The sequence below is a fragment of the Lichenostomus cassidix genome, chromosome Z, assembly GCF_008360975.1.
Source record: "Lichenostomus cassidix isolate B80296 chromosome Z, HeHo_3.0, whole genome shotgun sequence".
NCBI classification, from domain to species: domain Eukaryota; kingdom Metazoa; phylum Chordata; class Aves; order Passeriformes; family Meliphagidae; genus Lichenostomus; species Lichenostomus cassidix.
In genome coordinates, this window is record NC_139511.1 from 63,631,707 (window position 1) to 63,694,491 (window position 62,785).

Sequence of the window (62,785 nt, forward strand, 5' to 3'; positions counted from 1 at the left end):
TGTTAATTGAGATCTGCAGAGTGTATTATCACTAATCCAAATCTAATTGATAGAGCAAAAGGAGCAATAACAAGGCCATTGAAACTTCAATATGATGAAAAGTGTCAATAGTAATATTAATAATACAATTACAATGCATTTACTTTTTATCCACTTTCTTAGGATTATGCTTACCACTCCATTGTTCTTCTAAGTCTTAAAGTCATACAATCATAGGAACAGAATATGCTGAGCTGGAAGGGACCTATCAGGATGCTCAAGTCCAGCTCCTGGCCCTGCACAGCACACCCCAAGAGTCACACCATGTGCCTGAGAGCATTGTCCAAATGCTTCTTGAACCCTGTCAGTCTTGGTGCTATGACCACTGCCCTGGGCAGCCTGTTCCAGTGTCCAACCACCCTCTTGGGTGAAGAACCTTTCCCTGATATCCAGCCTAAACCTCCCTGACACAACTTCAGGCCATTCCCTTGGGTCCTGTCACTGTCACCACAGAGAAGGGATCAGTGCCTGCCCCTGGATTTCCCCTTGTGAGGAAGCTGTAACTGCAATGAGGTCTCCCCTCAGTCTCCTCCAGGCTGAACAGCCCAAGTGACCTCAGCCATTCCTTGTATGGCTTCTCTGCCAGACCCTTCACCATCCTCCTGGCCATCACTGGGACACTAATAGGTTAATGTCTTTCTTACATTGTGGCACCCAAAACTCCCCCAGCACTCGAGGTGAGGCTGCCCCAGTGCAGAGCAGAGCAGGACAATCCCCTCCCTTGCCCAGCTGGCCATGCTGTGCCTGATGCCCTCAGGACAGGCTTGGCCCTCCTGGCTGCCAGGGCACTGCTGACCTGTGTTCAACTTGCCATTGACGCAGAGCCCCATGTCCATTCTATGGAGCTGCTTTCCAGCATCTCCTTCCCCAGTCTCCAGTCTATCCACACAGCCTGGGGTGTCTCAATCCTAGGTGCAGAATTCTGCACTTCCCCTTGTTGAACTTCATACAAATGGTGATTGCACATCTCTCTAACTTGTCAAGTTCCCTCTGCAGGGCCTTGCTGCCTTTGAGGGAGTCAACAGCTCCTCCCAGTTTTGTATCTTTTGAACTTGCTCAGTATCCCTTCCAATCCTGCATCCAAGTCATTTACGAAGATGTTGAAGAGCACAGGGCCGAGGACGGAGCCCTGTGGAGCCCCACTAGTGACAGACCCCCAGTCTGATGTCACCCCAGTCACTGTAACCCTTTGTGCCCCACCCGTGAGCCAGTTGCTCATCCATCACAGGATGTGTTTATCCAGCTGTGAGCTGGACACTTTGATCAGAAGGATCCTCTGAGAGACAGTATTAAGAGCTCTGCTAAAATCCAAGAAGATTATATCAGTTGGCTTCCCTTATTCAGCTAGATGGCTACCCTGTTCAAGGGTTCTGACAAAATAAGCCTTGTCCTGAAGCTCTGCAAAAGCTGGGTGCCTGTTGCTAACAGTGGCAATGCCAGCTTACAGGGCTACTCTGCTGCACTGCCCAGCACTTCTTGCCTTGCCCTCTCAGGGAATTAGGCAAGATGTGTGGAGGTGGCCTTGAAATTTTTATGATGTAATACATTCTATGCAAATCCATATGTCTCTAGTTGAATATTCATTGATGAAAGAGACTATCCAAATTTTGGAAGTTGTAGAGGTCAATGGTTATGAATGAAACAGCAAAGCGAGGAACTGCTTTTTTTAATTTTTAACTTCGAAATTAAACCTTTGGTGCACAAACACACATTTCAGGACCTTCTCTACCACTAGCATTGTGCTGCCTAACTGGAATCAAAGATGTGAATTGTTTATGTTACAGAAATGAGAAAATCTTGTCAGATAATTCCCTCGGCACTGTGAGTTTTTCATTTCAGTTGTTTGTAATTCATAAGGGGTAGTAAGCAGATGGAACTAGTTTACATGCCTCCATTCATCTGAATTCTTTTTAAAAAATATCTTTTTATATTAAGATCTGTTTAACTGAAGCCTTTAATGTCATTGTAGTAGAGACAGAACAGTATAGAAAGACATCTCTAATTGGATTCCCAAAACTGCAGTGTGGGGATTTGGCAGTTTCTCCCAGTCAGCACTGACAAAGCCACAGTTCATAAGTTCTACCCAGAGCTTCCTGGCTCAGTGGTCTGCTTCATCTATGAAGAGCACACCCAGACTGGATGCTGGAGGTTGATATTGGGAAAAACAACCCACAAGCCAAACTCTACAGAGCCAGAGATAGTGGAGAAAGGCTCTGTCTTCACCTTCATCCCATATTGCATGCCCTGTGAGAGCTGCTGGCTCAGGTCAGTTCCCCATGCAGTGATGGCAGGTCCCTCACCCCTCTGCTGGGTGCTGTGAATGTCGGTGAGATTTTGTTCTCTGTGTGATCACAGAGATCACAAAGATCTCTGTGAGAGATCTTTGCTCTCACAGATTTTTGCTGTGAGAGCAAAGGGAGATATTTGCTCTCTTGGAGGCTTTGCAAGGAGATTGACCCCAAACTCCCTTAGGCTTACCTTGAATGTGTCAAAGACACCTACACATATCCACTGTTCAGGTAGGGCATGCATGTGCTTGTTTTAAGAGAGACACTTTCCCAGAGATCTAAAATTTAGAGACGTATGAAACTGGATGAGGTGCTAAGCAATTTTAATTCCACCAAGGCTGAAAAGTAGCATGCTGAGAAAGCCTAATAACCCAGCCTGGAATTACAGACTTTAAGTCTGACTTCTGTATTAGGAAAATGGGAAGAAAGGAAGAGTTTATCAGTGTGTGCCCAGGTGGCCAAGAAGCCCAATGGCATCCTGCTCTGGATCAGCAATAACACTGCAGCAGGACCAGACCAGTGACTGTTCCTCTGCGCTGGGAGCCACACCTTGGATTCTGACTTGAGTTCTGGACCCCTCACTTCAAAAAAGACACTGAGGTTCTGGACAGTGTCCAGAGAAGGGAAGCAGAGCTGGAGAAGGATCTGGAGCACATTTCTGATGAAGAGCAGCTGAGGGATCTGAGTGTGTTTATCCTGGAGAAAAGGAAGCTCAGGGAGGACCTTATCACTCCCTACAGCTCTCTGGAAGGAGGGTGTAGCCGGGTGGGAGTCAGTCCCTCCTGCCATGTCTCAAGCCAAAGGATGATAAAAAATGGCATTGAGTTATGCCAGGAAAGGTTAATACTAGATACTAGGAAAAAAAATTTCTCTGAAAGGGTGGCTGGACCTTGGAATAAGTTGTCCAGAGAGATGATGGAATCACCCTCTCTGGAAGTGTTTGGGAAGTATCTGGATGTTGCATTTGGGAATATGTTTAGGGATGATAATTGTGGTGCCTGGGTTGACAGCTGGACTCAATGACCTTGAAGGCCTCCTCCAACCTTGATGATTCTGTGATTCTGTCACTCTGAGGACTGTGCTTAGATTTTTGTCTCCTCCTGTTCTTCTTGTGCATGTGCATCTGTGCTACGCAGGCATTTGACCTGGTTGTCAGCAGTGTCACTTCCAGTGCTGGAAAGTATTAGGGCTACCCCACGTGTCTCCTTCTTCTCAGGCTTTGTTCATGAGTCCCAGCAAATCCATGTTAAAACCTGATGCAAGGCTGGCAAGCCTGTTGGCAGAGACACTCTTGCTGGACTTTTGCAACCGCATCACCTCTTTCCTTCCAGCCCTCATTTATCAGTGAGGCTGCATTAATCTGTTTTGAGATCTGACCCTGGGTCTTCAGTCTGCTGACTCGTCCCTGAACCTTTTCTTAACAGCCAGAGAAAATAGACCTTCATTGAGATCCCAGCAGCTCCTGTGCCAAGGTGCACCATCTCAGGTCTGCTGTGCAGAGGAGCCTGGCAATAGTGTGTCCTCTGGGTAACAGAAGACATGTAGGCTGTGAAGGAAAGGGACTCTGGGACATCAAGAAAGCTCTCTAGAGTGACAGTGTATACCCAGCCATGCTGATGAATATCCCCAGCATGCCGAGTGCTGAATTGTTGCTGCCATGTCAAGCATGCCCTGCTTGGGAAAAGCATCCAGCTCCCATACCACCAGTACATTTCTGGAGTCAGGAACCAGTTCCTGCTCATTTGAAGAGGAAGCACTAGTGAATAACAAGAAAAAATTACATCCCATTTGTGGTTGTTTTAGAAATGGTACCACACAGACTGAAGTCATAGCTGCAGTCAGTTTGGCTCCACGGGCTTGCAAGTGCAGCATTCCCTGCCCTGGCAGCCAGTGCAGCTCCCCCCGCGCTGTCCCCTCCCGACACTCCTGCAGCAGTGCTTCGCCTGGCTCTGCCCTCTCCTGCGCAACGACTGACACTGCTGCCCACCACCTTTTCCACTCCTGCCTCATGGTGCCTGCATGATCCCAGATAAATCTAAAAATCCACATTTCAGAGGACTGGGAGAGTCCTAAAGAAACGATCAAGATCCCCCCCTCTTGGCATCTTGGCATATGTCTGTGTCAAGAGCAGAGACTTCGCAACCACTCTTCCTTCCTCAGGCCATTCCAGCACTTTATGATGATTTTTAGGGAGGCCTCTCTGAGGAGCAGCTTGCTGAAACCTTCTCCTCTCTGGTTTTGGCTCCCTCCTCTTTGCCCCCTTCACTGAGGACAGATTGTTCTGGTTTTTGTTGAACCAAGCTGCAGACTGTTCTTGTTCTATTCTTCGCTACTTCCCCCACTTTGCAATGATTAAGGACAGCTTTTCAGCATCAAAAGGTATTTGAACCCACTAAATGCTGGGCCCATTTAACTGTTTTCTTCTGTGGACAAAGGAGACAGAGGTCTGAGCACAGAAGTTTCTCATGCCTGTCAAACCCCCGTTGCATTGTTTTACTGTGGTTGACAGAAAACTGCCAGTATTTTTGAGAAATGTAGTAAAATAAAAAAAAATCCTAACACACACAACATTGTTTTTTCCGTTTGGCCTGAAATATTCAAGAACTTAAACTGTGATTATTTCAAGGCAGAGGATAAAAATAATCAATTTTCAGCAAACATTAGTTGCTTAACTTCTTAAAAACTAAAATATCTAGTGTTTTCATTTTTCATTCTCCATCTGAAAACAGACTTGTGGTAGATTTTCAAGAAAAGAAAAATATTAAAAATAAGTGCCTCCTTTTCTGGAATGCTCCTGGTCTCAAAACACCTTCAAAAAAAGCTTGTCAAATGTGATTAGCAGCTGACGCAGCACTAAAAAACCAAAATCTGTTTGTACTTCTCCAAAAAGAAGAGAAAAGGCAAGTAAAAGTAACACTTAAGAATGCTGTAGCCAGGCTGAGCAATCCATGGCACAGGCGCTGCTGGCAGGGTGCAGCCTTCGGGCTGGGAACATTCCTCAGCCCAGAGGGGTGAGCTGAGGGTCACTGCTGTGGGGCCAGACCTGTGTGGAGCCTGGGCTGGGGACAGGACCAGCAGGCAGGTTGGTGTGACCACCCTTGCAGAAATTTGCTCAGTAGCATGAGCACAGTCTGCATGTGCCAGCTGCTCTCTGCTCTGGAGAGCAGACAATTAATTTCAGCTGGATAACTACAAACCACACAGGGTGACAGCATTTTTGGATATAAAAGCATTTTATTTCGAGTCAGAGTTCAGTTGGGTTTGGAACTAGATGAGCTGTAAGGTCCCTTCCAATACAAACCACTCTGTGATTCTGTAATTTAATTGGATTTCAGCTTGGTTTAAAATCAGAATACTTCTCCCTTGACAGTGAACTTACCACGGGGGTTTCTTTTTTAGTGTATGTGAAATTTTCTTAATTTTAATGGCAGGAAAAAACCACACAGGCTTATCCTGTAAATTTAGTCTTCTTTGTTCCATAAGTCTTCTGAGACTTCATGCTTGCTATTTTTTTAAACCTGTATTCCACACAAACAACCCTGTTGATTTCCCTGCCAAGAAGATATGCTAATATCTGTGTTTCTCATAGCTGAATAGCTTCTCCACAATGATGGTCACAGGTAGCACATTAAGAAACAGTGCTAGCATTTGTAAACTAAACTGCAAAACAACCAGAGCTACTTTTTTTGGGACTCTTCTTATAAAGCTTGTAAGGCATTTCTTATACCTTCCCTCCTGCCTAAATTCAACAAGAAATCTGAATTTTTAGGATCTTCAACTGACTTAAATTGATTCTGTCATGAGTTTATAGCTCATGTTGGGCCTCAGTATATTTTTGTTAGTAGAGTCAGTCCAACACTGAACTATTAACAGAGCAGACAATTCAGGCTGTTTAGACCAAAACCAACAGTCAAACAAGTATTTATGCATTCAGTGCTAGTTAGAAATTATGAGGTAAAAATTCAGGGTTTTGATGAAATTTCTATATTCTTCATGATAAATTCTGAATTCACTGCACTCTGTTTACAGCTTTGTGCTCAGTAACACAGCAGGTACAACCAAACGAATTTCATTGCACCCTGATGTAATCTGAGACACCTGAAAGCCCGTTAATAATTTTTCAGATTGGTAACTCAGTAACCAGCTCAGAAACGGCATAGTTCTCAGCTCAGTTCTCAGAGGAGTGTAGACAAAACATCCATGTGTGTCTGTATATGCAAGTAAGGCAGCAGAAGGCAGCTGACTATCCAGATATTATTTTTTGCTTTCAAGAGCCGATCCCTGTTGTTTCAATCTACTGCAACCCTCTGAAGGTCAATGCAAATTGTGCATCTGAAGAATTTTTTTACTCAGATGGGATAATGAATTCCAAGGACCAACTTGTTGTTCAGTGAAAGAAAAAAACAAACCATTTCTCCAGCCCTCAGTGCCTCTGTTTTGTCTTTGCAGGGTGTGTGGGCAGGCAGCAGCCCAGGAAATGTTCATAGTCCTTTACCTCTCTTACGCATTCCCAGGACATCTCTGGAGAGCAATCCATAAAACAAAGATAGGGGATGGAGGGATGTTACATTTTCACAAAATCGATATTTCTGAATCAGAAAATTATTAAATAAGAATTGTTCCCTGCTTGTGCATTAATGTGCAATAGCTGCCAGATGACAGCTATAAAAGCATATTCTAAGTCTTGCACAAGCTTTGGTTTAGTACCAGGAAGTACCTGTTGATGAGAGATAAGCAGCCTGCCAGGATGCAAGTGGTATTAGTCTTAGCAATTGCCTAAAATAATTTTCTACTTTTGCCAGGAAGCCATGCACTTTTTCATTCTTGCTCAGTGTTTCATCTGTGTCAGGAACAGGGTTCTCCCTTCATTTCTCGTGTGCTCTCACACTGACTTGTATCCCTGCCTTTGCCATCAGCCTTGATCTTATGTGTTCACCTTGCTGCTGCCCTGGAGGGCCAGGGAACACACACAGGCTATTTCCTACCCCTAAGGAGTCTATCCACATCCTGATTCCTTACCACAGGCTTATATTATCTTATTGACAATGTCTGTGACCTTCTGCAGACAGAGTTGCTAATAGCTGCGTCTAGGCAGAGAGCAATTTTTCCTCATCATATGGATGTTTAACCTTTTCAGCTTTCTTCTTGCTGCAAATGAACACAAACTCAGCATCTCCCCAGAGGTTCTAACCACCAGCGGGTCTCCAAAGGGGCAATTAATCATCAGGAACAAAATAGACGCTGGTGAGGTGTTTTTTTCTTTGTGAAACACAACCAACAGTCTTTTTCTTCCATACTTCTATTATATTTTAAGTAAACGATTGAGACAGAGAGGTTTTTCAACCCTGTAAGCTGTGAAAGCAGAGAAACATTCTAAAAACACAGGCCTGCTCCAGCCTCAAGGGCTGTGCAGCACTTTTCCACAGCCACCTTCCCTTGGTCTTCTCGCTCAGTGAGGAGCAGCACAATGTGTCACTCACTCCCCAGAGCGTGTGGGAAAAGATAAGAATAAAAGGCATTATTTTTAAAAGAGATAAAATAAAAAGGCTCTCAGAACTCCATCGCAATTGTCCAGGGAAGCAGCACAGTCGCAGGTTGGGCCAGCCGCAGCCTCCAGTGTCACCTTGGAGGCCAGCTGGTAAACTCCAGGCCACCCAAACGCAGGGCCGAGACAGCCGGGTGTGTAAACAAGTAAAGCGAGATGGATAAAAAAGCCGTGCAGTGAGGCCGCCGCCCTGTATCACCTGAACTTGCTGCTTGAGCCCGGCAGCAGCGAAGCAAGAGAGGCACAACACCATCTCAGTCCTGCGTGAAAACGCCGGGTTTAGGATCGGATTGCTCGTAAAGGATTTTTCTCCTGTTTGCTACCTTGCGGTGAGTTTCTCTGATTGGCCAAGAGTAGTTATTTTTTATACACATACATATTTTTTTATATATATGCTACACAAAGATATAAATGCAAAAGGGCAACTGCAGTAATGTCTACCTGCCAGAAGACTGAAGCTGGATGTTGCTCAGAGGTGAGAGGCCGCTGCAGAAGGGTCAGTGGGGCTGGAAGCCAGATTTTCAAGGGGGTGTTTAGATGGTTGTCAAATGCTCCTGCAGTTTTCATGTTCTTAATAATCTAATGAAATTATAAAATGTAAACTAATTGTGTGCAATTGGTTTAGGCCACTTAATCTATTCTTAGATCCTGCGATCTTCTGCCCTGGAGTGGGTGGTGTGCCACTCATGTCTTTGGCCAGGACAGGGGATTTCAGGAGGCTGGGTAATCCAGAGGTAAGTATGGGACTGTGCCTGTCATACTGCAGTGTTTTTTAGGATTTTCATAGGAGGCTCTTGGGCTCAGATGGAGGATAACTTCTAAACAAATGTTGCAGAGCTTAGACTGAATTTGACTCTTTCCGGGTTTAATTCTCAGACGCTGAGGAATGTAAAGGGATCTGGTTGCTGAACAGCCTAAGATTCTTTTGGAAAAATCCAACCCAAAATGTAAGGTTTTGTATTTGTTAGGAATAAATGCAATCATTTCTGTTTGGCCTGCACAGCACAACATCGCCCATAGAAACAAACAATGCCGACAGCGTGGGGTGTTGTAATTGATCATAGCCTAGGCTGTTAAACAAAACAAAGCTGTAGCATTCAAAATTAAAGTAAATACTGCTGGTTAATTTCACTGAGGGAGGCATCTGATAATCTTGGATCAGATACACAAATTAAAACCATGTGGAATTATCATTACAACCTGTTCTTGTTTTATTAATGGTATTTATGTGTAACACATTTGCACACTATGAAGAGATATAACTAAGAGATATAACTAAAAATATAACTATTTGCTGTTATATTCAGCAAACCATGACTGCATCTATAATTGCTTCACATCCTCCAAAAAGGGGCAAGAGCAAAATGAAAGAGATCAAAGAGCATGTGCATTAGTGTGATTCCTCCCTCCTTGCATTGATTTGAAATCTCTTTTCTTACAATACAGCCTAGGAAAGGTTTGCCTCTGACTTAAACTTTCAGCTAACAAAAGAATGAAAGTGGTAGAAGTGTCACTACATGACTTGCATGTAGCAGGTTTTATATTTAGATGGTTTTTTGTATTTTCTGGATGTATAGAAAGGCTTCTCAAATGCTTACTGCCATGTGGCATGGGAAGCCAAGTCCTGTTTAAGAGACTTTAGTGTGATGTGAAAGTGCAATTACTTTAGAAACAGACTTTAATTACTGAGTTTCATCTAGAAATGTTGTGGGTGATTTTATGATGTTGTGGTATTATGGTGCATTATAGAGAATGCAGATTTGCAAAGAGCAGCAGAAATATTTATTATTAATGTTTTCAGCTATGACACTAGAGAGGAAAAAGGTGGGAATGTCTTTATCTATGGTATTAGTGAGATTACTGGAGTGCTCTAACCCACATCAGAAGGAGCACTGGGAAAAAAATTCAAAAGTTCAAGAGCAACAGCGGAACTACCTGACATCAGGAAATTAATTTTGCCCCAGGAGTCCTGGACTCTGCTTAATTACTAAGCCAAAGTGGGTTTAAAAGCGACCTTCAAGTACTTACACCTGGACATGTTTTTAATAGGTAGCTCTTTAATCTGGTAAAAGAGAGTAAAACAGCATCTAATGATGGGAGAAATTCAGACTAGAAACAACATACATTAAAAGAAAAATTTTTCAATACTGGAACAACTTAGCCTAGAGATGGGGAGTTCTGAGGTAGAAGTGCTTGTAGATGTAGAAGCAAACATTATTCTTACTGCAGAAACAACAGGGGATTGGCCAGTTTCAGTGGCTTTTATTGAGGTAGAGGAGATCATAATAGATATCAAATGAGATTATCCCTCCCCTGCCTCAATTCATGAGTCTTACTGCAATGATTATTTGAGGCATATTGCAGTATTCTGGAAATGACTTCACTGAACCTGAGGCAAGGAGATGCTGCACATTTTTCATGGTGTGGGTGTTTGTGTAGATTTCTGCAATGTGCAGTGGAGATGAATTATGTCCTTTGTAGTCCCAGAATTTATAGATCTCTACAAAGACATAACATGTAGTGTAGAGAGAAGCACACTGCGCAGTGATGTGCTTGCATCATGCAATCTGCATATTTATGTATAGTTGCTCTATATTATATATAAGCAATAGTACATTATTCTATAATGTCCATGTAGTTTGTACTGTGTTTATGTAACCTCACTGTATTTTATAGTCTTTCTAGCTAAACATTTCCCCTTAAGGACAGGTCATTGTTTGCAGAAAACATTTTTGGCTGCTGATCTCACACAGCTGTAAGATCTTCCTGGTCACTGGTTAATGAGTTCCCAGAAGAACTTTGCTTGCTCTGTCTGAAGCAAAGGCCAAAATGGACTATATTTTACCTCTCTAGACTGCTACAATAAGCTAATACTGAAACCATTTGGGGAGTAATAAACCATTTTATTTTTCTGTTTTTCTAAGCCCAGCTGGAGTCATCTGAAGCAGTTATAAAATTCAGCATATGTGGCATTACCAGTGGCCACAGCTCTGTAAACAGGAATGGTGTAGTTAAGATAAAACAGTTTAATTTCACGTTTCTTAAAATTTTGTCTGAACATTTCAATTCACACTTCTGCAGCGACAAAGGGATTGCAAGTGCCTTGCACTGCCAATGCCTCCCAGGGCTGCTCAGCTTCATCTCCTCATCCCAGTGCTGCCTCAGCAGAGCACTAGCTGCCCTCTGAGTCTAGAGCTCTACTGTAACTCCTGTGACTTTTGTGCTGTGATCCTAGGCACCAATCACTGTGGGAGAGGGAATGGCTATCTGCCAGCCCAGGCCTGCAGCTCTTGGTGCTGCTGTTGCAACACTGCAGATTCACAGGCTGGTTTTCCCTATTTTTATTCCACTGTTTTACTCTGAGGGAAGCTGGAAGGCCTATGTGTCTGTTGTCAGTGTGTGAAATCCTGGTGTGCTAAATACTGTGAAAGTTTAAGGTATTAATTTGTTCCACAGTTGAGTTAGAAAAGCAGCAGGTGTCATGGGTAGGTGACTGCTGTTGCTCAGACATGCAATGAGAGAAAATTTAGCCCTGGAGAATCGGGACCTCTGTGGAACAAAAGTGAATCAAAGGCAAAAGTCCTCACATAGGGTTATTTTTCTCTTCTTGTAGTCAAATGGTATGTCCAAACCTGGCCAGGTGGAGGAGGCTTGGCAAGTATGTTGCAGGTACAGAGGCAGCCACACTCTCCTGAGTGCATCCACATCTGTCACAGTATTTTCACACTGTAGGCAGAAAATTCTTCCACACAATTTCCTGTCTGCATCTGGATCAATCACAGGGTGGGTGGCTGAGCCCTCCATTCATGGTTGGTGGCCTATATTGGCAATTTTCCTTTCTAACAGAAGGATATAAGGAAAAGGAAATAGAGGGTCAAAATGAATCCTCATGGAAGAGTTGCCACTAGCAGCTTGCAAGTGAGGGATCTGGGAAGCTGCGTATGCTAAGGCAGATTTCAGCACTATGAATATGAATCCATGCCACATCAGTGCTTTTGTATTCCAGATGCCAGGAAGTGCAAGCCATGAGAAGGAGATGGCAATCCAAGCAAAGAAAGACTTGTTGAAAACCACTGACCCTGTTGAAAGACTTCGCCTGCAGTGTTTAATAAAGGGATCTGCAGGCATTAAAGGGCTTGCCAGGTGAGTATAAGAAGTCAAACTCATCATTCAGCCTAATAGTTTTAGTTGCAAGAGGCTCACAGGCTAAACAGGGACCAAAACTTGAGTTTCCTCATGCCAGTGCAAATGCCACAACCCACAGAGCCTGGCATTGGGGCTCATGTGTTTTGGGACACAGGACTGACCTGCTCACCTTTTGAAGGACTGAAGAAAGTGGTTTTCATGGGAAAGTGGTTCTGTGAGACCCAGAACAATTCCTGCTTGGAATAGGAAGGGAACATAAACCATGTATCTCTGGTGTTTTCTAAAATTTTCTTAAGTATTTCAGCATGGGGGATTTTATGCTGTCTTCCCTTGAGGGTGTGATTCCCTTGTGGTAATGGTATATTAACTAGTTTATGGAAGGCGCCTAAAATATTTTTGCAGGCATCCCATCCCTACGAAAGGCATCACACCCTGAGACCCCTCCCAGGCCCCATAAGCCACAAAGGGATCCAGATTGTGACCAACTGGAACTCCATCTAAATGTCTGACATAAAGAGGGCTATAATGAACAGGAACACCATGGCAGCCTTTCCCTCATTTAATTTCAGATATGTAATATTCAGGCATCCAATCTATGTAGGGAGTGTTGTTGGTTGGGGTTTTTATCCTCTTTTTTCCCCCCTCAGAGCAAGGAGGAAATGTTATGTCAGTAAGGTGACGCTGTACTCCAGCACTGTGCTAAACCACTCCAGCACTCTGCATGTTTTCCTATGCATTTTCCTTAAATTTCATGTTTTCCACAGAATGTTTCGGATTGTAGATGGTGACCACAGTGGAACTCTTGATTTTAATAAATTTCTCAGAGGGCTTCATGATTATGCACCTATGATCAGTCATGAAGAAGCGCAACAACTTTTCAAAATGTTTGACAAGGATGGGAGCGGAAGAATTAATTTTGATGAATTTCTTGTTACACTGAGAGTAAGTCTGGGAATTCATGTTGTTATTGCATTAAATGGATTAAAATATAGCAGAACACAATTAAAAAAAGTACAATTTGCAAATAAACTCTTGCCAAATCTCACTTCTTTTTTGGCAATTTTATGATGCCTCTCTTTATAACATGAACTAATTCAGGGGACACTTTCTCTAATCCACCACAGTGGATTGATTTCGTCTGAAGTTCCTTTTCTCTGCTGAAGCCTAAACAATTAAGATAAAAAGTATTAGTACTTAGAGTAATCAGTAATTTCTTGATGAAAATATTTTAAATGGACAGATTAGAAAAATGTTTTAGGTAACATTTTCTCTCTCATTGTCCATTTGCTGTTGTATTGGTAGACACTGAATGGTCTCAACCACATTGCACTTTTGATGATACATTTGCCCTTTCTAGCTCATGGACAGTGTAGACTATCACCAGTTTGTTACCCCATGTACCTTGCAAGTTTTACTGCCAGCAACAGCAAGTAATTGATTTTGGAACTGGGCAAGTAGTTGGCAAATACAAAATGATTCTGTTAATATTTCTTTACAGCCTCCCATGTCCAATGCAAGAAAAGAGATCATCATGGAGGTGTTTCGGAAGTTAGACAAGACTGGAGATGGTGTTGTAACCATTGAAGACTTACGAGGGGTGTATAATGTTAAATATCATCCCAAATACCAAAATGGGGACTGGACAGAAGATCAAGTTTTCAGAGCCTTTCTGGATAATTTTGATGCACCCTATGACAAAGATGGGAAGGTGGGTGAAGCACCTAATGTCAAGCCATGAAGTCACCATCTGACTCAGAATCTGACTTAAGTTATTAAATGTGGGAGTAATTGAAGTACTGAATATCTATTTGCATCATGCTTATAGAGAAAAGCAAAGTATATGCACAACCTATGCATAGCACTGCTGGTACAGCTTGCACATTATTAGGCAAAGGGGTTCTGCAGGAGGTACCAGGGTGGTTGTGAGATTTGCATTAAGGTTTGTAGCCTTAATAATCTAGTTTCACACATTACTCTAAGTATATCTTCAGACTACCCTACAAAATTGCTGATTTTCAAGATCCTTATAAATTGGAGGATTTTTCACTTCTTAGGAGAATAAATAGCAGGATTTGGTTCAAAAGCAGGTTCCCTAGTATGTTAAATACTTTACAGTTTGTTCTTCTTCAGTGTAATTACTAAGTCACTTGGAAATCAGTCCATAATAGAGACAGATTTATTTGCACAGAGTTCAAGGAGGATGGGGCTGGGGACACTGCCATCAGCTGTGTGCCCTGAGGAGCCACGAGCTGGGACAGAGCTGGGAGGCCTTCCTGCCCTCTGCTCAACTCTCTGGTGCAGGTGCAAAGCCTGGGCACCCTCTGTGATGGACTTCTTATGCATGTGCTTTGCAACCACCTCTGAGCCAAGCATGCTCTGTTTAACCTTGTTATGTGTCTACAAGCTTCTTTGGTCGGAACTTAAATCTGCCTGACCAGCTCAGAGCAATCCTGGGTCTCTGTGCTTCATGTGGTGATACTCTCAGTCTGAGCAATTCATAATAACAAACTGGGCTGTAAGTTTTTATCAGTGTTTTGTGGAAAGTCTTTAACACTTACTACTGTCCAGGCTGCACCTGGGTTTCCATGGCTGCATTGCACTGGTGACTCCTACCTGTCTAATGGCTGGCTGCTCCACTCAAATCCTTCACTTGCTTTGTTCCCAACACCCAGGCTCTTGGTTGTAGAGAGGTGATGGGTTTTATTTACCTTGGTATGACTTTGCACTTAGTAGAGATGAATTTCATCCCCTCTGCTGTATTGTCATCCTGAGAGGTACCAGTTCTGAGCCAGCCATCCCCTTCCATCTCCACAGCAGTGGTGACATCTAGCAAATGTCAAACAAAATGATCCTACTTTTTGTGCTGAGGTCATACATCAACACATTAAATGAGTTCCCAAAGTGAACCTTGATCAGTTTGGTGCCTGGTTGCTCTGAGCACTGAGCTCTTGTTCAGCAATCTTGATGTTAGCTCCCCTCATTGCTGTTTCTTCTGAGAACAGATTGTGACTTTCCTGAATCAGAAGACACTAATGATACTGAATACCTAAAATATTTTAGCAGAAATGCCTCAAGGTTGAGCATTTGCTAGAAAGGTCCTCTTCACTGTCATCTTTTTGGGTGCCTCTGAAATAGGCAGGTTCAGTGAGGCCTGTAATCAATTCATGATGTCTTTTTAATATTGTTTTGTATTTTTCTATGTGATGTTTATTCAAAGAATGATCTACACTGTTCAAGAGTTAAGGCATCACAAGAGACATGCACTCTTTCCATTGGCTAATATGATTTTTTTTTTTAATGGTCATTTTTAAACTTCAAAATACCTAAGAAAGCTATTCAAAACTCTTAGGTATTTGAAAGAATATTTCTTTCATTAACTGAGACTTGTTTAGAGCAATATTTTTTGTCCATGGATGGATATAAAGTTCCAAGCTATCTCTGAAATGCGTCAGAAACCCCATCCACTTTAATTAATAATAATGCAAAGAACCAGATTATAGCATTCCTGGGAAAAGTCCATTGTAACATTTGCCTTCTTAGGCAGCAGTGATTTTAACTTTGGTTTCTGGTAAGCTTAGTTAAACTTCACGTTTCATTTCTATCGAAGTGTTCTGGAGGACAAAAACTCTTGTTTCTAGCAAAGTGAAATTAAGCAAATTTTAAATGTCTTAATTCCTCCTGTTGGATTCCTTTTGTCTAGCAATAACATGAAATAGCATATGTTCAGTTTCATTAAGAGTTCTTCTCAATGTGTGGTTTTGACTTACAACATTAAAAAAAGCAAAGGTTCATTTTCCTATTTTTAATTTCTCTTACTAAGGTCACAACAGAAGAATTCATTAACTACTATGCCGGAGTCAGCGCTTCAATTGACACAGACATCTACTTTATCATCATGATGAGGAATGCTTGGAAACTCTGAACATAAGCAAGAATTTACTTTCACCTTTTGTAGGTTCCTGTGATTAAGTGTATGCACAACAACACCCTCCTGTTCCGTAACAACAGTTTCCAGTAACTGTGCCAATTACCTTCAGTCTGCAGAATTAATTCCCAGATGCTTCAGTAGGCTCAGCCTCAGGGGATCAGAGCATAATCAGAGAACAGATCTGGCATTCAGCCACCCCACACATCTGTCCTTTTTCTCTTTGTGTCCCTGGCATGTCTTTTCTGAGATGAGCTGCTCCTTTCTTTTCTGACATCTGCAGTAGGTCGCTGTGGCTCCTGAGCACACCCCTCTTGCAGTGTTGGGTACAGCTCTGTTTGGCAGAGAGTGCGAAAGAGAGAAAAAAATTACTCTGGAAGTGTGGTGGTCTTGGACAGGCAGCTAAAAATGGAAGGAGCTCTGTCCCAAGAGGGCTAAGTAGACCTGTCATTTGTAGCACTGCAGTATCTCTTGGCTTCTTGGGTCTCACTTGTGTGAAAAAAAAGGTCCACTCTCCTGTTGTTTAATAAAATACAATAGGGGACAGGTAAAAGCAAAAGCACTGAACAGCGCAGAACTGCTGATCTTGCTGCTGGGAACCTGTGAGTTCCCAGTACTGGGAGGCTGGAGGGATAATCCAAGAAGGGGAGACATGGATCAGGATAAATGCAAAATGCTCTTTAAAGCTCTGTGTTTTCCCCTGGCTCACAACTAAGTATATAGGCAACTTTCCTGTGAATGCCATGTTTCAAACCCCTGTGGAGCCTTTCATAGATTTTCACTCCCCTCTGCCTTCCTTGATTCCTGTATTTCTGTATGGTGAGATCATTTTACTTATATATTTCTTTAAAGGGGATACATGTGTTACAGTATTTTTTTCTCTCTGTTCCTGGAATGTTTGCTGGTCTGATAGCTGTTGCTTGTACACTGCTACACTGAAAGTTGCTTATTACTTATTTGTATTTGCAGTGTTTTATGACTAAGCTGTGACTTCAGGAAGCTTTCTGGGCTGTAAAGAACTTGTAACTTTCTCATGTTGTCATCTTCTGTTTCTGATGCTGAATAAAGACTGGGAACCTACCTTGCTGGTCACACCAATGACGCTGTCTCAGTTAATCTTTTGTCCTTTGTCTATATAGAAGACAGTGGGGAAAGGGTACCTAAAGGAAACTGTAAAAAAAAACCAAACAAAAAACCAAAAACCATTGTATGTGTGTGTGTGCTGTCTAATTTTTCCTGCTTTCATATCTTTTCCTTTTTTCTTCTCCTTCTGCTCCTCTCTCACCATCATGCTGCTCTCCCAGACTGAGAAGCTGCTGCTGTAGCAAAGAGTAAATGCACTGTGCATGGCAGCATTTGCTCCATTTCAGGCTGGCAGCCAGCTAAAACCAGTGCAGGGCTATAGATTGGACTTTCAAAAAAGCCTTTCAAATGAAGTCTCAGCTCTTGCCCTGAGTTGCTAATAGCTCAAACACTGAAGTCCTGAGTGCTTGCTGCGCTGATCCTCTGCAAACCCTCTTTTTCTTCTGCCCAGCCATGATGTCAGTATGAGCAATAGCTGCAATGCCTTAGTGAAGGCTGTGCAAACTCAATTATTTCCTTTGACCAGTAAGCCTCCAGAAATTTGCATGCTGGCTGACACTGGAAACTGGTGGATAAATTCTCTTTATGATTGCCAGAGGTCATAAGAGGAGCCTTTGCTTACTGCAATGCCACTGAAGTGCCAATGTATATGAAAAACAAACTTGTTATCAAATACAGGCTGTAGATGTTCTGGTAGCTTGAGTAGAATCCATTTACTTCTCTTTTATTAACTGATTTCACAACATGGTGTCATGCTATTTGTCTTCTTTTTCAAATAGAAAGTAAGTAATGCAGATGGACTGGAAATCACAAAATGAAAGAAACATTTCCTTTTCACTTGCTATCTCATGTCTTCACACCCTGTAGTGATCTGACAGGCTGATATTTGTTCAAGTGAAGTGGAAGTTTTAATCTGAATAACTGCAGCCAGTTTGTCTTTGTTATTAACAGCTTCCAATTTTATTTAATCCCAAAACAATATACATTTTCAGAAGGGAGGAGTGGTACTGAAAGCAACTGTGCTTTTTTAAAACCAGCAGAAGCTTTGTCACTGGCCTCTGGGACCCTTAGCTGAGCATGTGGCAGCTGGGGAAAGCCCTGTGCTTCAGGACAAGATTTCTGCACTGAGCTGGTCTAATGGGGTTTGTGTGGGACCTGAAGGATGTGGTCCAGGAGAGCTTAAATCCCCTCAGCCTGTGGGCTATCCCTGGTACTCTCAGAACAGTTCCCAGCTCAGGTCTGCCTGCATGTGGACCCCATTGCCCACTGGATAATTCTTCCTGGGAACAAGATTCACAACTGAGTCATTTCAACATTTGTACAGAATCACATTTCCAAGGGCTGGTTTCAGGTGCCCTCAAAGTCAGTAGCAAAGTTTCCCTTCACTTCTGTGGGAATAGAGCTGCACGTGGAACCACCTGAATAACAGCTGGTGACTGTAGGAAAGGTATAGTGCTTTCAGGGAAAAAAAAATCTGGGAAGCAGTAATATGATTTCTTCATGTGTAATCAGATGCTGTAGAACTTGAATTGGAATCTGTCCTGTAAGAAATGTGATTTGATTAATATGTGTGCAAATTAATGGAACAAACAGTCATTAACTGGTAGGTAAGAAAATCTCTTACTGGAACATGGGAACATACGGCTATAATGACACACTGGACATACACACTGGGACTCAGAGGAAGCACTTTTCAGGGGTTAAATGAAAATTAAAGGGATTTGAAGCAGACAAGAGGGATTATCAAGACTGACAACAAGTGCCAAGATCCTCCCTTTAGCTCTTCGCTGTCCCTCTCAGCAATCTGGGAGACCCAAAAATGAAGCTGAAAGGCCCCTGTTCAGCTGCAGCTGCTGTGTGCTGGTTACAGACACAGCAGATGCAAGAGATATGTGGTGATGCAGGCTGTCCTGCCAGCCTGTGGCTCCACAGCACACACAGCAGATTTTGGGAGATAGGTGGCAATGCACACCATTGTATCTGGTGCTAGCATCAATATTGGAGATGCTGGTTGGTGCTTCATGTTTGAAGCACTATTTCTTCTTTCTGATCGTGCAACAGATGCTAAACAGGATGGCACAAACCACAGGAACATCTGAATCTGCAGGGCTGGGGTGCAGTCCCAGAGGTGGAGGTTTTGCCTGCCTTGTGGCACAGTGTCTTGTCAGGAATAAGGTCTGCCCTCTCCAACAGCTAGCATCAAAGTTTGCTTTAAAAATGTTGTCAGAGCCCTGTGGAAAAGAGGGAAAAGGCTCCCTTAAAACTCTTCCAGAACTCTGCCCCCACTTCCTGCCTCTGCCTGAGCCATCCGAGACAGCATCTCTGTGACACCACCTCACTATTCAAAAAAAAGCACAAGGTACAGGGGCAAAGAGGTGTGGGACAGCCTTTTCTTCTGGTGTGCTCCTCTGGGAAAGGTGGCACTTCTGCAGCTTCCTTCACTGCATATTGATTTTGCCCTCTCTGTGCTCTTTGTGGCTTGATGTTTCTGTCTTGGAGAGGAAATTTTGGCTTCATGTGGTCCAGAAATGTTTTTTGTTTTATACTGTCTCCTGCGGCATAAAATTCTGATTCAAGCAACTGAGTTTAATGCAAACCCCACTCTCTGCTGTATATTCTTGAAACTAGACCACAAGACATATTCAGTGATCTGATTCATTCTGCCTCTCTCCTGACACAAAGCTGTCTTGGCACAGGCAGATGGCAGCAGCAGAAGTTTTGCAGATGAAACCACCTGTGCACATTGCTGTACAAAAGCCAACTTGCCTTTATGTAACTCCTTGCACACGGCGCTGCCTAATACCTCTGCAGCCACGTGGGCTTTGCCATACCAGAGCTGTAAACAGTTGCCAGAAGGAGCAAGACCAGTGAGTCTGTTGATTTTTGCCTTGCAGCTGCTATCCTGCAGACTGGGAACAGCAGGAGCAGCAGCGGCAGCAGCACACTGAGGTTTCCCCAGTAAAATAGGTAATGCCAAGTGCACCCTGGCACTGTCAGCAGCTGCCCACTGTCTATGTCTTTCCCTGTGATTACAGCCTGCCCTGTTTCTTTAGCTTTCCTCCCTTGCAGGGTGAGCACAAAGGAGGTTTCCCAGCAGGCTGTGCTTAGCACCAAGTCTTGGGGTGGCTGAAAGCAGCCTCTGTCTTTGCAGCAGCCCCCCATCCATGCTGGTGTGCCTCAGCTCACTCTGAAATCTCTGTGCTTTCAAACCAAGCTTGGTTTTGGCTCTAGCATCTCTTCCACCCTCGTGCCAGGAGGCAGGAATGCTTTGGGAAACAAGAGCTTCAGCTTGCTGGTTTGCATCCACCCCAGGTACAGCTCCCCATCTCCACCAAAACCTGGGCCCAGGATTCCCCGAGCTCACAGCACTGCTGCTGATCCCAACAGGAGCTGCAGCTGGAGACTGGAGACAGAATCCAGCCTTCATTTAACATCTTGGAAAGAAAGGAAGCACAGGGTTTTGTGGAAGTTAAATCAAGTCTGGTTTTCCTTGGAAAAGCAGAGATTGTGGTAAAATGTGAGAAGTATTTATTTTCCTGAGATAAATGTGTTCATTTTTTTTTTCATTGAAAATGTAGGGATTTTTTCCAAAAGCTGCAATATTTTATTTTTTTTACTTTCAAAATGTGAAGGTTGTTTTTTTAACTTTACATTTTCTGGAAAAACAATTGTCATATTGTGCTAGAGAAGCTCCAACTTTGCGGCACAGACTTATTCCTTTAGATATTTTTATCAATGCATTTCTGCTTTGTGTCTCTTTTTTTGTTGTTGTTGCTTGACAAATCTTTTGGGCTTTTTGCATTCATTTGGTGATGGACCTGATGTTGGACTAACCTAATTTTTCCGTGACATGTAAGTTATGCAGTCAATATTTAACAATAACCGTAATAACTTTTCTTATATTACTTTGTTGAGCACATAGCAGCAGCTCTATTGCCCAATGAAAAAATCTCAATTCATTGACCTTGGTGTCATTCAAGCAAATTCTGTGTTAGAGCTTGCTGCAGCAATACATCCTAATATCAGATTAGGAGAGTCTGATGTAAAAATCAGACCTCCGTGGAAGATGCAAAAGAGTTATTTGCAAAATAGAGTCTGTTGAGCCACAGTCTATAGCCATCGCCCTGGTAAACACTGTTTTTCTCATTCTTAGTTTGAAAAGGTGAATTTTCTGAGCTACTACTATGGAGTTAGTGCTTCTGTTGACATTGATGCCTACTTCATTTTAATGACGAAAAAATCCTTGAAACTCTGACTTTTGCTTTCATTTGCCCAAAACGCCTTTGGTGCCACAGACTATAAATAAGTGAAACACTCCTTTGTTTGTTGTGGGCTTGATTTTTCCGCCAGCTCCCATCTAAGCAACGCTTTTGGAGCTGCACGATAGGATGGCACCAGCAAGTGTCCAAGTGCTGGGCGCTGGCTTGTGGCTTCGTATTTCAGCAGGTGGCGCTTGGAAGCCAAGGAAAAGCCATCCTGACTGAAACCTGGAGCTGCCGCGTGAGCAAGGGATGAGATAGCCGGTATAATTTAGCAATTGTGTTTTCTGGCATCATCAGTTGTTTTCTTGTGTGTCAGTACATTAGATTTGTTTTGCCAATGCTCTGTGACACACAGGAGTGCTAATTTGGGTGGCTTCATGATTGCAGTAATAAGGAGGTGTTTGACTCTAAAATAATTTTTCACAGAAGTGGTAAGTCTTCTTTATGTCACATTTTAGCTGTTTTTAAATGATAGCTCCACGAAACCCCATAACCACAGAGATAACTAGCTTGATTCAAAAGTGTATTGACTAAAATCCGACTGCTGCTCCCCCCAGGCTGCAGCACTGCAGTATTTCTGTGCAAATACAGGCCTTCAAATCAATAAACACTATTGCTAAGAAGCCGAGAGGGGTCTGTACTCCTGCCCTGCAGAAATACCCTGCCAGCATCACCAGGTCCCTTGCTGCCAGAAGAGATGGTTTCATCTTCTACCTGCCAAAAACTGCCCCGGATTCAGCCATGTGTCACTGCAGCAGTGGTGGCCAAGCCACCCTTTCACCGTTTATTTCATAGCCAAGACTTCACTGCACATCACATTTACATAGCCATCCCTCCACCCTGGCAGGAGCAGTCCTCCTGCCTCCCCGCACTGGTCTTGTGCTGCCCCGCTGACATACACAGCATTTGGGTGTGGTTTTGCAGCCTGTCCGATGAATGTGCACAAGAGCAGGAGACGTGGTAAACAAGCTGACGCTTTAAGCAGGGGATGACTATCGCCTTGAGATATAATTAGCACTTTGCAGCATCATTAGAATTAGATTGTGACTTGTCATAACTGACAAAAGTCCATGTTTATTTGTGTATAGCCAGGAGATGTTTGCATAGTGCAGATAAGCTGCACGTAGATAAGGGACAAGAGAAGATGGGAGAGCATCGTGTGGTACCACAACTGCAGGAGAGGGGCTGGAGCCTGATGGGCACAGGGCAAAAAGCAGCAGGCAGCTCCAGGCACTGTGTCATAAAGCAGCTGCAGAGAAACCAGTGCCACCAAGCTGGGTTTGGCTGTGCACATGAGTAACAGCACTGGAGGCAGAAGGGGGGAGAAGAAAAGTTGTGCTGAACTAAAGGAAGTGCATGGAGTGTGTGAAAGCTGAGCAATACTCCTGTGTGGATACTGAGGCAGTGGGAATTTGTGAACAGCTGTGTCTTGTAGAATAAGAAAACTACTTGACAGGTTGTCCAGACATAGCCATGGCTTATTTTCATGTATGGACTATATATAACCAGGGCATAGACAGGAAGTGCTTGTGGTGTTTCTGGCTTTGGTGCATATTTGGCTTTATTTTTTTTTCCAAAACAAAGCTGAAAGTGGTTATATTAGCATACATCCATCAAATGTGTTACAGAATTACAAAAATTGAAGGAAGCATAGCACATATTGAAGAGCATTTTCTTGATGTGCTTTAGTTTCCTCCTCTATCCCCTTTTTAACTGCCACTGTCACTGGAAGGAGGTATTGTTCCAGTACAGTCTGTCTGTATCTACAGTCACACTGTGCAAGTTCCCACAGTATAAGCATTATCAGCAGCTCTTTTTCAAAAGAAATACAAGCACTATAAAGCAAATGGTTGCCCAGGGCTTTGCTCTTTTTCTTCTTCATCAATTAATGCTTCATTTGGCAATAAACAGCAATAAAAACCATTCTGTAAAATGTCACTGGATTGCCTTGAGCCAAATCTGAGGCCCATTTACACGCAGTGGCTGTAAGGTTCTCCCCACTCGAAGGTTTCCCTGGCACTGGGCGGAGGTGGAGGAGGGGGAGTGCTGTCTTGGGAAGGCTGGTTTTGGCTTGATGTGGTCCAGAATTGCTGTTTGGCTTGTACTGTCTCCTGCATCATAAAATTCTGATTCAACCAACCAAGTTTAATGCAAGCCCCACTCTCTGCCATATATCCTTGAAACTAGACCACAAGAGGTTTTCAGTGATCTGATTAATTCTGCTGCTCTCCTGGCTCAAAGTTGTCCTGGCAGAGGCAGATGGAAGCAGCTGAGGTTTTGCAACATCTCCATAACCATTACCAGTCAGAACAAATCCAGGCAGCTCCGAGGATGGGAGAGGACTCGTTTGACCATCAGACCTGGGAATGTGAATGCAACTTGGTCAAGGAGAATTTCAAAGATCTACAGGAACTGAGAGTGCCCAGTGAGGTGAACCCCAATTCCAGGGTGCAACAAAGCAGCTTGAATGTCCCATGGCCACACCGCTCTGCTGTCATGCAACCATGTGGCTGTAGCAGCTTTATCTCCAAGTGTGTGCTCCAGAACGTGCAGCATCCAAGGAGGACTGAGAAGTGGCTCAGCCATAATGTAAAAAAAAAGATAAATGTAATACTGTAAAGGAAAAAGTCACAATGCCAAAAAAATTTAAAAAAAAAAAAGAACCCCTACAAACAAAAAGAGATCTCCAGGCAAAGTATAAGTTACTTTTAAAGTTAAGTCTTGTGATCACTGCCAGGATCTGAAACATTCCCTCCATCTTCCTACAACAGAAACTGCATGAGAACATTGCCTGTCCAAATTCATAGTATTTGAGTGCAGTCACAACAATTGGGAATAATGCTAGTAAACAAACACAGTCAGCCCAGCCTCTGGCCTGGAAAGCACTTACATGCTACACTAATGCTTGCATAAGAGCTGCAGAAAAAGATACCATCATGTAATTTGCAGCCCTAATTCAGCTTCTAGGAAGAGAAAGGAGTTTGCTTTACATAGATGGTACACAAAATATTGAAGACCTCAAAAGTATTAGCAGAAGTATTTGTGGATCCTGTAATTGCCTTAAGGGCAGATTTTACCAATAGCAAAAACTAGTGGCACATAAGGTTTTCTTTGTATTAATTCGTGTCTCAAAAAAACCCCCCAACAACCCCAAAATCAAATGCATCTCAGGAAACATCTCCCTAAAGTGGGTCCATGTAATGCTTTTTCTGGGAACTCAGCTAATTCTCAGTGTGGTGCTGAGCACCTGAATCCCCAGGCACCCAATTCTTGATAGCAACTCTAATTTACCCTCTATTTGCAAACTCATGGACTTACACTGACTCGGGGAGAGTTACTCTTCACCCACCAATGTTTAAAAGTGGATGGTTTGTATTTATATAGAATTTATTGCCATACGTCTTGCTAAGGCATTAATAAGAGCTTAACTCTGTAACCAAGAGGGTAACAAAAGAGTTCATTAACTTCTACAAGACATGCTGTGATCCTCAGCTGGGACTGCATTGTCACTGCTCCGGATTAATCAGATTTAAAGATTAAGATCAGGTTGAATTAAATTTCATTTCTGCTGCAGTGAAGACTGCTAGCAGCCTACTGAATGCTGAGATAGGCTACTTCTCACTGGTATATTGTAGAACCCACTTCCCTGCAGGTCTAGCATTGCAGTGTGAGCAGAGTGCGTGAGGGAGGTGGGAGCCCACAGGAAAACAAAACAGAAAGCTTCAGTATCCTGCTTGTGTTAAAGGAAAAAAAGACATGCTGTCATTCTTGTGGGATTTACTGAATTTTGTAGAAGCTGGACATTGTGACATAGGCTTCCTCGTTGTTTGGCGATCTCATGTCACTGCTGTGCAGCATGTGGGAAACGGTGTCATCATTGAGGGGCTCCGGACGGGGCTGGCCGGGAGGATCCGGGGAAGGAGCAGGGGGAAGGTTGAAACCATGGCTGCTCAGAGGCACTCTGCTGCCACGGCACACCTCGTACGTGCTGGAGCCACAGCTGCCCTCGGTGGCTGCAAACTGGCTGCTGCCCAGGAGCCTGTGCAGGGCTTCTGCTGGCCAGACTCCTCCGTAAGACACAGGCAGGCTCAGGCTGGTTTTGTCTGTCATCACAGGGGTCATCTTCAGGTCTGATCCGCTCCTGCATTTTTCTGGAAGGCTTGTCTCTGGAGCAGTTGATGGCTGCAGAAAATTTTCCATTTCAGCTTTTGCCCAAAGGCCGTCCACTTTATGGATATGAGCATAACCAAAACTCTCTGGGTTAAAGCTTATATCAAAATTCTGTGTGGCAAAGGGAACAGCACAGTTAATCAACAGTGGGTAGTATCTTAAGAGAAAAAGTTCTTTGCTAATTTATTTGATTTTAGATGGGTATTTATTATTTCTGTTACTCTAGATATAACCCTGAGTGGGCTAAACAATAGGTTAGCACAGAATAAACTATCACATGGCTGAAAATCCCTTTCCCTGTTAATCTGGATATATCCTGTGTCCTCCTCTGGGCAGTACCCCTGGAGAGTGTTTTATGCTCTATACAGTGTTTCAGAGACATTTCTGAGATATGCATCTGTTACATGCATGCTATTTCACAGGAAGGACTGTGCCCACCCAGGTGGTTTCTTTCAGTTTTATCTTCCTAATTTAGCAGAGAGGGAAGTAAAAATTTGCCACGACTTCCTGAAACACACTGGGAATCCCTGAACTGAGTAGCATGTGGGATGGGAGAGCTGTCTTAGGCCTCCTATTGCGTTAAGAATATGCTAATAATGTACCAACTGGAGTGAACAGCACTAATGACTTTCTTTGTGAAAAGAATGAACTAGACATATAGTTTTAAGACAACAGGTTAATCCCACATTTTATGGTTTGTAGCCTTTGTCTATCTGGCTTTTAACTGGCAAAGCAGTTCATGTACTGCATCATGTGTGAACATGATGTATGTCAGGGTACATGGACATCACCAGGGATGTTTGCCAAAGGTCCCATCCAACCCCATGATCACAATTTCACAGAATCACCAAAGCATCTTGGTTGGAAAGGAGCTCTGGAGCCCAACCTTCTGCCAGAAGCAGGATCTGAATTTGGTTATTCAGAGCCCTATCAAGCCAAGCCTTAAATATTTTCCCAAAGTAGAACCCACCTTGTCTTTGGGCAGGCTACACAATGCTTAATTATTTTCACAAGCAATCTTCTTTCCTTATATTCAGGAGGTTTGCCCTGAAGCAACACCTGCTTGTTGCCTCTGGTCCTGTCACCATGCAGCCTTGTGGTGACAACACCTCCCCATCTCTCTGCCTATGCTTTAGGTACTGGAAGGTTGTAAGTAGTATTTCCCACCCTGAGCTTCCTTTTATTCTAGAAACAAACTTAATTCCTTCAGCCTTTCTTCATACATCATCTTCCCAGATGTTGTACAGGGAACTCTGTAGTTCCTTTGCACAAGTCAAACCTCAAGCACTAGTTGAATTGTGTGCCATTTCCATACCCTTGACTGACATCTGCGTGTGCAAATGTGGGCTCTCTTCAGTGAAATGTAGAAGTAACTTCTGAATGGTGTCCTAGTTCATGCAGAAAATGCACATACTGTCTCTCATGAGCGAGACAGTCTATACTCAGGTGGAAAGAACAGTGAAAGAACATACATTTTTTGGCTTCTTGCAGAGTTGCTCCAGAGTTTTTTTATGGTCAGGAAGGTTAGGCCATACAGCAGGCTTGATCCTAAAACAGCAATAGTAGACAAAAAGCAGCATAAGAGGGCTGTGTTGAGGTATCAGAGGTTCATACTGCATCTTTTGTACTAGTTCTCACGAAGCCTTAGGGCTGGCTGGCATTATCCAGAATAAAGACAGAGAAGCCTCAGAATAAAACAGACAAGAGAAGAGGAATTGTAAAGGTCACCAAAAAGTCATTGTTCTTTTGAGTGCACAAATTGTCACAGTTAAAAGAAGACACTTCACTAAGCACTGGAAAGGCAGCAAATTGTGCTAAGGCGAAGAACTTGTTTCATCTAGCTGTGTTAACAGGGTTCTGAGTGGTGAACTGGTTTCTGCAAGTGCAAGAGGATGCTGTGGTTGAAGTGCAAATTTGCTGATACTTGCCTCTGCATGTTTACGTAATTCAAAGAATGGCATATTGTCCCATTCCTTGGCAAGCAATTTGAGCTCCAGACATCTGTCCTGTAGCCTTGTTCCTTGTTGTCATTTTTACTGCCTTGATTAGCAAAGTTCTCCTGTTGTGCTGCTGGATGCCCTCAGTTACAATGCATCTAGGGAACATTGGCCAACTGATAATCAATTTTTGCAGTGATGTATACTATACATGTATAGGAATATATATATTTCATTTTATTTATTTGTCTGAGTGGGTGTATATATGTGCATGTAAAAAACCCTCCTCTTAAAATGGAAATATCTGGGATCAAAAAGTTCTCATGTATTTTTGCTGCAGTTTTGTATAAGCAAAATTTGTAGCAAAGTTAACTGTAAGTTCCCAGCAACAGTAAAATGCAGGAACTAGAAATCTCAAGCTACTTCTATATTTACAAATAAAGTAGCACCAGGGCAGATAACTGCAGTGCCTAAAATGTTTAATTATTAAAATTGTTTGTGGCATGGTTTGGCTGAGGCTAACCAGCATTGGCCATGTAATGTCCTTGTGTAACTCAGGAGTTAGCACAGCCCAAGCACTGTCCCAAAGAGCAGCTCACACACAGCTATCTCTCTGGAGCTGAGTGTCATGGACAGGCTGCTCTGAATGTCATTAAATGTCCTGGGCTTTCTGTCTTGCAAGGAGTTCATCACATATAGTTAAACTTGGATTTTTTCCCTTCAGATTCTAGTTTCATAATGTTATCTCCATATCTGTCCATTTTCTTAAGCTTGTCAGCTCTAGTGAGCCATGTAATTAAAAACAGGTTTACAGTTATCTATTTACTCCTGTGTAGCAAATATATGAAAAAACGCTAATGCAGACCAAGGACTGCATGAGTAATGAATCTATCTTCAGTCCCACTTCTGCCTGATTTTGCCTCATGGCTGGCTGGCTGGATGTGGATTTGGCCAGGCTGGTGTCTGACACCATCAAGCCCCTGTTGCAGAGGGCTCTGCCCTGCTGCTTCTGAAAGCACTGCAGAGCAAACACCCCTCTGACTCAGCCTGTGAAAAGGAAAGAGGTCATCGCCCTCATGGCTTGCTGTTTTCACACTTCTTGGGACTTTGCTAAAGCCTGCAAGTCCCTTTCTTTTCTGGATTTTGCTTGAAATGTGTGAGTCAAATTTGTCTCCAGTGGCACACTGATTCTGTGTTTTGTGGTGACTTCAGCTCAGTGACTTCAGTTGACTTCAGTTGACTTCAGGTGACTTCAGTTTTGTGGTGACTTCAGGTCCCAGTGTTCTGAGCCCAAGGCTGAAGTCTACTCAAAGTGGCAGATCATCTTCTGTCTGCCAACACTGTCCCTTGTATTGCCCTTTTCTACACTTTGCTTGCCATCAGCTTGATACAGAGTTCCAGAGATGGAGAGAGAATAGTTCACAAACATGACAGGGAAAGGGATGAGATGTCAGAATGTGATTGGGTTCCAACACCTTTTCCAATACAAAGTGAATACCTGTTTTCCCAAAAAACTGCGATCAGTGCAATCACAACAACGGACAGGATGAATCCCAGGATGGAGAATATAACCATGGCCACACTGCTATCTAAAGGAAAACAAAGAACATCAGCCAATGCATTGAAACATCTCCCTGTTAAGCCACCATAACTGTGATGTCTTTTCAGGTGATAAATTAGGAATTAATGCCAAGCACTGCACTTTCCTATCACTGGGCTGGTGCAGTGGCTCCTTTCTCCTGCCTCCATGAAGGAGGAAAAAGACAATCTGCCAGAGCATCAATGCTTGGCTGGGCTCTGAGCTGTGTTCCCAGACTGGATTAAAGCAGTGTGATGTAACACTGAAGTGTCACCTCCAGCACATTGAAGCCACCACTCCTTGAGTCCTCACAGCAGCACAGAAATGGCTTCTAACACACATAAGGGTGAGGTGCCCCTGGGGACTGAAGGGACCCCAAGGACCACAAACTTATTATGTGCAGTAATGAGATTTTATCCTGTGTTGTATTTATGATTAAAGCATCATGTTCACACACAAACCCAGGGTCCTGGAATGGGTCTTGTTTCACAGATCTTTGTGCTTTACCCAAAATGCTTGGTACAAGCTCTTCCTTCTCCCAGCAGGCCAGCCAGCAGTGAGCAGTGAGTCAGCACTCATCTCCCCCTGCACCCACACCCTCATGCTCTCATGACAGCATTTCCTTATTGCCCTTGAGTGAGACTTAAATTTTCATGGAGAGCCAGCCCCAGACCAGAGTGATCCAGCTGCTCAGTGAGTCACCTCCTTGGAGTGCCTGGTGACTCTGAGGGCTGACCCTGCTGTGGCCCTGGGCTTTCCCTCCCCACCCTTTCATCCCTGCTGCTGATGAGGCTGGCCAGGGAACTCAGAGCCTCCAGCTCAGCATTCCTCTAGGTGCACCAAAGTGTTTTCAAACCCTTACAGCTCTCTGTGGAGTGTTGCTGCTCTCTTGCTGTCCTGAAGCTCCTGGAAGTGCTCCATTCACTCCAAGTGCCCTTAAAATAATCTCCGTCAGGCTGAGAACGTACTTTCAACTCATATGATGCTTCATTTTCGAGGTTCTTCCCCAGCAATTTTACTTGAAGGTATCGTGACTCTATTGTCTAAACACACACACAAAAAAATCCATTTATTTTCCCAGCAGACAGTGGAGAATTATCCTGGAGTTCAGCAAAATATGTGAGATCAGGTGCATCCCTGAAATACTGTACTGTTTTCTCCATCTCTCTAGCTATTATGCAGGTGCTTATCAGGGCATCAGCCTAGTTAAACAGCAACATAGTCCAGATAGTATTGAGAAGAGAGACAAATGCTGTGTAAAAGCTCTTTGGAAAACAGCTGCTAGTATTAACTGTGCTTTGCGACAGCTGACACTGCAGAAGGGAATATATGATTCCCTGGCAAGGCTCAGAAGAGAGAGGGGGGAAAAAGATACATTTTTGCAGCGTAAAAAGACAATGTCTGAAAGAGCAGTTACAGGGAAGAACCTGAAATCCTGCAATGCAGCTCTGGTGCTCTTCATTTCAATGTATTTGGCTGCCTGAATACATTTTTTTCCCCCTGAAGTCTGATCTTTGTATATTTTCAAGCCTAATCAACAAGAAGGCAGATTGAATCTGTGAAACAGAGAGCAGTTAATAAGCAAGCTCTAAGTGATGTCTAGGTGTTAGAAAAACAAATTACTTGTGGGTAGATTTGCATTGTTAAGATTTGGACCTTGACATGCTTCGATGATCTCAGACCCAGAGGGAGGTTAACAAAGCTTGGGAACAAGGATGTACCACTGGTAATGCACACAGAGAGTGCAGAATTTATGGGCAATAATAGAGGACATTGCGCAGAGCTCCCAAGATAAGGAATAAACTAATAAAGACAGCTCAGTGACTGTGCTGAATCAGCTCCGATGGGTCAGAAGGTAATTCTGGCAGGAGCAGATCATGACTGCTGACTCATGGCACACTGGGCCAAGAGAGCCACCAACTCAAAAGAAGACAAAGACTGACCCTGCAGGCTAGTTAGCATGAGACGTGAGAGAATCATTAATCGATAGAACACAGAATACTAACTAATGAGAGAACTGTGTAACTTGCAGCCAATGATCGCTAATTAGCTTGTTTGCTAAAATGTACAAATAGTAAAATGCTTTGGTATTTGGTGTGCTTGGTTTGTGGAACACCACTGAGAGCCCAGGCTTGTGCCACTGGAACAAATAATCAATGTCTCTCTCGAATGTGTAATTACTGGCTTGTTGCCCTTTGGGTAACAAATCCAATTTTTGTGGACAGCACTGTGTTCTCCCTGTAAAGCCCAGGTGTAGTCCATGCTTTCAAACATTGTGACCAGCTTTTGGATGGCTGCTCTGGTGACAGGTGACCCAGAGATCCCAAATCAGACCCAACTCACAGGCAGCTGCAGCCTCAGACAGCCTGAGGGTAGGAGAGCTACAGGGCTGCATTGGAAACCTGGAAGGACTCAGCAAAAAAGGGGACATGAAGAAACTTGCTAAATTAGTAAAGAGGTCCCCCTTTTTACTGATTGATGAGCGCAGAAAATAAGAGCAAAACCACCACAGCAAAGAGCAAACAATCCAAACACTTAGAATGGTTCAACAAAGCCCAAATGAATGAAACCTCTTTTGAGTGGTGAAATTTGCAAATGCCAAATGTTGCACCTTTCCAAGTTTTTAGATTAAAAACTGCAGAAATGCAGATTTGATAATTTTTACAGGGTACTGATAATTTTGATAATGTTTAATTTTGGAAATTACTGTGAGCACACTAATACATCATCACTTACCTTCCAAGTACCTTCTTTCTGCCTGTAGGCCACTTGGTGTACTAATTTGTCTGGTAAATATCTCTTCCTTGAGTGAGGTGTACGGTAACGAACCAGATATTCATTTGCCTCCCTTTCATATGTGATGTTTATAGCAAAGGGTGCTTCAGGCTTAACTGCAAATGACAACAAACCAGGATATAACAAGAGCAGACTAATGTAACTAGAAAATAAACAGAGTTTGAAATGTAAAAAAATAGTCCACTTCAAGTTACAGCCCCACAAGGGGACTTATCTTGAGCAAGAGCTCTCCTGAGCTGGGCAGTCATCATGCTGAGACCCAGTTCATCCTTACACCCTGATCCCGAGAGGTTAATTATGCTTGGCTTTGAACCAGGGGAAACAGCCCTCTGATAACACCCCAATCCAGACTATATGCTCTGCTAAAACACTCTTTTGTGCTGCCTCTGTGTCATCCAGGCTCACACTTAGGCTTTGTGCTGGGCTATTTTTTCCCCAGTAACCCCTCCAACTTTAAAAACTTCCAAAATGTTAGGTGTCTTACCAATTTCAGTTACAACCAGATTCCTGCAGACCCTTCTCTTTGTCTCAGAGTATATACAAATATCTCTCTTTGAGAGTATATCATTGAACTGTAAGAAGAATGCATCTTCCTGTTTCTTCATGTTGGAGCAGATGTAATTGTTGTCTTCCTTGGTACTGTTGGCCAAAGGGACACCACAACATTAACTTCTTCTCAGTCTTACTATAACTTGACTACTTACTATAAGGGATGGATCCTGCTTGCTTATTTCCCTTTAACTGAAGTGGGAATCCATGGGAAATAAGAAATAATGCCATGCAAATTAGGAGTTTGAGAGACTGATAGTGTTTTTCCCCTTGGTCTTTGAGCACAATAATAAAGTGGTGTGAATCACATTAAGAGTCACGGAGCTCTCAAAAAAAAATGTGCAATTATTTAATTTGAGGTATATATGTTAAAACATTTGTATCTTCAAAAGTTACCTTACTGCTGCTATTTTTAAATACAGGACAATAGCTTTTGATGGTCTGTGAAGATAATGAGAAATTTCTTTTTCTGACTTAAGTGATAGCAAATAGAGGGTGAACAGTCAGCCTGGCTATGAAGGAGTCACATGGCAGTGTCAGAGCTTTTTTTTCCATTTCTGTTGGCTCCCATGTTTGAGAACTGTTATAAAACTTCAATCCGAACCGATAATAAGTCCCATGAAAATAGAAAAATTCTAATAAACTGAGGGGAAGAAGGAGAAATAATTAGTCATTAGTATAAAAAGATTTACCAAAAAATATCCACGTCTTCTGTTGGTTGCCACACAACTTTCAGGAAAAAAGGGGAAAAGAGAAAAGCAGCAGTATGCTCAAGAAACCAAATTGGATCTTCTTTTGCTCAGTGCAACAGTGAAATAAAAGGTGGAGTTTCAAGGCCTTGACAGGTAGTGATGACTGATGTGTTTGGTAACTGTTGGAGGCTTGTGTATTTGTTCTAGTGTATTTCTTCCATGTCTCTGTCTGCGAAGACAGTAGCTGAGTTTTTGTCTTAACCTAGATAAAGGCATTTTCTCTGATGTGGAAAATTAATCTTCTGCTAAAGAGTTTTCTGTGGCAAGGATCTGTGTCTTAAAAAACACTTTTTTTTAATACCATTTAATTTAAAGGAAAAAGCTCTCAGTTCATTCTGGGCTACATCCATATAACTCCAGAGCAACAGAGGCAAGATCAGAACTATTGGAGACAATATAATCCCCTTTAGAGACCCTTCCAGCTCTTTCTTTTTCTTATTAGGAGTTATGTTCTGCTTCACTGAACTGTTCTTCTTTGCTGAATATAGTACTCAAACTTGGCAAAACACTCGGAAACAGGATTCTGTCTAGCTTTGCTGTCCCTGTTTCCCTGCATGTGACAACGTGACTCACTTGTGCTCAGCATTTCACTTCCCAGGTGTTTACAGAAGGACAGATAGACAGCACTTACCACAGAGACAGGGTATAGTTAGTGTTGTAAGGAGGCATTTCAGTGAAATTGCAGGTCAGGCTGCTAAAGGAGTCCTTGATATCCAGCTGGCTGAAGCAATCAACGTCAAAACTGTCTGGTTCGTCATCTCCGAGAGTCCCTTAGGAGATATTACAAGATGTTACTGAAGTAAACCCATGAGTGTATTTAATTTGCAGCTCCACTGTACAGGAGATTATTTCTTCATGTGCTACCTGAAAGAAAGAGGATCAACCCACCTGTTTTGTGAGAAGCAGAGAAACCTTGTCCAAAATGAAGTTAAAAGCCTTTTGCACCTTTCAAGGTTGCGCTCCTTGCATGCCAGTGATGTCCACCCACTTGCAAGAGTATTTTGGTGCCATGAGGCAACTAAGCCACCTTTTGATTGTACTGAAAAGCTTTCTGAAATGTCATGAATTTAGGCTCAGGAGGGAAATCTCAGACTTTCTGCCAGAATGCATGGCTTCCTGCAAATTTGTTTCAATGACTAATAACACAATCGTGATTTGACTAAGAGCATAATTCTAAAATCCTACACTTGGCAGGCATGAGGCCAGTGACGCAAAAACTGGCCTTCTGAGAGGAGTCCTCTGTGGCAGAAACTGCCAGTTCAGCCTCATTTCACGAAATCTCACCCACTATAACCAAGTGGATGGGGAAAGGGTTATTGTCATGACCCCTTGAATGGATCCTAGGGGCAGGAGTGCCTCTGACTCTTTTCACTAATGGTTAAGGGTAGCTGTCATGATACATATATCTCTTTCCTGAGAAAAGGAATTATCCTTGATCCCCTGCTCAGTCCTCTGCTGATAATGCTTCAGACATGTTCTTGCCCTGTGGGGCACCTGATGCAGTGAGAAATAGAATCATAGACTCAAAGAAAGGTTTGGGTTTGAAGAGATCTTAAAGATCATTTCGTTTCACCATGGGCAGGAATTGACAGCCATTAGATCAATTTGCCCATCCAAACCCATCCAAACTGGCCTTGAACTCTTCCAGGGATGGGACATCCACAACTTCCTTGGGCAGCTTGTTCCAGAGCTTCACTGCCTCTGAGTATAGAATTTGTTCCTAACATCTAATCTAAATCTCTCCTCTGACAGTTTAAAACAGTTCCTCCTTGTTCTGTTGCTATCTGCTGTGGGGATATCAGTGACTCACAGTCACAAATGGAGTGGAGAAAAGCCTGTTGAGAAATTTCCCATGGAAAATCTCTCCTGGAACTCTTCACACTGGAGTCAGACTTTGAGTAAGAAAAGTTCAGAAGTCAGTCAGAAATGCAGAGAAACATGCAAAAGCAGTGCAGGCAGAGGCTAGGAAGGGGACTGATGTGACCAGCACCTGTGACAGGATGGGAGCATCTGGTGCTGCACTAATCCAGAGATGGGCAGATCTCTCCCCCATGAGCTAAGATTTAATGACCATTCATCACCAAGAGCAACTGGTGCTAAGAAGTTATTGCTGGTCTCCTTAGCACTCAGGCAGCCCAGATCTCTCTGAAGGACAAAAAATGCAGCGTCCTTTACCAGTGTTTCTGCTTTGAGGGGAGAACTTGTGCAGCACAGACACACAGACAGGCACAGACATACAAAGACACAGACACACAGACACAGATAAAGCAGGTTCTGTACAAAGCCACCCTATTTGACCATCACATTCAAGGCAGAGACACAGAGGTCAGGCCAGCTCTAGAACTAACCCTGCAGCAGTTTCACACAGGTGACAGTCTTGTCCAAAGTGGCCTTGAGCCATAAGGGCAGAAATATCTGTACAGAAATATACATAATATACCACGTACATATAGTTGAGTATTTGTGGGTTAAAGTGTGTATATAAAAATATATGTGTATTTAAAATTCAGGAGATACCAAGTAAGCTGAAATGAATCTGTGTAAAATGGAAAAAACCCCACCATATTTCATACAGATATGTACACCCAAAGCTGACATGCACAGATATGTCATGTTTTAAGCCTCTCTTAAGGTTTTAGTTGCCAGGAGACTTTCATTTACTCAAGGCAATATTAAAACTTAAAGATCAGGATGACTAATCTTCCTTTCTATAAGACTGCTTGGTGATCTCTGTATATGCAAATGATATATACCAGATTTTGCATAAACACAAAAAACTGACAATCATCACATTAATAAATGGCTGATCGTTAAAAAATATTTCAACTATTCACTACTGCTTTGCTGAAAGGTTACAGAGATTTGAATTATTCTCTATCAGTCCGGTTGCAAAATGAAAAGAAAACAAAGGTTTAGTCTTGCAGTTCAAGCAGCCATTTAAGGTTTAACCAATACAGAGCAGCTTTGCTGCCACACTGGAAGGAAAGCTGACTTTACCTCTTAGACACTGAACTTTCACATTGTGACTGTATGGTTCCTTATTCATGGAAATAACATTATAACCATGGAATATATGATAATTAAACCTCATGAATAGCATTATGTAAGCAAGTTGAAATGTTATTTCTGCTATGGTTTTTCCATGGGCTGACTAATTTTTTTGTCTGACTTCAGCACGCATGTAGCCTCAGCCTCACTTCTGCCCTAAACCTCAGAACCACCAAGCACAAATGTGTTTGCTGTGTGAATGGTTTTGGTGAGTGTGACATGACTCATACTGCTAAGGACTCTTCACTCAATTAAAAATGTACAAGACTATTGTAATATTTGCCTTGAGAAGCCTAGACCAGGCAGAGCCTGTTTTTGCTGAAATAAAGGAAAAGCTTGGGAGGGAGCAATTCAAAAGTGGGACAAAAACTGCTCTCAAAGCTGCAGCCATGGCAGGTCCTTCACAGAAATGGTCCTCTTTTGGTTTTGGAAAACATCCAGCAGGATGGTTCAAGCCACAGCAGGAATCTCCGGAGCCTTTATGAAGAGAAGGGTTAGCAGAGGCTAAGGACATGCTTCAGCTTTATGCTGCACAGCTGCTGGTACTGACAACACACAACAGCAAGGGCACAGCTGAGCACTGAGTGCCTCCATGAGCACTGTGAGACCTCTAGCTCTGGTGGGATTCAGGCAGAGCCTGTTTTAGTCACAACAGCTTAGATATGGGCTGGACAAACATACAAGTGTGGGTAGGAGGACCACTGAAGGCATCCTGCCCCCAAAACCCACAGCCTCCCGTGCACATCTGCACCTCCCTGCCTTAGAGCCCCTTCTTAGCTCTGCCTGTAGCTCTCTGAGGGCTTCTGGAGATCCCCACCACTCCTGCCAGGCTGGGGGACAGCAGCTGGGAGGCAGTCTGATGCTCAGAAAGGGAAGAGGAGATGGAGGCAAGTGCTGCAATTAGCTCTTCCCTCCTCTACCCCTAAGAGTGCCCATAAGGGCAGCTTCATGCCTGAGCTGGGTAGTGGCACTTTGTCAGGAGGCAGAGTGAGGCAGAGACATGAAGAGTGAAACATGAACATCTGTCATGGGTATTTTTACCCCAGATTTCTTACTTTGTTGACCAAGCCCCGGAGATTCATAAGGAAATCATAAAAGCTGCTAATTGCTCAGTGGGGATTTTCTGAATCTATTTGTCTTTAAGTCTAAGGAAATTATGATTTACTTGCGTTAGTGACAAAACAAGCAAAGGTCTGATCATATCTGGTTTTGGAAAGCCCTGAAGATTTCAGTGACACTGACAATAAATCACTCACATTGAACATTCTGCTTTCCAAAGCTATCTCTAAACAGCTGCCAGTTGTATAAATAAATGGCAAATAAAAACTCCAGGGTGGTTAGATGCTGTTCTGAGCCAGTCCCTGTTTTCTTTTAATCAAAAAACTTATCATGCATATATGGATGGATGGATGGATGTACAGCTGTCTACATTCACTTGTTACTACACTTAACACCCAAGGAAAAATGAGATTCCTGTTTGAGAGACAACATTAGAACACAACCATTCTCCTTCTAAAAATTGAAAACTCTTTTTTCCTAAACAATGGAGTCCTAAACTACCAGTAACTGAGCGATAGCCCATGTCCTTCAGGCATAGTGTACAAACTCTTGTCACTGTTTCTTTAGTATCAGACAAATAAAGAGTTTAGCACATCTGTGACTGAATCTCTAAATCAAATTTTTCATCTCCCTGTTGAGAAAAGGAGTAGCAGCCTGAAACAGTTGTTTTATTGCTGCTTGTTATGTTTTTATATTTTATTTTGATGCTGGTAAATAATTTTCACTTCTCTAAATGAGATCGTAAAGTCTACAATAAGGCTAAATTTAAACTGTTGATAATTTGTGATTATTTGCTGAGTAGGGGATGAATGCTGTCAGTGATGAGCTGTGAGAATCCCCTGCCTGACTTGCTGCATCTGCCATGCTATGAGGGAGACTGGGACTATCTCCCAGATATAGCTGATGAAACTGCTCAAAGAAAAAACAAAAGTTGGGGTTTTGAAGCAAAACAGTTTAAGTTTGAGTTATATCTAAACATTTTGTTTGGAGGAGACTGGCAAGAGCAAGAGAAGCCAGAGCCTCACCTGTCTCTAAGGGCAGCTCAGAGTGACCACAGGCTGCAGGAGGGTGAAGTGATTCCCTGTTCCCAGGCATCCCTCCTCACATGAATGCTAGCTACAACAAAGATTAACAGGTCTGGCCCTGCATGACCTGTGCATACAGTTATGGTCTCCCTTATTTCATATGGCTTTGAATAAGGACAGCAGATTTGGGTATCAAATTAAATAGGTATTCCCCAGCTCCACCTCAGGCACTGGCACTGAAAAAAGACTGGAAGTTAAAACATGGATGTTTTTAACCAGACAGTTGCATTTTGTAGCTCTTAACTGAGGTATTTCAAGACCATACGTGAGCGGAAAGATGAAGATGAAATGACTCACCATCACCGTCTGCTGAGGTGCAACCACTTTCCCCAAAAGTGGTGTGAAGGAACATGGCGAAAATGCTCAGTAGTGCACTGGGCTGTGTCATCCTGAGCACACTGCATGTGTGCTGTGGGGGTGTGTGCAGAACCTTTATAGCTGCCACCAGCAGCCCCACAGCCTGCCAGGGACCTTGGCGAGGGGAAATGTAAACATGCCTACGCAGTGGGGCTGCTGGCAGCGGGCAGGAAGCCAGAGCAGAGATAATTGCTGAGCTTTTACTGCGAGACAGCTTCCCACTTCAGAGCTGAGCACGACCTAGATCAGGCCTGCCAACTCATTTGGGAAAACCTGATGAAGTCCAGTGGGAAAGGGAGCACGTTTCAGGGATAGTGCTCCTGACTCGGTTTGTGTGATTTGTGCTGCTGGTTTAGAGAGCATGCTTTAGTCCTTTCATCCACTTTACACCCAATAGAGGTGCACAGGTCCAAGGGAGAAAAATCTTCCAGGTATGAAACATTAATTTGTTTGCTTTTGTTTATTCTTTAACTACCAGCATCAAAGCAGCATTGTCAGCAGGTGATTCTTTACCCTTGTGAGAGCCCAGAGCACTACATTCAGCCCCAACATAAGAACAGACCCATGTGCAGTGAATCCAGAGGAAGCCAGGAAGATGAGGAGAGGGCTGGAATACATCTCCTGCACAGACAGGCTGAGAGAGTTGGGGTTGTTCAGCCCAGAGAAGAGAAGGCTCTGGGGAGACTTTATCATGGCCTTTCAGTAGGTAAAGGATGCTTACAAGAAAGATACAGAGAAATTATTTACCAAGACCTGTAGTGACAGGACAAGGGGCAATATTTTTAAATTAAAAGAGAGTGGATTTAGATTGGACATAGAGAAGAAATTCTTCCCTGTGAGGGTCGTGAGGCTCTGGCACAGGTTGCCCAGAGCAGCTGGGGCTGCTTTATTGCTCGAAGTGGTACAAGGGAATTAGAAATTAAGGAATAAGTTGTTGGAAACTGCTTGCTAACAGTGTATATTGCTTACTTAATATTTATTGTCTTTTCCAAAGCAGGATGGGGAATTAAAGAGTATTGACAAAAACAAGGATTGTGACCCAGCTGGTACTCATTGAATTTCCAAGAGTTAAAATCAGAGCTGTTGTTTGGACTTTGGGACAGAAACTCAGAGCACATGCATAAAACAGAAAGGTGAAAAGGTCAGTGAGGAGGACCTCCTGTCCTTTTTCACAGGAAGAGTGTTTACTTCCTCCCAGAGACCCCTGAAGCCCTACGCAGGCGCAAGGATATGAAAATGACTTTTGAACTCATTATAATACAAAGCAGGGATAGGTTATGCATATGTATAAGCGGATTGAGAAATCCCACGAATGTGTGACAATGTAACCAGATATATACTGAGCTATATGGAACTGACGGTGCACATATCTTTGGAGGGCTACCTACATACCGGCTTTACAACTTAAAATTATATGGGTTGTGAAGTCTTGCCTCTTTTTTCTGTGAATCAGAAGTGTTAAAGGCCAGGCTGGATGGGGCTCTGAGTAACCTGATCCAGTGGAAGGTGTCAGAACAAGATGATCTTCAAAGGTCCCCTTCAACCCCAAACCATTCTATGATTCTCTGAAGTAGAATTGCATAAGGCACTACTGACCCTGAAAAACCTATGATTGGAGAGACTAATCCTGCAAAACCTGGCTCTTGAAAGTGTCACATCTGACAGATTCTTTCAGGCTTTGGACAAAGCAAAGGCGGAAAGCGAAAGATAGAGAGGTGTTAACTATTTCCTTTGCACACTTTCTGTGGCTGAATACACCAACGCACACCAGAGCGTAAAGCAGGGCCATGCACAGGGCTGACTGATGTGGCTAACTACAGGTGAGCTGAAGACCTGAAACAGAAGAGAAAGCTCTGGCACAGCCCCTGGCTGCACCAAAAAAAGCTTCAGGTTGGAGGCGTAAAGGAAACTGAGGGCAAAGTTCGTAACAATGCCCCAGAGAACTGAAAAATGATGACACTATAATAAGGAGGTTCAGTATGGAATCCCCATCAGCTCTTTCATTTGCAAGGAGATAATTCAAAATGCTCACCAAGGTGATGAAAGTTCAGGTCTCTTAGCTCAGGGACTGTCCTGCAGTGTCCCTTGCTCCTCAAGGCATTGTTTCTGTGGCCACCCACACAAAGCAGGAGCTGGACATGATGCAGGGGCCATGCAGCCACTGGAGGTGACACCACCACGGCCTGACTGACCCCTGCTAAAGAGCTTAGCTTCTTTTATGGAGTTATTTGTGTCACTGACAAATTCACATGGTATTCCTTCAAGAAATTCCCTCTTGCTGAGTCAGACAGTGGGACTTTAGCAGTAATTTGTCTTCATCTTTCATGCACCAGTATTCTGTGCTTGACCAAAACACATTGAAGCCAAACTTGAGTTAGTGAGATTGGGTCCTGGTGACTTCTCATTCCTGAGGCCTACCCCCTGCTTGCTTAAAAAAGACTGAGAATTTCAACACATTTCTTAATCATCTTCCTTGTCATATTCCAGAAACCCTCAAGGTAATTTCTACCTCATTTCTACCAGCCAGAAATGTCATTAAAGGAAGAGTCTCCTTGCAAATTGATCAGTATCCAGAAATGACATCTTCTCACTTTAAATTTGTCTTGTTTATAATTGAGTGGGCTATCACTTTGATCTTTTTTTTTTCCTGTTTCAGTTGGAGCAAACTAAAAGAAAAAGTCTTTTCAGACATAATATTTTCATTGAACATGAACAATCTTATGATCAGAACTGTGCTGCTCAGGGGATTTCCATGTTGTCATGGTTGCATTTTGTTTGGGTGGGGAAATGGGGGACCACAATGAAAAGAAAAAAAAACCCAGTGTCGAGAAAACACTGAGGCAAAAGTACATTTTGTTTTATTTCTGCACCTCTGCTTCAGAAGCTGTTTGATTTCTAGGAGATATTTGAGTCTATTCTTCTCACCTTGTTGCCTTCCTCTAAAGTCTGGGACATAGGAAATGAAATCTGTCAGTTTAAATCTTAGGACAGCTGAAGGGTTAGTACCCAGGGGAGGCTAAAAGAAAGCTCGATTCCTTTTCACTTGTAATAAATTTACACTGTTTGTGCCTCCTAGTTGAAGGTTCCTCAAAAAAACAAACCAAACCACCACCAACAAAACCAACTCACAACAAAAAAACCACTCCAGTTTAAACAGATAAGTTTTGAAGGTTCTGCAAAATGTACCTGTTCTTCATCAGTATGCCAGCTCTCTTTGGGTTCCAGCACTCTGTCTTGGAGCTTCTGAGTCATCCTAGATCTTCTTACATTTTTACCCATTAACAAAGTCCAGGTTAAAACCCTCATGACTGTGAAATGACTATGTCAGTGCCTCATGGTGCATAAATGTGTGCTGTCCATACAGTGTCTCAGCCCCTGAGCACTTTCTGCTGAACTCTACATATCCTCCAGTGCTTTCTTGGATTATCACTTTTGTTGCAGCTTTTGAATAACCAGGCAAATCATCCACAGGCTAGTATCTATCTTTTCCTCTTACACTGTTTTTTCACTCATGTTTTCGTTTTTTCTGCTGAGAACACAAAAGTATTTTTTTATTCTGCTTTGCCTCCAAACAATGAAAAAGGCTTCTGCACACGTGCTTAATTTAAATCTGCTATCAATATCTGTTTAAAAAGATAAAGTGAGTAAACCCCTTCCTTCTATCAACAACACTTTTCAAATGCTCTAGTTCAGAAAGCTGCCAGGGCATCTGTGAGAGACAAGTGGAGCAGATCCTGCAGACACATCCCAGTGTGCAGCACTGGAGACAGGACATGAGCACACTGATGGCTGGAGGATACACAAGTCCTTGTGTCTGAGGAGCTCAGCTGGTGTGTCCTGGTCAGACACCCATGGGCACTATGGTCCAGCTTGGGACTGGGGGGGAAGTTTTCTTGTGTTGGTCATGGTTGGCAGGAGCTGTTGGGCTTCTTGGCAGCTTCTCTAAGGCATGGGGGTTCCTCTGCTCTCTGGGCTGTTAATAAATTAGAATTTCTGTTATGTAAATGTTCAAGCAGAGTTCATACTTAGATTTTTATTTTTTTAACCAGATATGCCAGGAACCAGAAATATTCCAGCCAGCTTTAGATGTGAAGAGGACAACTTCTACATGAAACAAAGAAAACAAAAAAAGGTTCAGAATCTTCTTTATTTTGTGGCTTCCTGACATTTCTTGCTCTAACCTGCTTCCTAAACCTTGTTCCATGTATCTTCTCCCTGGGGGAGGCATCTCTTGACAGCTCCTCAGCTGAAGGGCTGTGGGTTTGCCTCAGGCTGCTCTCGGAAATGTTTTGTTGGCCTAGGAGCAGGACCATGTGGGAGCCAGTATTGCTTAAGGCAACACAGTCATGAGCATAACTGGAAGCCTTGGGTGAAGAACAAAACCCTGGGATTAAATGGATTTACTCTCCAAGACATTGTGTTTCACTTATCACTAAATTACTTTGGCCTGCAGCGTGTGAGAGCAATGCAGGGTGGAAGATGCACGATTTGTCCACATGGTCCTGAAGAATGGAGCCATGTGTGACAAAGAGAAGAATTTTTTGGAAGTTTTTTTTAACTTTGTCTTTGAGGTTTTGCCACTTGAAATTGCTTTGAGCTTCCTTCCCCAGGACTTGTAAGTTGGCACCATAACAACAAGGAGGACTGTTGCACTGAGGGAAAAATACAGGTAAGCTGGAAAAACATTGCTGGTTGAAGTGTAAAGTAGGAAGAACTGAAGTGCACTTTGGTCAGGCATTCAAATATTCTGAAATCAGACTAAAAACAACAGGATAGGCTGAAAAAAGTGAAGGGTTTTTTTTCTCCTCTCCTTACGTAACAGATACAGCAAGAGCAGAAACAAGAACAGTCATATTTATAGTTCTGCGCTTCTTTTATTTACTTGCTAGTTTCTAAGTCTTCATGCTGCTCAGGATAATATTTTCAGTTTTCCTCTACAACAACCAGAGTTAAAGCATGAGGACATGAAAACCTAAGTTGTTTTCACATTATCTGTTTTAGGTCAAGAAGAGCATCTTCAAGATGTATTACTCACTTTTGATAACTGGTAGGAGAGCACCTGCTGTAGGAGAGCACCTGTACTTGCTCATATACATTTTTCAGACACAATGTTGGGCCAAAACCCTGTCATTTTGGTGACAATGAGGCATTTTGTGAATGCATTTTAATTCTGTAAAATGCTCCATTCCGACCCCTGCAACTATTAAATTAAAGTTTTGGATTTTCAATCCTTTTAATGAATTTGGTTTTAGAATTGCCTTTAGTTTCAAAATGTGAATTACTAAGAACTGACTTGGTTTCATCTGAATACTTTCTTTAAGAATCTGTCCACACCAGCTGTGGTTGCTTTTGGATATTTAATATCTCACCACAGCCTGCCTTCATGCAGACCCCATTCCAGAAATGAATGCCAAGGGAATGTAGGAGGCTCAATTCCAATATATGACTAGTCCATGACTCAGAGCTGAACTCTTTTGTAAGCTTTAGATGAAAAACAGGCGTAGACCTCAGCAAACGGGAAAAAGGGAAGGAGCATGATGCCCAAAAGGATAGGCTGGGAATAAAACCCCATAGACGAGGTATTTGTTTATTGTAGTGCTGGAGGTGAGGGGAATGTCTCCTCGTGGCTCACCCACCTTTGTCAAGTGCTGTGGTTTATTTATACAGTAAATTTCACTTAGTGTTACTATGTCACTATAACATCATCATATATGCCTCAGAACTAATTTACATGACATGATCTCATGGTTATAAATAGTTCTTTTGCACTGTTCTTGTGCCGCCCTAATTTGGTGGTCATGGGGGTCTCCCTGATGAAGGCTTCCAGGATCTTCTTCTCATCTGAACCTTTGCCTTTGGAGCATGTGCAGTTATGGTGTTCCTTGGTCTCTCTGGTTCTAACTGGTTTAATTCTGTATTCTGTGGTTAATTGGCTTTACATTTGCCAATTTCTCATTAGTGCTATACTTGTCCACCTTTGAAGCTATCCACCTGGTGAGTTGTTGGCTTTTTTGGGGGGGTTTTTTGTTTGGTTTTGGTTTTTTTTTTTTATTCCTTGTTTTTTGTCTATTAGGCATTAAGCAACTAGTTAACCAAATAATAGCCATTACATTGTACAGAAAGCTATAATTCAAGTTACATTAGTATAAAGAGTTATAATTCAGGTTATATAAGTATAAAAAGTTATGATTCAGTTTATGTTGATATAGAAAGTTGTGATTCAGGTTATGTTGATGTCTTATAACTGACCCAAATTATAAAGGCATCAAGCAAACAGAGGCAACATGATGGCACGTCCCTTGGGTGGATCAAGCTGCTGAAGGCAACCTTTACTATCAGTGTTAGGTTCCCTTTGCTTCTTCTTGCACAACTCAGCACATCTCAGCCTTCTCAGCCACAACTCAGCACAGCTCAGCACATCTCAGCAAGCAGCACTGAAGAGGCAGCTACAGCCATGCTCACTGTAAGCCACAGGATAACAGAATTTATGGGTTAGATATACCATGGTGGTTGCATGCAGTCTTGTTGGTGAGGCTTGTCTTGATTTGAAAACAAACCAGTGGGAGATCACAAGTCAAGATTGAAATTAAAAATAAGTGAAATAATACAAGGAAAAGCACTGACAAAGTCAGATACAACCTAACACCCTGTTAGGGTGGTAGTAGCAGTCCGACTGAAGTAGTTCAGTTGAAGCGGTGATTCTGTGAAGGTCTAGTCTCTAGCTGAAGATCCAGTGGTAGCTCTGGTCCTCTCAGGGAACCCAGTAGACAGGGCTAGCTCAGGCAGTTCTAAGGTTAGGTTATATTTACGTGGGAACACTTGGCTCCTCCCTCCTGGGCAGAGCATCTCACAATGGGATGAGATAAGTCTATGAGTCACACGGTGGGTTTTTGATGGCTCATTGCCTGTCATGCGGGGTGGGTCGTTAGCAAGTGATAATAGCTAACGGATGGCTTATTGCCTGTCATCCGGAGTGGGTGATAGCAGCTAATGGCCCACAGCTGGTGGTAATAGAATATTTAATTACATTAATATTGCAACTTAGGACATTATCTATTCTTTATTTTATTACTATTTACATAGTTTTTACTTAAGATAAGGTCTTTTTGTGGTACACAACAGGTTTTTTTATCTGCCTTTATTACCCACTAAGTATAACTAGGTTCTTGGGCAAAAATTACTTTACGGATGGGTTTGCTTTTGCTTGAGGTGGGACTAATTTAAACAGTTTCTTAAAAAAAACTTTTTACGTGTATTACAGGGACTTTATCTCTATCTACTGTGTGCAAAGGTTTGGACTCGGCAGGACCGGCTCGATTGATAGAATTCCTTGTGTTAATCATTTAGGTGGCTTTTGCTAAGTTTAGTTTTTAATTTTTGAAGGTTCCCCCGCCAAGTGCCTTCAAAGTTGTCTTAAGTAGTCTGTTGCACCGTTCAACTTTCCCGGCAGCTGGTGCATGATAGGGGATGTGGTATATTTATTTAATTTCGTGTTCTCTAGCCCAGGTGCTTATGAGGCCATTCTTGAAATGGGTTTCATTGTTAGACTCGATTTTTTCAGGGGTACCATGTCTCCACAGGACTTGCTTTTCTAGACTCAAGATGGTGTTCCGGGCAGTAGCATGAGGCACAGGGTAGGTTTCTAACTATTCCGTGGTTGCTTCTACTATGGTCAACACGTAGCGCTTTCTTTGGCGGGTTTGGGGAAGTGTGATGTAGTCAACTTGCTATACTTCCCCATACCTGTACTTTGATCATCGTTTACCATACCACAGAGGTTTCACCCGCTTGGCTTGTTTGATTGCAGCGCAAGTCTCACAGCTGTGGATGACTTGTGAGATGTTGTCTATGGTCAAGTCCACCCCTCGGTCACGAGCCCACCTGTATGTCGCATCTCTCCCTTGATGACCAGAGGCATCATGGGCCCAACGAGCTAGAAATAATTCTCCTTTGTGCTGCCAGTCTAGATCTACTTGTGACACTTTCACCTTGGCAGCTCGGTCTACTTGCTCGTTGTTACGATGCTCTTCATTAGCCCGACTCTTGGGTACATGTGCATCTACGTGTCGAACTTTCACGGTCAGCTTTTCTGCCCGGGCGGCGATGTCCTGCCAAATCTCAGCGGCCCAGATGGGTTTTCCTCTGCGCTGCCAGTTAGCCTTTCTCCAGCGATCTAACCATCCCCATAGCGCGTTGGCTACCATCCAGGAGTCAGTGTAGAGATAGAGCCTTGGCCATTTCTCTCGTTCGGCAATATCCAAAGCCAGTTGGATGGCTTTAAGCTCTGCGACCTGACTCGATCCACCTTGTCCCTCGGTTGCCTGTACAGCTTGTCGTGTGGGGCTCCATACTGCAGCTTTCCATCTCCGATCTGCGCCTACAATTCGGCAGGACCCATCGGTGAAGAGGGCATAGCGTCTTTCACTCTCCGGCAGCTCGTTATACGGGGGTGCTTCCTCGGCACGTGCTACTTTCTCCTCTGCTTCTTCTGAAGATAAGTTAAAAGTCTCACCTTCAGGCCAGTTTGTTATGATTTCCAGAATCCCAGGGCGATTCGGGTTTCCAATACGGGCGCGCTGTGTGATGAGGGCAATCCATTTGCTCCACGTGGCATCAGTGGCATGGTGGGTGGAGGGAACCCTTCCCTTGAACATCCACCCCAGCACTGGCAGTCGGGGTGCAAGGAGAAGTTGTGTTTCTGTGCCGATCACCTCTGAGGCGGCTTGGACTCCTTCGTAAGCTGCCAAGATTTCTTTCTCGGTGGGAGTGTAGTTGACTTCAGACCCTCTGTAACTTCGACTCCAGAATCCCAGTGGTCGACCTCGGGCCTCACCAGGCACTTTCTGCCAAACGCTCCAGGACAGACCATGGCTCCCAGCTGCAGAGTAAAGCACATTCTTTACCTCTGGTCCTGTCCTGACTGGGCCAAGGACTACTGCATGAGCAATCTCCTGTTTGATCTGGGTGAAGGCTTGCTGCTGTTCAGGGCCCCAGTGGAAATCGTTCTTCTTGCGGGTTATGAGGTAGAGAGGACTCACGATCTGGCTGTACTCAGGGATGTGCATTATCCAAAAGCCTATGGCGCCTAGGAAAGCTTGCGTCTCCTTCTTGTTGGTTGGTGGAGACATCGCGATGATCTTATTGATGACCTCAGAAGGAATCTGACGCCGTCCGTCTTGCCACTTTACTCCCAGGAACTGGATCTCTCGGGCAGGTCCCTTGACTTTACTCTTCTTGATGGCAAAACCAGCTTCCAGGAGAATTCTGATGATTTTCTCTCCTTTCCCAAATACTTCCGTTGCTGTGTCCCCCCACACAATGATGTCATCAATATACTGCAGATGTTCTGGAGCCTCACCCTTTTCCAGTGCAGCCTGGATCAGTCCATGGCAGATGGTGGGACTGTGCTTCCACCCCTGGGGCAGTCGGTTCCACGTGTACTGCACGCCCCTCCAGGTGAAAGCAAACTGAGGCCTGCACTCTGCTGCCAGAGGAATGGAGAAAAAGGCATTGGCAATATCAATGGTCGCATACCACTTTGCTGCTTTGGATTCCAGCTCATACTGAAGTTCCAACATGTCCGGTACAGCAGCACTCAGTGGTGGTGTGACTTCATTCAGGCCACGGTAATCCACCGTCAGTCTCCATTCTTCACTGGACTTACGCACCGGCCATATAGGGCTGTTAAAGGGTGAGTGAGCCTTGCTGACCACCCCTTGGCTCTCCAGATCCCGAATCATCTTATGGATGGGGCCACAGAGTCTCTGTCAGTGCGGTATTGCCGGCGATGCACTGTTGCTGTAGCAATTGGTACCCGCTGTTCTTCAATTCTCAGTAGTCCTACAGCAGATGGGTTATCTGAGAGACCAGGCAGGCTATTCAGTTGTCTTATGTCTTCTGTCTCTACGGCTGCTATCCCAAAAGCCCAACGATGTCCCTTCGGGTCCTTGAAATATCCACTCCTGAGATAATCTATGCCGAGGATGCATGGGGCGTCTGGACCAGTCACAATGGGGTGTTTCTGCCACTCGTTCCCAGTTAAACTCACTTCAGCTTCCAGTACAGTCAGCTGCTGGGATCCTCCTGTCACCCCAGAAATAGAAATGGATTCGGTCCCCACATACCTGGATGGCATCAGGGTGCATTGAGCGCCGGTATCAACCAAAGCCGTGTATCTTTGTGGGTCAGACGTGCCAGGCCATCAGATCCACACAGTCCAATAGATCCGATTATCCCTTTCCTCTACCTGGCTAGAGGCAGGGCTCCTCTAATCCTGTTTTTGGTGCACGATGTTCTTCTGTAAATGTGTTCCTGAGGTTCCTTCAAGAGGATCAGTCATATTATCATTTCCATTCTGTCGGGGGTTCTGTCCACAAGAGACTGGGGCAGTGTTGTACCTAGATGAGCCTCCTGAAGTGGATGTTTCTTTTTTCAATTCACGTACCCGGGCTGCTAAGGTGGAGGTGGGTTTCCTATCCCACTTTCTCATGTCTTCCCCATGCTCCTGCAGGAAAAACCAGAGGTCACGTCGTGGAGTTCGTCTTCTTTCCTTGGCTGGGGGACGTCTGCTCCTGATGGCAGAGACTCGGGTTGGTTTCGGTGTGGCATGGAAAAATCCTTCTTTGAGCTCTTTCCTTAGTTTCTGATTCTCTTCAATCAAGCTCCGGACTTGCTCGGCCAGGTTTGTTTCCACTGATGAGACCTGGGTGCGTAGTGGAGCGGTGACAGTGTCCTCGTAGATTCTCAGTTTGTTTGCTAACACGCCCACCTGGTCTTCGCCTTCCCTCCACTGCAGTGTTGCCAGGTAACGAGAGTATATCTCTGGTCCGAGCCGCACGAATCTTAGCCACATTTGTGAAGTGCACTGGACATTATCTGGGCTCTTGGGGAATCTCTCGTTGTCTGAGAAAATGATCTCTAGCACGGCCAAGTCCCTCAGGCATCGGATACCTTGTTCTATTGTGTTCCATTTCTTTTGGTGCATCTGGAGGTCTTCTTTGCAGAGGTATCTGTCCCGTACACTCGCCAGCAATCGCCGCCAGAGGCTGAGAGTTTCCTGGGTTTTCCCAATCCCCTGGTCAATGACCACATCCTGGGACAGGGATCCCAGTTGCCTGGCCTCACTTCCGTCCAGAATGGTGTCATTAGCTGCGGCGTCCCAGATACGGAGCAGCCAGGTCAAGATGGACTCATTCGCCTGCCGGGTGAATTCCCTCCGTAGGTCCCGCAGCTCCCCCAGGGATAGAGAGCGAGTGATTATCTCTGGCTCTGTCTCTTCTGCTTGGTGAGATGGTCCTGCCGCATCCTCATCAGTCGCTGTGCGGACTGACTTGCTCTTTGATTTCTTTTTCTGGACGGGGGCAACTGCTACAGGCTTCGGCTGTTCTGATTTGCTTTGTTTCTCCTCAAGAAGACAAAATAATGTTCTGATCTTCAGCATGAGGTACACGGTGCTGGTCAAAGAGAACAGAACTGACAAAAACATTATGCCATCCCTAGCATCCAGAGAGAACTCAATACTGTCAAGGACGGCTGTGCCTGACCTGAAATGTTGGAAGAAACCGCTCTCTCCTCCTAGCCCCAGAGGCTGGGTGCGATTGCTGAGGAGGTCCCAGACGAAGCAGCTCAGGTTAGGCCAGGCAGACAAAGTCGAGTATATATTCCGAATGGTATTCATCGCCTCACAGGTTACCACGCAATAGGCATAATAAACCAATAGAGCAATTTTCATGCCATTCCCTGGTCGCAACAGGACCAATACGACAGGCAGATAGTTTCCCATTTGAGGAAAAATATAGAGAGCGAGATACAGCACCCATATAGATAAGCTGAGCATCATGGTGATAGTATTTCTGAGTTTCCCCAGGTCGTGCCCCACGTTGGGCGCCAAAATATGTCTTGGTTTGAAAACAAACCAGTGGGAGATCACAAGTCAAGATTGAAATTAAAAATAAGTGAAATAATACAAGGAAAAGCACTGACCAAGTCAGATACAACCTAACACCCTGTTAGGGTGGTAGTAGCAGTCCAACTGAAGTAGTCCAGTTGAAGCGGTGATCCTGTGAAGGTCTAGTCTCCAGCTGAAGATTCAGTGGTAGCTCTGGTCCTCTGGGAACCCAGTAGACAGGGCTAGCTCAGGCAGTTCCAAGGCCAGGTTATATCCACGTGGGAACACCTGGCTCCTCCCTCCTCGGCAGAGCATCTCACAATGGGATGAAATAAGTCCATGAGTCACACGGTGGGTCCCTGATGGCCCATTGCCTGTCATGCGGGGTGGGTCATTAGCAAGTGATAATAGCTAACGGATGGCCCATTGCCTGTCATCCGGAGTGGGTGATAGCAGCTAATGGCCCACAGCTGGTGGTAATAGAATACTTAACTACATCAATATTGCAACCTAGGACAGGCTGAACTCACAAAAATATTTTTGAGACTGTTTTAAAACATTTACCTTAAGCAAATGAGTGCTAGATAAACATTAGATAACAAAAGGTCAAAAGGAAGAGTAATAATTTAAATGCTTTTACATTTAAATATGTTTAAAAATCTCTTCCCTGGTATAAAACCAGCTTAAAATAGAGGAACTGAGAAAATCAGACAAGAAAATGAGATCACAACAGATTGTAAACAGACATCATCAAAGGTAACAAAAAAGTATATATTTAATGTGATTTGGTTTGGCCCAAGTTTTATGCACTGCAAAATTAATTGCATCTATGTTGCATCAATTATATAGGAGTAATGTTGGAGATATCATTAGATTGATGTCTGTAAATCACAGGATAGTATATGTGATCTACCTCAAAGTTTATCCTCCCTTTAAAATATGAATGTGGGGGTAGGAGAATTTCTATAACAGGGAAAATAATCACACGTTTTCTCCCCATTGACGATGCCAGATTAGCGAGGAGAATAAGAAATATGCAGATAAGGCATGGATTGCAGAGGGCTGTGACAGGAGCCCAGCTGGCAGAGCTGGCATGCAGACCTGTTATCTTGTCATGACAGTGAGCACTCAAAAACCACCCAGAGATGGTTTCACATTTGGAAATGCAGAAACTCCATCAGATTTCGGTGCTGGCTAGGATAACATGGGCCAGCATTCTCCAGGCTGGCTCTCAGCTCAGCTACCAGCAAGAGGCTCCACTCTGCCCACTGTGTCCTTTGGGAATTCTCTTTCTCTTAATCTCTGTTAAAGCCTGCTCCTTTGGCTGTCTACATTCCTGCTGCAAAATCCCCATTCACTGTCTCTCTCCCACTCCTCCCATCCCTCCCTGATCCTCATACTCCAAATTTCTCTTTGGTCAAGCTCAGGGACAGAACTGCCCTTCCCACACCCCCAAGGCAGGGTGTCACAACCACCACCACAAGGCCAACAGGCAATGCTTTGCCCTGCTCCTGCCAGGGCAGGGAACAAAGAATTCTATTGAAAAACTGAAACAAAAGTGATGAGCCATGGAGATACTGCAGACCTGCTGGACACCTCCCTAATTCCAAAGGACACGCTCTAATTTTCTTCATATTTTTTGTTTCATTTTTAACTCTCTCCTTCTCCATGCTGATCAAAGCAGGCAAAACCCCCAAACCAAGGATGACTGGTCTTTCTCTAGAGGATTGAATTGGTTTGTGTTTTTTATGTCAATAAATGAAATGTGACCTAGAACTCAAATCTAGAGCTGCAGGGTCCACTCAGCAGAAATCTTCAGACATGAGGTCTAGCAGGTCTACACAGCACAACAGAACACGATTTGAAATATTATTATTATTATTAATATTATTATTATTATCACCATTGTCATTGCCATTATTGTTATTATTATAATTATTGTAATTATTATAATCTACATGGCACTTTTTTATGAGGCATCGCTGAGTCAGTGGCTGTCTAATTCATAGTCCTATGGGACTAACAAGCCTTTACAGATCTCCTTTGCTTCTCACTGAAGTATATCAGCAATGAGACCAATGATATGCAGGGAATTTCACCACAGCAATTCAGAAAATGTAAGAAAGAATATATTCCACTTCAGTGAGAATTTCATCTTATCTGAACGGGAGAACTGGGTGAATGGTACAACCAAAAAACTTGCTCCCAAATATGCTGAGGTTTCAATGCAATATGGAAACTGGCCCAGCAATATTCTCAGTTCACAGTCCATTGAAGACTAGGGGTACAGATGCCACTTCTGATGCTGTGTTTACAAAAGCTGGTTGTTATCCAGCACTGTCAGCACACGGTTCTGATCCCCTAATTTGCTGCACTGAGAGGTGGCTCAGAGCACTCAGTGTCAGCACAGCTGCATCACCACTGCAGCTCACTCCTTGGAACCACACAAGATGTGCTCCACTGTGTGCTGTGAATGTAACCTGAGGCTTTACAAGGTAGAACAGACTGTCCTGATGTGGTCTGTCCTGCAGCACAACTTTGTCCAAAGAATATCACTCCCTCTTTATCAGTTCTAATTGTGGTGCCTGAATTATTACATGGCTTCTTCTCAAGACCTGAAGTGAAAGAGGAATTACTGCACACCTGTAAACTTGTCTAAACTCAGCTTTAAGACAGCAGATCTTGCCTACTCTGGTTTAAAAAAATAAATTATCAGAAATCCTTACTCATACAGTTAACTGCAGTCAAGAATGGAATCATAATTTTATCATGTTTTCGAACATGTAAACTAAACTGTAGGGCTTTAAACTTCTCACTCAGTAAGACAGGTCTTCCTGACATGAAATTTTCCTTCAGCTTTTTGCTGAAGTGCCCAGAGCTAGACACAATACTCTCCATAAGAGTCTCACTAATCCTTGTGTAGAGGAATATTGTCACTGCTGCAGTTCTCCACATTCTAGTGCTTTTATACTCATTCTGCATTTACTGCTAACACCTGCTGAATTACAGGGCCACAGTCTTACCTAACTTCATTTTGGAACCATTAGCTTCATGAACTCAGAACTTTATCCAATAAGAGGGCTGAGGCAGTGCAGACATTGACCAGATGATATACAAAACCTGACTTCTGGGAATGTGAGGCTGCTGCTTGGCACACCTATTTTAGTCAGGTCCCCTTGGGACACTAATTGCTTAATTTCATGGGGTTGTTTCTTGCCTTGCTCACATGCCTTCCCTACAAGCTGCAGTCAACCTTCCAGCTGCTTGGTCTGTCTAGCTGCGGTGCCCAGCATGAGCTGAATGGACATCAACACAGCTAAAAATTGTGTCATTAGGGAACACATTACCCAAATTGGTTCTGATGAGCAAAGAAAGGGTCATTATTCTTAATAAATCCAGCACTATGGTTTAAGAGGCATGTTGCCTATATAGAGGGAGTAGGAGAACAAAATTGAAAGGTGAATTAGAAATTGCAGTGTAAAACAGCTCTCAGTGACTGCAGGGGCAGCAAAAGCAGGACAAGATGACCTGGAGTGGGATGTCCTACCCATCTTACAACTTCTGAGTGACCAGAATGGTGCTTGTGGAGGGGTCTGCTGGGAGCTGTGCAATGTCAGCATCACGTGAATGGGAGCCAGTGTCCCAGAGAGAAGGAAGACAAAAGGTCTGACCAAGGTTTTTGTCTCTGCACAGAGGCATGATGCAGAGCACACTGGCCCTGAAGCTATGGTTACTTGTAAATGCTGCCCACCTGCAGCATCACAGGGCTTGTTCCTTGCTCTGGGTGCAGCATAAGTCAAGAATGAGCTTCTTGTTTGCTGTTCACTTCATTGAATAGTATTATAGAATCATAAAATCATTAAGGTTGGAAAAGACCTCCAGGATCATTGAGTCTAATCTTTGGCTGAGCACCCTCATGCCAACTGAGCCAGCATCAAGTGCCACTTCCACTTGTTTCTTGAACACCTTCAGTGATGTTGACTCCTGTATCTCCTTGGGCAGCCCATTCCAGGGCTTAACCACCCCATCCATTAAGAAATTCTTGATATGAACATAGGAAGATATCCAACCTGAACCTCTGCTGGCACAGCTTGAGGCCATTTTCTCTAGTTGTCTGGGGGAATAGGCTGATGCCCACCTGGCCACAACCTGCTTTCAGGTGGTTGTAGAGAGTGATAAGGTCTCCCTTGTGCCCCTTTTTCTCCAGGATAAACACCTCCAGGTCCCTCAGCTGCTCCTCACAGAACTTGTGCTCCAGACCCTTCCTCAACACTTCAGTGTCTTTCTTGCTGTGAGTAGCCCAGAACTGGATGCAGTGTTCAAGGTGTGGCCTCACCATTGCCCAGCACAGGGGAATGGTCACTGCTCTGGTCCTGCTGGCCATACCATTGCTGACACAGGCAGGTGCAATTTGCCTTCTTGCCCACCTGGGCATGCATTGGCTCATGTTCAGCCACTGCTGATCAGCACTCCCAGGTCCTTTCCCCCTGGGCAGCTGTCCAGCCACTCTGCCCCAGCCTGGAGCTGCCTGGAGTTGCTGTGACCCCAGGGCAGGACCAGCACTTGGCCTGGTTGAACCTCACACAGTTGGCCTTGGCCCATGGATGCAGCCTGTGCAGATCCCTCTGCAGATCCTTTCTGCCCTCCAGCAGATCAACACTCCCACCCAGCTTGGGGTTGAGGGTACACCAAACTGACTGAGGGTGCTCTCAGTTCCCTTGTCCAAATTCTTGTTAAAGGCTCTGAGCAGGACTGGGCCCAGTACTGTGCCCTGGAAAACCCCACTGATGGCTGGCCAACTCCTGGAGGTAGATATAAACTCCACTGGCAAGATCTCTTTGCAGTCAGCAGAGCTGCATGTGCTGCAGGAGGAGCCAGCCACATGCAGACCCTCAGAGGGCCCTGGCAGCTCCCCTTTCCATGCTAGCATGTACTCTGTCTTCCACAGTATTAGCCAGAATTTTCTATCACAACACAAATCTGACTTCTCTCCACTGTAATGCATACAGTGAACAGAAGTATATGCTGGCTCTTACTGTCTACCATAGGTATGGATTAAAAGTCAAATACTGCTGTCTGACTTTCAGGAATGCCACTGAGTTTTGTAAAGACACAGTTTTTAACTTAGCTTTCACTTCATAGTGGGTTAAATGCCTTAAAAGTCAAGGAAAATGTCAAAACTAAGTCAGAAATTGATCAGTCATATGAGCCTGTTCCCTCTTATGAAAGGAAAGCAATGCTGGTAAAAACAATAAACATGGATTGCTTGCAGGTTATCCAGGCCACCCAGCCTTTTGGTGACCTTGGCCTGAGGTATGTTTGTTTGAATGTGGAAACACACCTACCTCCCCTGCTCTCACTTTGGAAGGCAAACATGAGCCCAGCCTCAGAGCAGCTGAAGTATGAATGGCATGGGAGCCATCAGGCCAAGGTGTCTGTTCACAGACAAAATGTTCTTCTGCTAAACCAAGCCTGCACAAAATCAGCTCACCTTGGACCTTAGAATGGTGATTCCAGCTCGCCTTGGAATAATAGAAAAAAATGGGGATGGAAGTAAAATTTTGAATATTGAGCAGCCAAATTAAAAAAGCAAACTACAACAGAGAGAAGCTGCTGAAATGCACACTTTTTAGAGCCCAAGGTTCAAGAGATCAGTGAGGTACCAAGTGCAGGTGCAGAGCGGTGCAGTGAGGTGCTAAGTGCAGCAGGAAAGGATGGCCCTGGCCATGGACTTAGGTGTGGGGCAGAGATACAATTAGTATCCACTGTTTCTTCTTGTGATCAAGCAGAAAGGGAATTAATGAAGTGCATACTTCTTTTCTCAAGGTGACAGTGATAAAAACTGCGGAAGGTTGAGGAGTTGATGGTCTGGGGTCTCAGCTCTCCACTCTCCACAACTCAGCAGGCTGGAGGAGCCAAGCTGCTGCAGTGAAGGAAGCCATCTGGGCATAGAAGAGAGCAGGTTCCTGCTCCTGTGAGGAGTAGGAAAGGCCAGGTGACTGTCAGGGACACTGAGACAAAGGGCTTTTCCACCCAGCATTGCTGCCTGGCCCAAGGCAAGCTGGTAGGCAGGGGCTGGAGTGCCTCATGGCTTGTGACCTGCTCTAGTAGCAATACACTAAACTCAATAATTAGAGTGCAATATCAGTGTTCACACATTTCCCCATGTCACAGAATCATGGAACCATGGAATTATAGAACTACAGGATCCTTGAGTTTGGAAATGCCTCCAAGATCATTGAGTCCATCCACTAATGCAGCACTGCCAAGTCCATCACAAAACCACATCCTTAAGAGCCACATCGACATCTCTTAAATACCTCCAGGCATATATCATGACAAATGTCATCCCTCCTTCCCAGAAACTGTGCAGTGTGACCAGATCTTCACTTGGGCAAACTGAGGTCAACTTCAGCATTTGTATTTCCTTCTCTGAACGATCCCATTTCCTGAATGTTTCATTTCCCTTCGAGTCTCAGATCCAGTAAATTTTACTAAACCATCCTCCATGGACTCAGCCACACTTAGAGGAAAAACAGAAATTTTAAGTGCTGGATGCTCTAACTGTTGAGAATCAGGAGTGTATAGTGAGATCTTCCACAACCACAGGTACATCACTTAGCAGTTCAAGATCATTTGTTAATGTCTACAGGGTAATGTTATAATTCTCTATGGAAACTCCATCTCACTTACCAGTGAATATTTTCAGTGCTTGCCAATGTTTCACTTATTGGCTTCTCCTGTCAACACCCTTTTTTGCATGCTAAAGCTCTTGTAATTTAGGTATGCTTATGTGAAGTGAACTTAGCAGGGAAAAGGGAATTGCATTGCAAATATACTGGAATCACAGCTTCGCACTTTCTCAGCGGTTACATTTAAGTTTCTCAGCTTTCTGATTATTACAGAGAAAAAAGTTCAAAGTGCTATTATCCAGTTTAACTCCCACTCAAGGAAAATATTTTCAAAGTAATAAAGTAAAAGAGAAGAGACAAAAGCAATTTCAGTGGAATTTGTGCTTCTCAGTCACTAGGATGCTTCCAAAATTCCCATGATAAACTTTTGATAAGAAAAGTTTGTCTTGATTTTCACAGCAGATCAACACCTTACATTTATCGTTTACAAGCTGATAACTACTTCTAAGTAGTTGTCCATACATTTGAGCAAATAGAAATGGATTTCTGTCCCTGAATTTTAGGCACTGTTTTGAAAAGGACTGTCCATAATTTCTTACACAAAATAACCTTCCTTCCATTTCGCAGTCCCTTTGCCTTACTATGGGGCTACATGGGGCAGTTTTATTGATTATCGTGGATTATCATTAAGGCAAAATGTATGTAAAACATCTTGGAGAAATGCCCAGAATTGGGAGTGATTTTATGTTGACTCACTCAGGGCTTAGATCATGCACAAGGAGTACTGATTTCTGCCTGCAGTCTGATGCTGTTACCTTCAACCTCACAGCAAAGAGGATGTAGACACCATCACAAGCATGCTTTGAAAAAACAGAGTGGAATCAAGCTATTTACAGCACACTGATTTGGAGCTATTGATAACAAACCCCACAAAATTTTACTTCTTAAGATAAGTAAACATTATCTTCATTTCACTGAAACACACTCTGCAATGTGAATTATGAATCCTGCCAGCATCCTGATCCTTTAACAACCTTTTTTTTGTCCACTTGTCCATCAAATTCAAATACCTGAAAAGGATGAGAAACATGGAAGAGGAATTGAACATTGCTGGTTGGCAAAGCAGATTGGAAAAACCACCAACATTTAAACAGAACCACATGGTCTGGAATACTTTGCATTTCAGCCCTACTGGAGACTTAATGAAGGCAATCTTGTTAACAGTAATTAGTAGCCGAAGGCACTAAATTAATGGATACGCATTTCCAGTGAAGTCATGGTAGCTGTCAACCAGCATTTAGGAAAATCTATTACTCAGAAAGTAATAATAATAATCCCTTTAATTTCTGCTCCTTTCTGAAACCACAGAAAGACCATAACAAAAAAAAAAAAAAAAAAAAAAAAGGCTTTCTTGATCTTGAGAAATTTTCATTTGAACTTTTATATCAGTTTCATTTTATTTTGTCTGATATTGCTCACGCAAGTAAAACCATGATGATAGCTCTGGATTTCACTATGTAACCAAGCCAGCTACAGGGGATGTAGTGTGGAAAATGTACCATGAATCAAAACAGCACACAGACATATTCTGTCTCTGCCACAAATATGCAGCTTTGGGTCCTATATAGGTGTACTCTGTCTGCCCCAGGCACCTTTGCTATCTAACAGTGGTTTATGCTGTCACACAAGTGGTATTTTAACAAACACATGCAGAATCTAGAAGTTTCCTGACAATTGACTCATAAGCACATACAAACGAGAAAATGGTGCTCAGATAGGAAGTTATCAAGAAACTATGTTTTCCTGTTTATGTAGTGGGGCCAATACTTAGAGCTTGAAAAGTTTATTTTAGTCCTGAATACTATTGAAATGTTCTTACTAGTATAAAAATTACCAACTCTTCATATGCACTGAGCACCTGAACTTTTCTGTTCCAAGGAAAGAAGAGGCTGCTGATGAGAGTACAACACTATCTAGAAACGGAGAAGATACCAGGACTGGTGACTGTGGAGAGTTAAACAACTTCAGCTGTTTTGAACTTGTTATTTAGTTGGGCTAGAAATCTTCAGAACAGAGATTTTGGAAAGGGAAACAGTCTTGATAAGTGATTTGTTGTTGGTGATCCAGGTCCATAAATGTTGCTTCCTGTGCTCAGAGGCAGTGGATCACTGCAGCAAGGGGGTCACTTCCTGTGCATGGGATTTTGTCACAGACACCACTGAGGTAAAGAGAGGATCCAGCAGCTGATGCATGTAGCTTTCTACCTGTCTTCATCTATTATTAACAAATGTTTGTAGGAGTAATATTGTTTTTATATAACCACTTGAAAATTGCTGTCTCATTTAGCTGCTACAAACAACTGCATTATCCATGCAAATTACTAAAAATATGTAAGACTGATCTGTACAAACTTAAAATTCATCTTCCAAAACCTAAATTAAGTTTATGAGTCATGAGTACATTGCCACATCTCTGGATTAGTTTATGAATGCCCAGCAAAGATGAAAGGAGCTAAGTTGTTTTTTTTTTTTTTCAAAAAATATTTGATAATAATAATTTCAGTAACTACAAACAGTGATGAATTTGATAGCTCTGCTAATGACATTTGTCATGCAATTTACTCTGGAAGTCTTCCATCTACTGTAAAACCACAAAAATCTAGTGTCTTCAAATCTGCTGCAAGAATTTACTACATTTGAAAGGAGAGTCCATGACTGCTGTTTTAGACAATGAGCTCCAGATTCTTACCTTAATGTAAACTCAGCTCTTTTACTAAGTTTTCCATCCTTAAAAAGATACAGAAACCGATGTTAGCATGTTTTGTTCCCTGTCTTCATTTAAACACATTACCTGATAGACTGTTTTGTTGTGAAAAAATAAACAAAAGCACTTCTGAAAAAAAAATTTGCCTAGGTAGATTTTTTTTATATACCCCAAAGAAGCAGAAGTGGTTCATATAGGTGTGGGTGCGACGTGACACTTTTGCCTGTGGTTTATGTGCTAGAACTTTTTTGCCTAATGAGCCACTAGCATGCAAGCAACCTGCTGCTGGTTGTACGTGTTGGGAATGAATGATTGTGGTCTGCATGTTTCTCAAAAATCAGCACTCTGCAGTTACTTAATTGCATAAGAAAATCTCTGTCTTTTGAAGAAGTTTCACTTCTCACAGGCGATAATGGAAAAATCTGATGCTTGGCAAGATGCACCATCCTCCCTTCCCCTTCCTTAACCCTTCCTTACCCTTGTTTAACTCTTTTCTTCCCTTCTCTCCCTTAACCCTTCCCTTCCTTAACCCTTGCATTCCTTCACCTTTCCCTTCCTTTCCCTAACCCTTTCAATTTCCTTTCTTAACCATTTTCCTCCTTTCCATAGCCCTTCCCTTCTCCAGAGTTGAAGAGAAAAGAAAAAACATAACTTCCCACTACAACACCATCACCACTTGAAAAACACCACTTTTAACAGAAGAGGGTAATTGGACCAACTTCATGCCTTCTCTTTTCCTCCACAGTCAGTTACAGACCCTCTAAAGAGGCAGAGAGATACTTGCCTTTTCTGACTGCATGAAGGAAAGAATCGATGCAAAAAAATTATAAAGAACTGTTACTAATTAATACTATTGATTCTGTATTTAAAAATCACACAAGACTTTGAAAAGGAGCATGAAGAGCTTCTCCAGCACTCCACTGGTCTGACAATGTGTATCTCTGCCATCTTTTCAGGTGGGAGGAGGAAAACTGACCTGATATGGAGTTTCCTGATAATATTTCAAATGTTTAAAACATGGGTGAAACTCTGAGTTGCTGCTGCTACAGCAATTAGTGAGACAGTAATTTCCTTTGTTTTGTCTATCTGAGAAGTTTGCAAAGCCCTTCCCTTTTAAATAACCATGACAATCAATTTAATGCAGGGACCTTTTAACCACAGTAACGCACGATGATCTGAATTAGGTCAGCTTATGTTTGTGAGTTTGTTAGAAGTGCAGCCTACACAGATCAAATTAGGCCAGCTCACAGTGTCCTGCTTAGTGAAATGTGGCTCCAGAGCAGGAGATGCAAAACCTGTCAAAACAATAACTGAGAAAGCCAGAGCAACCTTTGAGTACATAATCTCTTTCAGGTCAGCAGACCACATTTGGCTCTTATAAACAGAAGTGAGAAAACATACACCAAATGGCTTTCCTCAGAAGTGTGATTATTTACCTCCTCCTCCAATACCATTTACCTGTTTATTTCAGTTGTATGTTTGTCTGAATAAAATTGCTTCGTCAGATGAATATCATCCAGGAAAATCAACAATATATTCTTTTTTTACACAGAAAAAAACCCCAGCAATAAAAAGCTTGCACTTTCTTCTTCATTAATTCCACAAGAGTATTCCAGTCTTTCCAATTATTAATTTTTCATGCTCATGCATTCTTTGGCTAAGGAGAAGCAAGAAGACAACATATATTGACATTTTCTTTTTAGGTATACAGATTCTTCCCTCACTAAGCCCTTAAACATACTTTTGTTTCCCTAAATCATCTGTTTGCAATCTGCGCTAAGTGGATATTTACATTGCTTCACTGATTAATACTTCTCTAATAATATAATTCTACTAGAATAAGATTGATTTATTATCTTACAGCTGCTCCTTAACTTTATTAATCCCTATCATTAATGCTGACACATACAAGTCTTTAGCTTATAAACAGAGGAATGCACTTCACTGCAGAAAATTTGTCATTTCTTACATGAAGGCAAAGTATTTAATGTGCAAAACCTTTTATGGTAATAGAAGCTGACAAAGCTTTTAGCCAGTCATCCCCAAAATCTGCCAGTACCCTGTATTGTGGATGCTACTCTCAATTGTGCTTAATAGCTTTTTCAAGAACAGTAGTTTAACAGAGCCAGCTCCATTAAAACATCAATGCAAGAATGTTATCTTGATAATCTCTGACCAAATATTTCTAAAATACTGTGCAACTCCTGCCAAACAAATCTAGTTCTACTTGATTTCATGTGTGGATTTGTAAATCTTTGTTATGGGAGATTGAATTTGCATATCTAAAAATGGAGCAGGTAACTTTGTTCAGCACTTACCTGTAGATTAAAAACAACAAGTGAATCAATCTGAAAATACAGTTTTCAATGCCTAAATCCATTTTACTGCTTAGCCTGTTCTCCCACTCTGAGAGTGCTTAGACCACTTATATACCTATATAAAACTATAATAGATGCGAGCTCAGTGCTTTGTAACTAAGCCTCCAAGATCATAAATGCAATCAATAGCATCTGTAAAACTCACCAGCAAAGAATTAAACTGCTATTGTACATTAAAGTTTGTCTTCAAGTGCTCAATAGTGAAGTGCTGAGAATAAAGATCTCAAAATACATCCCTGTATTTTTACGCTAGACTTGTATGTGTCAGTATCAAAAGTTCACTTTTAGGGAATTAGTGAAGTTAAGCTGCAGCTGCAAGATACTAAATCAATCTTATTCTAGTTATTATGTATTATTAGACAGATATTAATCAATGAAGGAATATATAGTATAACATAAGTACCCAAGTGGCATTTCCCCTGAATCCACCCCAGTCCAAGCAGAGAATAGCTGTTGTCAGTAGCCAATTTTAAAGAAAATTGCATTCATATTCCACAATAACATG

General features: G+C 43.1%; 2 protein-coding genes across 3 annotated transcripts; one reads left to right on the forward strand and one right to left on the reverse strand.

The window, feature by feature from the left end:
• Positions 1-8,710: 8,710 nt before the first annotated feature.
• Positions 8,711-17,041, forward strand: CAPSL (calcyphosine like). The gene is made up of 5 exons (XM_085042403.1): positions 8,711-8,819; positions 11,879-12,015; positions 12,783-12,960; positions 13,517-13,726; positions 15,839-17,041. Exons 2-5 carry the CDS (start codon positions 11,879-11,881, stop codon positions 15,938-15,940), a joined length of 627 nt encoding a protein of 208 aa, XP_084898529.1. The 5' UTR covers positions 8,711-8,819; the 3' UTR covers positions 15,941-17,041.
• Positions 17,042-22,831: 5,790 nt separating this feature from the next.
• IL7R (interleukin 7 receptor) lies at positions 22,832-38,682 on the reverse strand. 2 transcript variants are annotated; one of them, XM_085041949.1, is made up of 8 exons: positions 38,561-38,682; positions 33,703-33,841; positions 32,255-32,409; positions 31,711-31,865; positions 29,837-30,017; positions 28,894-28,984; positions 26,931-27,006; positions 22,832-25,470 (listed from the first exon to the last, which is right to left on the reverse strand). In XM_085041949.1, the coding sequence occupies exons 1-8, from the start codon at positions 38,649-38,651 to the stop codon at positions 25,066-25,068; spliced, it is 1,293 nt and encodes a 430-aa protein (XP_084898075.1). In that variant the 5' UTR covers positions 38,652-38,682; the 3' UTR covers positions 22,832-25,065. The 2 variants fall into 2 exon arrangements, with proteins under 2 accessions (XP_084898075.1, XP_084898074.1); XM_085041948.1 differs by having other exon boundaries at positions 22,832-25,569.
• Positions 38,683-62,785: the final 24,103 nt, after the last annotated feature.

Bases quoted from the DNA above. Each gene is read 5' to 3' on its own strand.
- IL7R (XM_085041948.1), bottom strand. From the start codon at position 38,651: ATGACACAGCCCAGTGCACTACTGAGCATTTTCGCCATGTTCCTTCAC. The intron at 30,018-31,710 runs GTAAGTGATGAT...GTGTGTGTTTAG, and splicing joins AGAAAGAAGGTACTTGGAAG to ACAATAGAGTCACGATACCT. The intron at 25,570-26,930 runs GTATGTTCTTTC...TTTGCCACACAG, and splicing joins TCTGCAAGAAGCCAAAAAAT to AATTTTGATATAAGCTTTAA.
- CAPSL (XM_085042403.1), top strand. From the start codon at position 11,879: ATGCCAGGAAGTGCAAGCCATGAGAAGGAGATGGCAATCCAAGCAAAG. The intron at 12,016-12,782 runs GTGAGTATAAGA...TGTTTTCCACAG, and splicing joins GGCATTAAAGGGCTTGCCAG to AATGTTTCGGATTGTAGATG. The intron at 13,727-15,838 runs GTGGGTGAAGCA...TCTCTTACTAAG, and splicing joins CCTATGACAAAGATGGGAAG to GTCACAACAGAAGAATTCAT.